The following is a 72089-nucleotide window of genomic DNA, read 5'->3' as shown; positions in this document are numbered from 1 at the left end:
AGGAAGAGGACAGAGATCTAGGGACTGGCACCTGCTCTTCACTAGGGAGGTGGTCAGAGCCTAGCAGGGGGACTGCTTCGAGAGACACAAAAGTAGAGAAGATCCTAGCTACTGAGGTTCCTGGATTCTCAACTTTGCTTAAGATTCCTGAGCCCAAATTATGGCACGGAATTGATGGAATTAGAACCCAAAGAAAACATTTGGCTTGAAAATGGTGGCATCCCTCAGTGGTCACCACCACACACTGATGCACAAAGAGGTGAGGACACACCGTTGTGTTTCTGGGTATGGATAAGCCTGGGACCTTGGCACAGCTCTGAAGGAAAGAGAGCACACAACATTTGTAAACGAGCTTGAATTTCCCACTGTACCACTGAGATCTGCATATTGGAATTCAGTTACCAACAAAATATGAAGAAATGCAGTATTTTCAGTACACTTAAGTGAATAGACTGTGATTCAGACCAGCTACCTGGTTTGATATTTTTCTAGGGGCCTGTCAAAATCAAATACTTGCCATGTGAAGACCCCTCACAGAAAGTTGAGGCATCATTTTGTGGGTCAACTAAAGGGGTGTGTGTGTGTGTGTGTGTGTGTGTGTGTGTGTATATATATATATATATTTTTTTTTTTTTTTTTTTGAGACGGAGTCTCACTGTCGCCCAGGCTGGAGTGCAGTGGCGCGATCTCGGCTCACTGAAAGCTCCGCCTTCCCCGGTTCACGCCATTCTGCTGCCTCAGCCTCCCGAGTAGCTGGGACTACGGGCGCCCGCCACCACGCCCGGTTAATTATTTTTTGTATTTTTAGTAGAGACGGGGTTTCACCGTGTTAGCCAGGATGGTCTGGATCTCCTGACCTTGTGATCCGCCTGCCTCGACCTCTCAAAATGCTGGGACTACAGGCGTGAGCCAGGGCGCCCAGCTGAAGGTACTTTTTATTTCACATTGTCATTCAAATGGAGTCACCACTCTAGGGCACTACTGTGTATATATGACACAACATGGCAAATGTCTCAACACTGAGAACTGAGAGACTTCTAAGAAAATGTTACCTTTGATTTGGTTATATGTGGAGATCACAGGTAAGCACTTTTGAAAGCCCTTGACTGAACCAAATTTGACAGTTACAACAACTAAAAAGAAACTGCTAGCCAAGGAAACAACACTACCACATGTATCAAAAAGTAAAGAAGCATCTTGTATAAATAATTAATATAGGTAAGCTTAAAAACTTTGCCAATAGACAATAGAACACAGGAAACGTTTCGTATGACTTGAATAATAAAAATTACCATTTGTACAGTCTGCCAAATGTTAAGAATATGGAATGTAGCCTGTATGGGAAAAAGAGCCACCTTTAGAGATTTTGTCATTCAATGTAAGTGGAATTCCTAAACTATCGTAGCAGATCACACTGTCAACCATCAGATATTCTTAATTATTCACATGAAAGAAAGTTCTGAAAGAAATGCTCAGAAACTGCGTCATGTTCCAGAGAAAAATGCCTCAGGGCCTGGAGTACTTAGCTGCAAAGGTTTTATAATCAGGCTGTCTGCATTTTAATCCCAGCTTTGCCACTTACCAGCTATGAAAGCTTTGCCAGAGGTAGGAACCTTTCTGAGCCTCACTTTCTGTATCTACAGAATGGGGATAATGAGAGCAGGTAGATTTTAAGATTATTTTGAAGTTCACCTGAGAAAATGTAGGTAAAGCACTACGCTGAGGTGTAGTGCTGGCACAGAACCCTCAAAATATTTTAGAATGTTGTTATTATTACTATTATTACTTATAAATAGCTATAAATGAAAACCTCGACTTGGCTGTTATCTGCATGCCAACAGATGTATTCAATACTTATTTTTTTAAGCACCTATGATCTACGTAGGGAACATAGCACCAAACAGAAAGGCAAGATCTCTCCTTCTCCATGCATCTTTCATTCTAGTGGCAAGATAGACAGACAACAGGTACACAAACAAATCAACAGAGTGACAGTGTTATCCAAAACAGCTGAGGTGACAGTGACAGGAGCGCTGCTTTATTTTGATATCAGAACAGGAGGAGCCTCTGAAAAAACAGACATTTTGGCAGGTCTCCAAATAATGGAAAGGCTCCTGTCTAGACAAGATCTGGGTCAAGAGCTTCTGGGGAAGAGAATATTCAATTCAGAGGCCTTAAGGTAGAAAGGAGCCTTGGGGGCCTCCAGAATAGTTTCTCTGTCAAAACTCTCATAACAGGAGAGCAGGCACCAATAGAAACTGCTTTGCTAATATGCAACATGGATCTTCAGGGAGGTTTCTGCTTCTTATAGCTATATGTAGAGCCCAAAGCCTTGATCAAGAACCTACATCAATTAGCATAATCATTCTCTATTATAGTGGAGTGTAGAAAATGGGTCGATGTGTTTATGCTGTCTCAAACCTCTATAGCAATCTCACCTCACCAACAGTCACAAACTGTTTTTTCTCATCATGGACATACACCTACCACATCTGAGTTTAGGAAACTGGTGCACTGGGACTTTATCCAAATAAACACATAATGGGGAACAGACTATTAGGGTTTTCCCAAAGTTCATTGTTAGAGATGGTTGTCAAGAAGCCTTCTGAGGTCAGCAGCAGAAGTCAACCTTGTTCAATAATTTGCGGGGTAATTCTCTATCCAGACATTTTTTAAAAAGCATGACTAATAAAAATGGATCCTGCTCTATCTACCCTTTGCTTGGTTTCAACCCTTAGATTAGTCTTTACTCAGGACTATGAACTTGAATGTCAGAGGGTCCACATGATTAAGGACCACAGTGAGCCGGTGATTGATTCTAAAAACATTCCTTCCAGAGTGACTGCCAAGGAGTAGAACTATTAGATGCATCACCTCAAGGCTCATCAAGCATTGTGTCTTTAAATCTGCATCTCACCACAGTCTCAAAAGAAAAACTCAATATTCTTTTTGGCCAACTACAAAGTGAAAGCAACTGGGATTCCTGACACATGAATTACATCAACATAGAGAGAGTCACAGAAGGGCGCCATATTGCTTCTGAGAGAAAGAAATTAGGCATTATATATTTGAGAGAGAATTTTTATTTAGTGTCAGTGTCTTTTTGTCGTTTTCTCTTCCTGTAATTACTTATGGAAACATTTAAGGACAGTTAGTCTGGTTCATTTGACATAAAATGGGAACTGAGAGAATTCCTGAATTACTGGCCTTTTGTTTTAATTTTGTAAGGTTTTTGTTCTTTTTTCTTCTTTCTCTTTATATTTTTTCTTTTTATTATTATTATTATACGTTAAGGTCTAGGGTACATGTGCACAATGTACAGGTTTGTTACATATGTATACATGTGCCATGTTGGTGTGTTGCACCCATTAACTCATCATTTACATTAGGTATATCTCCTAATACTATCCTTCCCCCTTCCCCCTACCCCATGACGGGCCACGGTGTGTGATGTTTCCCTTCCTGTGTCCAAGTGTTCTCACTGTTCAGTTCCCACCTATGAGTGAGAACATGCGGTGTTTGGTTTTCTGTCCTTGTGATAGTATGCTCAGAATGGTTTCAAGCCTCATCCATGTCCCTACAAAGGACATTAACTCATGCTTTTTTATGGCTGCATAGTATTCCATGGTGCATATGTGCCACATTTTCTTAATCCATTCTATCACTGATGGACTTTTGGGTTGGATCCAAGCCTTTGCTATTGTGAATAGTGCCATAATAAACATACGTGTGCATCTGTCTTTATACCAGTATGATTTATAATCCTTTGGATATATACCCAGTAATGGGATGGCTAGGTCAAATGGTATTTCTAGTTCTAGATCCTTGAAGAATTGCCACACTGTCTTCCACAATGGTTGAACTAGTTTACAGTCCCACCAACAGTGTAAAAGCATTCCTATTTCTCCACATCCTCTCCAGCACCTGTTGTTTCCTGACTTTTTAATGATCATCATTCTAACTGGTGTGAGATGGTATCTCACTGTGGTTTTGATTTGCATTTCTCTGATGACCAGTGATGATGAGCATTTTTTATGTCTGTTGGCTGCGTAAGTGTCTTATTTTAAGAAATGTCTGTTCATACCCTTCACCCAATTTTTGATGGGGTTGTTTGATTATTTCTTGTAAATTTATTTAAGTTCTTTGTAGATTCTGGATATTAGCCCTTTGTCAGATGAGTCAATTGTAAAAATTTTCTCTCATTCTGTAGGCTGCCTGTTCACTCTGATGGTAGTTTCTTTTGCTGTGCAGAAGCTCTTTAGTTTAATTAGATCCCATTTGTCAATTTTGGCTTTTGGTGTCATTGTTTTTGGTGTCTTAGTCATGAAGTCCTTGCCCATGCCTATGTCCTTAATGGTATTGCTTAGGTTTTCTTCTAGGGTTTTTATGGCTTTAGGTCTAACATTTAAGTCTTTAATCCATCTTGAATTAACTTTTGTATAAGGTATAAGGAAGGGATCCAGTTTCAGCTTTGTACATATGGCTACCCAGTTTACCCAGCACCATTTATTAAATAGGGAATCCTTTCCCCATTTCTTATTTTTGTCAGGTCAAAGATCAGAAGGTTATAGATGTGTGGTATTATTTCTGAGGGCTCTGTTCTCTTCCATTGGTCTATATCTGTTTTGGTACCAGTCCCATGCTGTTTTGGTCACTGTAGCCTTGTAGTATAGTTTGAAGTCAGATAGCGTGATGCCTCCAGCTTTGTTCTTTTTGCTTAGGATTGTCTTGGCTATGCGGGCTCTTTTTCAGTTCCATGTGAAATTTAAAGTAGTTTTTTCCAATTCTGTGAAGAAAGTCATTGGTAGCTTGATGGGGATGGCATTGAATCTTCAAATTACCCTGGGCAGTTTGGCCATTTTCACGACACTGATTCTTCCTGTCCATGAGCATGGAATGTTCTTCCATTTGTTTGTGTCCTCTTTTCTTTCATTGAGCAGTGGTTTGTGGTTCTCCTTGAAGAGTTCCTTCATATCCCTTGTAAGGTGGATTCCTAGGTATTGTATTCTCTTTGAAGCAATTGTGAATGGGAGTTCACTCATGATTTGGCTCTGTGCTTGTCTGTTACTGGTGTATAAGAATGCTTGTGATTTTTGCACATTGATTTTGTATTCTGAGACTTTGCTGAAGTTGCTTATCAGCTTAAAGAGATTTTGGGCTGAGACAATGGGGTTTTCTAAATATATAATCATGTAATCTGCAAACACGGACAATTTGACTTCCTCTTTTCCTAAATGAATATCCTTTATTTCTTTCTCCTGCCTGATTGCCCTGGCCAGAATTTCCAACACTATGTTGAATAGGAGTGGTGAGAGAGGGCATCCCTGTCTTGTGCCAGTTTTCAAAGGGAATGCTTCCAGTTTTTGCCTATTCAGTATAATATTGGCTGTGGGTTTGTCATAAATAGCTCTTATTATTTTGAGATACGCCCCATCAATGTCTAGTTTATTGAGAGTTTTTAGCATGAAGGGCTGTTGAATTTTGTCAAAGGCCTTTTCTGCATCTATTCAGATAATCATGTGGTTTTTGTCTTTGGTTCTGTTTATATGATGGATTGCATTTATTGATTTGTGTATGTTGAACCAGCCTTGCATCCCAGGAGTGAAGCCAACTTGATTGTGGTGGATAAGCTTTTTGATGTGCTGCTGGATTTGGTTTGCCAGTATTTTATTGAGGATTTTTGCATCGATGTTCATCAGAGATATTGATCTAAAATTCTCTTTTTTTGTTGTGTCTCTGCCAGCCTTTGGTATCAGAATGATGCTGGCCTCAAAAAATGAGTTAGGGAGGATTCTCTCTTTTTCTATTGACTGGAATAGTTTCAGAAGGAATGGTACCAGCTCCTCTTTATATGTCTGGTAGAATTTGGCTGTGAATCCCTCTGGTCCTGGACATTTTTTGGTTGGTAGGCTATTAATTATTGCCTCAATTTCAGAGCCTGTTATTGGTCTAGTCAGGGATTCAGCTTCTTCCTGGTTTAGTCTTGGGAAGGTGTATGTGTCCAGGAATTTATCCATTTCTTCTAGATTTTCTAATTTATTTGAATATTGGTGTTTATAGTATTCTCTGACGGTAGTTTGTATTTCTGTGGAATCAGTGGTGATAACCCCTTTATTATTTTTTATTATGTCTATTTGATTCTTCTCTCTTTTCTTCTTTATTAGCCTTGCTAGAGGTCTGTCAATTTTGTTGATCTTTTCAAAAAACCAGCTCCTGGATTCATTGATTTTTTTTGAAGGGTCTTTTGTGTCTCTATCTCCTGCAGTTCTGCTCTGATCTTAGTTATTTCTTGCCTTCTGCTAGCTTTTGAATATGTTTGCTCTTGCTTCTCTAGTTATTTTAATTGTGATGTTAGAGTGTCAATTTTAGATCTTTCCAGCTTTCTCTTGTGGGCATTTAGTGCTATAAATTTCCCTCTACACACTGCTTTAAATGTGTTCCAGGGATTCTGGTATGTTGTGTCTTTGTTCTCAGTGGTTTCAAAGAACATCTTTATTTCTGCCTTCATATCGTTATGTACCCAGTAGTCACTTAGGAGCAAGTTGTTCAGTTTCCATGTAGTTGAGTGGTTTTGAGTGAGTTTCTTAATCCTGAGTTCTAGTTTGATTGCACTGTGGTCTGAGAGACAGTTTGTTATAATTTCTGTTCTTTTACATTTGCTGAGGAGTGCTTTACTTCCAACTATGTGGTCAATTTTGGAATAAGTTTGATGTGGTGCTGAGAAAAATGTATACTCTGTTGAGTTGGGGTGAAGAGTTCTGTAAATGTCTATTAGGTCCTCTTGTTGCAGAGCTGAATTCAATTCCTGGATATCCTTGTTAACTTTCTGTCTTGTTGATCTGTCTGATGTTGACAGTGGGGTGTTAAAGTATCCCATTATTATTGTGTGGGAGTCTAAGTCTCTTTGTAGGCTCTAAGGACTTGCTTTATGAATCTGGGTGCTCCTGTATTGGGTGTATGTATATTTAAGACAGTTAGCTCTTCTTGCTGAATTGATCCCTTTACCATTATGTAATGGCCTTCTTTGTCTCTTTTGATCTTTGATGGTTTAAAGTCTGTTTTGTCAGAGGCTAGGATTGCAACCCCTGCTTTTTTCCATTTGCTTGGTAGATCTTCCTGCATCCCCTTATTTTGAGCCTATGTGTGTCTCTGCATGTGAGATGGGTCTCCTGAATACAGCACATTGATGGGTCTTGACTCTTTATCCAATTTGCCATTCTGTGTCTTTTAATTGGAGCATTTAGCCCATTTACATTTAAGGTTAATATTGTTATGTGTGAATTTGATCCTGTCATTATGATGTTAGCTGGTTATTTTCCCCGTTAATTGATGCAGTTTCTTCATACCATCGATGGTTTTTACAATTTGGCATGTTTTTGCAGTGGCTGGTACCAGTTGTTCCTTTCCATGTTTAGTGCTTCCTTCAGGAGCTCTTGTAAGGCAGTCCTGGTGGTGACAAAATCTCTCAGCATTTGCTTGTCTGTAAAGGATTTTATTTCTCCTTCAGTTATGAAGCTTAGTTTGGCTGGATATGAAATTCTGGATTGAAACTTCCTTTCTTTAAGAATGTTGAATATTGGCCCCCACTCTCTTCTGGCTTGTAGAGTTTCTGCCGAGAGATCTGCTGTAAGTCTGATGGGCTTCCCTTTGTGGGTAACCCGACCTTTCTCTCTGGCTGCCCTTAACTTACTTTCCTTCATTTCAACTTTGGTGAATCTGACAATTATGTGTCTTGGAATTGCTCTTCTCGAGGAGTATCTTTGTGGCTTTCTCTTTATTTCCTGAATTTGAATGTTGGCCTGCCTTGCTAGGTTGGGGAAGTTCTCCTGGATGATATCCTGAAGAGTGTTTTCCAACTTGGTTCCATTTTTCCCCTCACTTTCAGGGACACCAATCAGACATAGATTTGGTCTTTTCACATAGTCTTATATTTCTTGGAGGCTTTGTTTGTTTCTTTTTACTCTTTTTTCTCTAAATTTCTCTTCTTGCTTCATTTCATTCATTTGATCTTCAATCATAGATACCCTTTCTTCCACTTGATGAAATCAGCTACTGAAGCTTGTGCATGCATCACATAGTTCTCATGCCATGGTTTTCAGCTCCGTCAGGTCATGTAAGGTCTTCTCTACACTGTTTATTCTAGTTAGCCATTTTTCTAATCTTTTTTCAAGGTTTTTAGCTTCTTTGCCATGGGTTTGAACATCCTCCTTTAGCTCAGAGAAGTTTGTTATTACCGATCACCTGAAGCCTTCTTCTATCAACTCATCAAAGTCATTCTCTGTCCAGCTTTGTTCCATTGCTGGCAAGGAGCTGTGTTCCTTTGGAGGAGAAGAGGTGCTCTGATTTTTAGAATTTTCAGCTTTTCTGCTCGGTTTCTCCCTCTCTTTGTGGTTTTGTCTACCTTTGATCTTTGATGATGGTGATGTACAAATGGGGTTTTGATGTGGATGCCCTTCCTGTTTGTTAGTTTTCATTCTAACAGTCAAGACCCTTAGCTGCAGGTCTGTTAGAGTTTGCTGGAGGTCCACTCCAGACCCTGTTTGCCTGGGTATCACCAGCAGAGGCTGCAGAACAGCAAATATTGCAGAATGACAAATGTTGCTGACTGATCCTTCCACTGGAAACTTCATATCAGGGGGGCACCCAGCTGTATGAGGTGTTAGTCATCCCCTACTGGGAGGTGCCTCCCAGTTAGGCTCCTTGTGTGTCAGGGACCCACTTGAGGAGGCAATCTGTCTGTTTTCAGATTTCAAACTCCGTGCTGGGAGAACCTACTCTCTTCAAAGCTGTCAGACAGGAACGTTTAAGCCTGCAGAAGTTTCTGCTGCCTTTTGTTCAGCTATGCCCTGCCCACAGAGGTGGACTGTACCAAGGCAGGCAGGCCTCCTTGAGCTGCAGTGGGCTCCACCCAGTTCGAGCTTCCCGGGCACTTTGTTTACCTACTCAAGCCTCAGCAATGGTGGACGCCCCTCCCTGACACTCGCCGCCACCTTGAAGTTCGATCTCAGACTGCTATGCTAGCAGTGAGTGAGGCTCTATGGGAATGAACCCTCCAAGCCAGGGACAGGATATAATCTCCTGGTGTGCCATTTGCTAAGACCGTTGAAAAAGCTCAGTATTAGGGTGGCAGTGTCCCAATTTTCCTGGTATCGTCTGTCATGGCTTCCCTTGGCTAGGAAAGGGAATTTCCTGACCCCTGACCCCTTGCGCTTCCCTGATGAGGCGATACCCTGCCCTGCTTCAGCTCACACTCCGTGGGCTGCACCTACTGTCCAACAAACCCCAGTGAGATGAACCCAGTACCTCAGTTGGAAATGCAGAAATCACCGTTCTCCATCGCTCATGCTGGGAGCTATAGATTGGAGCTGTTCCTATTCAACCATCTTCTCTTTATATTTTTTCTATCCTGGCCACTGCAGTTTATGATAGTGACCTCCCCATTTTTTCACTCTACAGTGTATTGTTATTCTCAGTAAAGTGGGTCAATATGTTATAGGGAGTCAGATTTTCAATATTTTATTGTTCCTTCTGATTTTTCTGTTATTATCAACAATCTAATTATCATCATGGACCTGTGGGTCCACAAACAACTTGGGGAAAATAATTAATAATTATCACATAAGAGGTTAAGGTAAAGAGCAGCTTTAGCATTGAAAATGTGCAACTAAACAATGAACCAAACAAAGTTAAAAGGAATGTTTGGGTGCTTTAATTTTTGCAAACAAGTTGAGGCAGAAAATTCAGATATGGGAAATGATTATCAGATTTCTTTTGATTAAGTGGTGTTTTCTTTCTAAGTACTTCAACTGCATACGAAGATATCATATGATCTTAGAAAACCAGATAAAATATTGATTTCATTACAGTTGCTGAATGTTTGTACACAAAGCCAGTTAAATGACTGTTTCTCTGGTCCATTCCCAAAACGTGAAATAACTGGACAATATTATAATGACAAGGATATTGTAAAACATGAAGAGTTTTCCAAATAGCAAGTATTTTTCCTCTCCTTTTTTAAACAACTAAAATCGAAGAATTGAAGTACAGTAGATTATTAAACGCATGTGTTTCATCTTCCAAATATTAAATATACTTTGCACAAAAAGTGCTCTAATAGGTCTCAGTCTTAGAACAAACACTCATGCAATGGACATCCTCATCTGATGATTGTCATATCTAGAGCAAAACAGAATCACTGCTCAAAAACCCTCACAGATACCAAAATTCCCATGAATCTGGGAGTTAACAATGACTCTCCCCTCAAATAAGCAAAAAAAAAGTAATGTCCTTGTCCACATGGATGAAATGGATGGTTTTAGATTACAAACAAGATACAAAACATACATCCATACACATACTTTTATATTGTCTCAGGTGATACTAGAACACCCAAAATATCAATTCAAAATAAATCAGATGTGGTCACTTTTCCAAGAAGATTTAAAAGCTTTTATCATATATAAAAATTATATATGATATATATTTATACATACATATTTAGTGGGAAAATATATATTTACCATAATATTTACACCAGATACACTGTAACATTAATAGCTAATATTGAGTACATGTTTAATAAAATGCAGCATAGTTTTAAAATCTCATTTAATCCTTATCACATAGTTATTATTTACTTTAAGTTCTGGGAAGTGCAGAACGTGCAGGTTTATTACATAGGTATACATGTGCCATGGTGGTTTACTACATCTATCAACCTGTCGTCTAAGTTTTAAGTCCCACATGCATTAGGTATTTGTCCTCATGTTCTCCCTCCCCTTGCCCCCACCCCTCAAAAGACCCCGGTGTGTAATGTTCCCTTCCCTGTGTCCATGTGTTCCCATTGTTCAACTCCCACTTATGAGTGAGAACATGAGGTGTTTAGTTTTCTGTTCCTGTTATCACATTATTATTAAGTTAGTATTAGTACTGTTGTTATTATCACTTCCCAGTTAAAGAATCTGAGAATCAGAGTTTCAGTAATTTTTCTTGGTTTTATCACCTATAAAATGGAGATAGTAATAACAATAGCTGCGAGATAGGGTTAGGAGTAATAACTGAAAAAATTAATGTTTGTTAAAAGGTAGAACAGTATCTGACACATAGTAGTGTATGTGTTTGCTATTATAGTTAACAGTAGCAATAATTGTAGTAAGTTGACCAACATCCCACAACTGTTACCACATGATAGTTGAAACTGTACTTGGAACCCCAGTCTCACAACTCTGCACTGCCTCTCATTACAAACAAGTGGAGCATTGTTGTAGAAAGAGCTCATCGAATGAGGTACTGCAGAACATTCCCATATACTGCATGAGAATGATGGGCCATGATTAATTGTGGTGATGGTATAAAAAGAAAGAGCTAATTATTGGGGTGAACAAGGCCCAGATTATTTAGGGCTTGATAGACCATAACCAGCTTCCTGAATTGCACTTGTAAGCAAATTGGCAGCCAGAGCCCATGGAGTGAAGCGCCTCAGTATAATGTGCTCCCTGTGGTGCACTCCCTTAGCACTTTATCCCAGAGTTCGTTCTATTTGCTTAGTTTAGAAGTCAATAAAACTGCACACAGAGCTGCTAAGCACACATAAAACACAAAAATACAACATGTTGAGAAAAAGATAAATAAACAAAAAAAAAACCCACTGCCATTCTTTCTGAACCCTCGGGTTCTAGCCACAGTTCAGGAAGTTCCTATAGACAAAAATATGCCCATGACATCTTACTGGATGGTAAATTTCCTGCTGATAAATAACCTCCTCTAATATTATCTTATTTACGTGTTGTAACTCCTAGATGTAGTCACTAAATACAGTTAAATAGATACTTGGCAACCGTGAGTAGAAAACTTAGAAAACTTGAACTTCTACTTCAGCCCCTTTTCAGGAATTCTTGCTCTTATATATTACACAAAAATCAAGCCAAAATGGATACAAGACCTAACTTTAAGACCTGAAACCATGATCCTTGAAGAAAAACAGGAGAGAAGCCTCTTGACATCGGTGTAGGCAATGATATTTTGAAGAGCACACCAAAAGCTCAGGCTACGAAAGCAAAAATCAATAAATGGGACTCCATCAAACTAAAAAGCTTCTGTGCAGCAAAGGAAACACTTAACAAAATGAAAAGACAGCCTACTGATTGGGAGAAAATATTTGCAAATCATATATCTGATAAAGTGTTAATATCCAAAATACATAATGAGTTCATATTGCTCAAGAGCAAAAAACCAAATAACCCTAAGGATCTGAATAGACATCTCTCTAAAGAAGATATAAACATAGCCAACAGTTATATGCAAAGATACTCAACATCACTAAACATCAGGGAAATGCAAGTCAAAACTGCAGTGAAACTGGTGTGGTGGCTATCTCACACCAGTAAGGATAGCCATTATCAAAAAGACAAGAGGTAAAAAGTATTGGCACAAATGTGGAGAAAAGGAGGACCTTGTACATTATGGGGGAGAATGTAGATTGGTAAAGTCATTATGGAAAGCAGTATGGAAGCTCCTAAAGAAATTAAAGCTACAACTACCGTAAGACTCAGTAATTCCTCTTCCGGATATATACTCAAAGGAAGTGAAAATTATCATGTGAAGATATCTGTACTCCCATGTTCATTGAAACACTGTTCTCAATAACCAAGATATGGAAACAACCAAAGTATCCATCAACAGCTGAATGAATAAGGAAATTTTGAGATATAGTCACACAAACATGCACACACTAAAATATTATTCAGCCTTAAAAAAGGAAATTCTGCATTTGCCAGAACATGGATGAACCTATAGGATATTATATTAAGTGAAATACGCCAGATATAGAAAGCAAAATGCTGCATTAACACACAGTAGTTACCAAGGGCATGGGGTAGATGTAAGTCAAAGAAAGAGAGTTCTTGGGACAAATAATAAGAATATGGCTTAGAGAGAAATATATACAATAATGTGAGTCTTTAATCCTAATTTCACAAACCTTAACACAAGAACACCCACCAGGCATATTGCAATTTTATCATATAAATTTTGAGCTCACCAAAATCAAGGAGATTAAAATTTAAGGCTTACACCAAACTCCTGTGCCACTTGATCCCAGAGCAGAAGTTCCTCAACCAGGAGTTAGTATTAACAAATATGTATGCCCCTAAGAGAGGAATATATTAACATAACCTTATAAATCAGATCTAATTCTCCCACATATAACTCTAACTATCCATGCATCACATATACTTAAAAAAATTGTGAGTACATGTAGGTATATATATTTATGGAGTATATAAGATATTTGATATATATATATATGTACACAATGAATAATAATCACATCTTGTGAAATAAGATATTCATCAACTAGACCTTTTATCCTTTATGTTACAATCCAATAATACACTTTCAGTTATTTTAAAATGTATAATTAAATTATTATTGACCAAAATCTCTCTATTGTCCTATCAAATACTGGATCTTATTCATTCTATATTTTTCTATCCATAAACCAGGGGTTCCCAACCCCTAGAGGCCAGGAACCGGTACTGGTCTGTGGCCTGTTAGAAACTGGGCTACAAAGCAGAAACTGAGCGGCGGGTCAATGAGCGTTACAGGCTGAGCACCGCCTCCTGGCAGATCAGCAGCGGCATTAGATTCTCATAGGATGGCAAACCCTATTGTGAACTGCACATGTGAGGGATCTAGGTTGTGCATTCCTTATGAGAATCTAATACCTGATGATATGAGGTATCTGAAGTGGAACAGTTTCATCCCCAAACCATCCGCTCTCATCCCCCTTCCCCCATCAGTAGAAAATTTGCCTTCCATAAAACTGGTCCCTGGTGCCAAAAAGGTTGGGGGCCATTGCCATTAACCATCCTCCCATCCCCCACCTTTTCATTACCCTTCCCAGCCTCTGTTAACCATCACTGTACTCTCTATCTCCATGAGCTCAACTGTCTTCATTTTTAGCCCCTACAAATAAGTGACAGCATGCAGAATTTCTCTATGTCTGGCTTATTTCACATAACATAATTGAACTCCAGTCCTATCCATGTTGTTGCAAATGACAAGGTCTTATTCCTTTTTGTGGATGCATAGTACTCTATTGTGTATAAGTAGCACATTCTCTTTATCCATTTGTCTGCTGATGGACACTTAGGTTTCTTCCATATCTTGGCTATTATGAATAGCTGCAATAAACACAGTAGTGTCCGGTATCTCTTGGATACACTCATTTCCTTTCTTTTGGGTATATACCTAGCAGTGGGACTGCTGGATCATATGGTACCTCTATTTTTAGATTTTTTGAGGAACCTCCAAACTGTTCTTCATAGTGGTTGTACTAATTTACATTCCCACCAACAGTGTACAAGGGTTCCCTTATCTCTACATCCTTTCTAGCATTTGTTTTATTGCCTGTCTTTTGGATAAAAGCCATTTTAACTTAGATGAGATAGGATCTAATTGTAGTTTTTACTTGCATTTCTCTGATTTAGCACACCTTTTCATATGCCTGTTTGCCATTTGTATGTCTTCTTTTGAGAAATGTCTGTTCAGATCTTTTGCTCATTATTTGATCATATTATTAGACTTTTTCATAGAGAGTTGTTTAAGCTCCTTGTATGTTCTGATTATTAGACCCTTCTCAGATGGATAGTTTGCAAATATTTTCTCCTATTCTGTGGGTTGTCTCTTTACTGTGTTGATTGTTTCCTTTGCTGTGCAGAAACTTTTTAACTTGATCTGATGCCACTTGTCCATTTTTGCTTTGGTTGCCTGTGCTTAAGAAGTATGACTCAAGAAATCTTTACCAAGTTCAATGTCCTGGAGAGTTTCTACAATGTTTTCTTTTAACAGTTTCTTAGTTTGAGGTTTTAGATTCAAGTCTTTAATCCATTTTCATTTGATTCTTGTATGTGGCAGAAGAGAGCAATCTAGTTTCATTCTCCTGCATATGGATATCCAGTTCTCCCCATACCATTAATTGAAGAGACTGTCTTTTCTCCATTGTATGTTCTTTAGTACCTTTGTTGAAAACGAGCTCACTGTAGATGTATGGATTTGTTTCTGGGTTCTCTATTTTGTTCCATTGGTCTATGTGTGTGCTTTTATGCCACATGTGCTCTCTTTTGTTCCACTGGTCTATGTGTATGCTTTTATGTTTTGTTTACTGTGCATCTATAGTATAATTTGAAGTCAGATAATGTGATTCCTCCAGTTTTGTTCATTTTTCTCAGGACAGTTTTGGATATTCTGGGTCTTTTCTGGTTCCATATACATTTTAAAATTGTTTTTCTATTTCTGTGAAGAATGTAATTGGTATTTTGATGGAGATTGCATTGAATCTGTAGATTGCTTTGGTTAATATGGCCATTTTAACAATATTGATTCTTCCAATTCATGAACATGGAATATTTTTGCTTTTTTGTGTGTGTCTTCTTGAACTTCTTTCAATGTTTTATTGTTTTTATTGTAGAGATATTTCATTTATTTGGTTAATTACTATATATTTAATTTTATGTAGCTATTGTAGATGGGATTACTTTCTTGATTTCTAAGATTGTTCACTGATGGGATATAATAATTTTATTGATCTCTGTATGCTGATTTTATATTCTGCAACTATACTAAATTTGTTTATCAGTTCTAATAGTTTTTTTCTAGAGTCTTTAGGTTTTTACAAATATAAGATCATATTATCTGCAAACAAAGATAATTTGACTTCTTTCATTCAAATTTGGATGCCCTGTATTTCTTCCTCTTGTCTGACTGATCTACCTAGAACTTCCAGTACTATGTTGAATAAAAGTGTTGAAAGTGGACTTCCTTGTCATGGTGCAGATCTTAAAGGAAAGGCTTGGAGGTCCCCATTCAGTTTGATACTAGCTGTGGGTCTGTTATACATGGCTTTTATTGTGTTACGTTCCTTCTATCCTGTTTTTGAGGAGTTTTATCATGAATTGATGTTGAATTTTATCAAATGCTTTTTCAGCACAATTGAAATAATTGTATATGGTTATTGCCTCTCATTCTCTTCATATGATATATCACATCAATTGATTTTCATATTGATTTTGCATCTCTGGAATAAATCCCACTTGGTCATGGTGAATGATCTTCATAATGTGTAGCTGAATTTGGTTTGCTAGTATTTTGTTGAGGATTTTTACATCAGTGTTCATCAGGAATATTGGCCTGTAGTTGTTTTGGGGTGTGTGTGTGTGTGTTTGTTTGGATGTGTCTTTGACTGGTTTTGGTATCAGGGTAATATTGGCTTCAAAGAATGTGCTCGAATGTATTCCCTCTTCCCCTGTGTTTCAGAATAGTGTGAATAGTGTGAACAGGATTTGGTATTAGTTCTTTAAAGTTTGGTAAAATTCAGCAGCAAAATCTTTGGGTCCTGGGATTTTCTTTGCTGGGAGACTTTTTCTTATGGCTTCACTCTCGTTAATTATTGGTTTGTCCAAGTTGTGGATTTCTTCATGGTTCATCTTTGGTAGGTTGTATGTGTCTAGGAATTAATTAATCCATTTATTCTAGGTTTTCCAATTTATTGGCATATAGCTGCTCATAGTAGCCTCTTTTAATTTCAGTTGTAACATCTCCTTTTTCATCTCTTGATTTATTTGGGATTTCTCTTTTAACTTAGTCTGGTAAAGGTTTTTTGGTTTTATCTTTTCAAAAAACCAACTTTTTATATTGTTGATCTTTTGTATTGTTTTCTTGTTTCAATTTTACTTTTTTCTGCTCTGATCTTTAGTATTTTTTTTTTCTTCTACTAATTTTACATTTGGTGTGCTCTTGCTTTTCCAGTTCTTTAAGATGCATCACTAGGTTGTTTATTTGAAGTTTTTCTGCTTTTTTGATGTAGGAACTTATAGCAATAAACTTTCCTCTTAGTACTGCTTTTGCTGTATCCCATAGGGTTTAGTATATTTTGTTTCCATTGTCATTTCTTTCAAGAAATTTTTAAATTTCCTTCTTAATTCTCCATGGACTCACTGGTCATTCAAGAGCATATTGTTTAATTTCCATGTGTTTAAATAGTTTCCAAAATTCCTCTTACTATTGATGTCTAGTTTTATTCCATTGTGGTCAGAGAAGATACTTGATATTATTCCATTTTGTAACTTTTATTTTAAGCACTATTCACAATAGCAGAGACGTGGAATCAATTCAGGCTTTTTTTTTTTAAGATATGTTTTGTGCCCTAACATATGGTCTATCCTTGAGAATGATGCATGTGCTGAAGAGAAGGTGTATTCTGCAGCTGTTGGGTAACATGTTCTATAAATATCTATTAGGACCACTTGGTCTATAGTGCAAATTAAGTCCAATGTTTCTTATTGATTTTCTGTCTATATGATCTGTCCAGTGCTGAAGGTGGGGTGTTGAAGTCTCCAGCTATTATTGTACTGGGGTGTCTCTCTTTAGATCCAGTAATATTTGCTTTATATATCTAGGTGCTCCAGTGTTGGGTACATATATATTTAAAATCATTACATCCTCTTGCTGACTTGACCCCTTTACCATTCTATAAAGACCTTCTTTGTCTCATTTTATAGTTTTTGTCTTGAAATTTATTTTATGTGACATAAGTAGAGCTATTCCTGCTTTTCTTACTTTCCATTTGCATGAAATATCTCTTTCCATCCCTTTATTTTCAGTCTGTATGTGTCTTTATAGGTAAAGTGTGATTCCTGGGAGCAACAGATTGTTGGGTCTTGTGTTTTGAATCCATTTATCCACTCTCTGTCCTTTGATTGGAGAGTCTGGTACATTTACATTCAATGTTATTATTGATAAGTGAGAACTTAACAAGTCCTTATCAATAATAAGAACTTAATAATAATAAATCCTTGCCATTTTGTTGTTTTCTGTTCCTCTTCTTTCTTGTCTTTTGTTTAGTAAAGGTGATTTTGTGGTTTTCTTCTTCTTCTTCCCTCTCTTCTTGTCTTCCTTTTAAGAAAGGTGATTTTCTCTGATAGTATGCTTTAATTTCTTTCTTGTGTGTCTATGGTACATTTTTTAAAATTTGAGGTTACCGTAAGGCTTGCAAGTAGTATCTTATAATCCATTATTTTAAACTGATGACACCTTAACACTGATTGTATAAACAAAAAAGCAAAGAGAAAACTAATAAAAACTCTGCACTTTAATATCATCCCCCCCTCACTTTTTAATTTTTTATTGTTTCTATTTATATCATATAGTACTGGCTATGTCCTGAAAAGTTATTATTTTTGTTCAGTTCATTGGTTCATCTTTCTACTCAAGATATGAGTAGTTTACAAACCACAATTATGGTGTTATAATATTGTGTGCTTTTCTGTATATTTACATTACCAGTGAGTTTTGTGCCTCCAGATGATTTATTGCTTACTAACATTCTTTACTTTCGGATTGAAGGACTCCCTTTAGCATTTCTTGTGGGACAGGTCTGGTGTTGAAATCCCTCAGCTTTTGTTTGTCTGCAAAAGTCTTTATTTCTTCTTTGTTTTTGAAGGATATTTTCATGGAATATACCATTCTGGGAGAAAAGTGTTTTGCCTTCAGCAATTTAAATATATCGTGCCACCCTTTCCTGGCCTGTAAAGTTTCCACTGAGAAGTCTGCTGCTAGACATAATGGAACTCCAATTTATATTATTTCTTTTCTCTTGTCGCTTTTAGAACGTTTTCGTAATCAAACTCCAAAAGATCAAGGATAATTAAATGTCTTGAGGTAGTTTTATTTGGGTTAAATCTGCTTGGTGTTCTATGACCTCCTTATACTTGAATACTGATATCTTGTTCTAGGTTTGAGAGATTCTCTGTTGCTATCACTTTAAATAAACTTTCTACCCCTGCTCTCTCACTACCTCCCCTTTAAGGCCAATGATTCTTATATTCGCCTTTTTGAGGTGTTTTCTAGATCTTTCAAGCATGCTTCATTCTTTTTCATTTTTTTTATTTTGTTACCTCTGACTGTCTTTTCAAAAAACCTGTTTTTAAGCTTACTAATTCTTTCTTCTGCTGGGTCAACTCTCCTATTATGAGATTCTGGTGCATTCTTCAGCATGTCAATTGCATTTTTCAACTCCAGAATGTATACCTGATTCTTTTTTAGTCATTTCAATCTCTTTGTTAAATTTACCTGATAGGATTCTGAATTTCTTCTCTGTATTACCTTGAATTTTATTGGTTTCCTTCCTCAAAACAGATATTTTGAATTCTCTATCTGAAAGATCACATATCTCTAGGACTGGTCGCTGGTGCCTCAACTGGTGAGGTCATGTTTTCCTGGATGGCTTTCATACTTGAGGATATTTGTTAGTGTCTAGACACTGAAGAGTTAGGTATTTATTATAGTCTTTGCAGTTTGGACTTATTTGCACCTGTCCTTCTTAGGAAGGCTTTCTGGGTATTCAAAGGGACTTGGGTATTTGATGTAAGTTTTTGATCACTGCTGCCACATTTGCATGAGCTGTCACCCCAAGCCCAGTAACACTGTGGTTCTTGCAGACTCACAGAAGTACTGCCTTGGTGGGCTTGGATAAAATCTGGAAAAATTATCTGAATTACCAAACTCTTACTCTATTCCCTTACTTTCTCCCAAACAAATAGAGTTTCACCCTCTGTGCTGAGCTGCCTGGAGCTGGGGGGGAGGGGGTGACACAGCACCCCTGTGGTCACCACCGCTGGAACTGTACTGGGTCATACCTGAAGTCAGCACAGCACTGGGTCTTATTCAGGCCCATGGTAACCACTGTCTAGATACCACCTTTGTTCACTCAGCACCCTTGGGCTCTACAGGTGGTGAAGCCAGTCTGACTTGCCTTCTTCCCTTCAGGGCAACAATTTCACCTGTGAGCCCAGGCCTAGAGTCGGAAACTTTAGGAATCTACCTAGTGCTGTATTCTACTGCAGCTGAGCTCACACCCAAGCCACAAGACAAAGTACTTCCCACTCTTCTCTCTCTTTTTCACAAGCAGAGAAGTGTCTTCCCATGGCCACCACCACCCCAGGCCCGCAGTGAGCACTTCTTGGCTATCACTGATGTTCATTCAATGCCCAAGAGCTCCTCAGTCAGCTTGTGATGAATGTTGTCAGGCCTGGAATACTCCCTTCAGGGCAGTGGGTTCCCCTCTGGCCCAGGGCAGGTCCAGAAATGCCATCCAAGAGCCCATTTAATGGTCTACCCCACTGTGGCCAAGCTGGTACTTAAGCTGCAAGACAAAGTTCCCTTTACTCTTCCCTCTCCTTTTTTTCAAGCGGAAGGATTCCCTCCCCATAGCCACCACAGCTAGAAATATGCTTAGTCACACTTGAAGCTAACACATCTCAGAGTCTCATTCAAGGCTCATAATGAACGCAGCCTGGATACCACTGCTGATTATTCAGGGCCCAAGGGCTCTTTAGTCAGCAGGTGATGAATCCTGCTAGGACTGGGTTCTTTTCTTCCAGGCAGCAGCTTCCCTTCTAGCCCAGGGTATGTCTAGAGATGTTTAGGAGCTAGGGCTTGGAATAGGGGCCCAACGACTCTGCCTGATACCCTATATACTGTGGCTAAGCAGGTATACAAGTTGCAAGTCAAAGTTCTCTTTACTTCTCCCTCTCTTCTCTTCAAACAGAAGGAAGGATTCTCTCCTGGAGCTGTGAGTTGTGCTGCCTGAGGTTGGGGAACAGGTGATGCAAGCCACCCTGGCTGGTGCCTCATTAGGTCACATGGCCCCCAAATCCACAGGTTCCAACCCCAGCACAGCTAGAGGACTTGCTCAGGAATTGCAGTCTTTGTGGCCTAGACTGCTTTTCAAGTTTGTTTTGGACCCCAGAGCCCTTTAGCCCACAGTGGTAGGGCTTGTTGGAACTCAGGTTCTAATCGCTGAGAGAAATGTTGCCCCACTAGCTAGGGCTAGTATAAAATGCTCATCCATGGGCTCTGGCTGAGCTCTGCTCAGTGCTGCTTTTCATTGTGACAGCACTAAGTTCCAACGCAAAGTCCTGCAATTGCTTTGTTCTCCCTCCCTCAAGTGCAGTTTCTCCGTGCCATGCAGCCACTGCTGGGGGATGAGGAGGGGGTGGTGTCAACAATTCAATACTGTCTTTTCTACCCTCTTCAGTGTCTCTTTCAGTAATATGAAGTTAAAACCAGGTACTCTGATCCCTCACCTGATTCTTGGTTCTCATGCTTTTTTGTGTAGACAGTTGTTAAGTCTGGTGTTCCTGCAGGGAAGATGATCAGTGGTGGCTTCTATCTGGTCATCTTGTTCTGCCTCCCCTCCTCCAATACACACATATCATATATACTTTTGATGATATGCCAGAAAACACTTGATAAGACTCAAAGGTAAATGAGCCAAACACTACAAATAGTTTCACGGAGTCTTAAGCAATTACAAGGGTAAGACATAGAGTAGAGTCTTAGTTCTATTTTACCTCAATCTAATGTGGCTACTTTTGAGTATTTAGAAAGGAAATGTCCTACTTAAGCTGTCACTGTCCTAGTTGTTTTATATGTTCTTATAATTTGGAGTGTGCAAGTTATTAAATTGCCTTGAGCTTAACAGAGTTGCAAAGCATCTGATAATCCCAGAGGTTTAAAAGCAATAAGGAGGACACTTGGGCACTTTTTTCCCCTTAGCTGAGGGCATCCAGAACCCTGTTCATCAAATGAATTAAGAATATAAAGAATAAAGAATGACTAAAAATAATGTCAAAGAAGTAGCGGATGTCAAACCAACACAGTCAACTGCCTTACTGTAAGAATTAAGTACCTCTACTTGGTGGAAAATAGATAAATTCTGACCTGTGGAGCAGGAGTCTCTTGAGAAATAACTGCTAAAAGCTTATCATTTAGCTAACAAATAAGATGTGTTATATATGTTCTTACTAGAAAAAGCTTTAGGTTAACTGGAATCTCAAAGCCAAATATGAAGCTTCTGAAACTTATTAATGCCTAAAATGGGATCTATTTAACCCTACAACTAAATCAAAGGAGAGTTTAAAGAAAATCAATAGAGTTCATAATGAAATATATCCGCAGTTCTTATGGTTTCCAAGACAAAAACAGCTTCAACAATCTCACGGTGTGTGTTTGGAAGCAGGTCTTTAGTTTTTGTCATCTTTCCCACTGTTCTTCAACTGTCAGATTGAATCTACACATAGGCAGGATATATCCATACCAGTCAATTTGTGAAACAAAGGTAACAAAAATAACATTATTAATAAAACTGTATTAAGTGCAGTGAACATGTTATTATTATAAGTGAATCTTAGATGATATTTAGTAATTATTGATGAAATCTATTATAATAGAAATAATTCCTCATACTATATTCTGTGCACATAAGAAAACTAGTTTTTTAGTATTCTTGTACCTGTTTCTATATGGGGTCATGTGACTGAATGTTGTCTAATAGAACATGGGGAGCTGGGAATTATACAGGAATTATATTACTCCTATACTTGACCCCTAGGATACAATTAAGAATTCCAAGGAGGCTCTGGGACATGGAACCACAAGATAGGATTCTGGATTCCTGAGTCACCACTAGAAGGGAAAACATCCAGGTGAGTCTTCTGACTTTCTATTACGTGTAGCTATTAATGTTACAACAGTTTTTTACAATTCTCAGTCTCTAACCAAAATGAGGATAGAATGTGCTATTACGCCCCTAAGGGTAAAATTTAACATTCATTGAGCACTAAATATATGCCAGGCACTTCCTAAGTGCTCCTAAACATTATCTCATACGTTTCTCATAAGACCTTGAGCTTTATAATCTCTATGAGGAAGCTGAAGCTAGGAGAAATCCAATAAAGTTCCAAGGTTATACAGCAAGAAGAGGCAGAGGTTGACTGAAACTTAGCAGTTTCTCTACAGAGCTCACATGACAACAGTGCATGGGATTCCTGTTTGGTACATCCCAGGAACTATGCTAGCCAATTTGGATCCAGAGAATAAACAGAGTGTCTGACTTTGAGTAACCTACAGCCAAGTGGGGAAATGATTGATATTTCAAGGACTCAATGAACTACCCTAATGAAAAACTAAAATATAATACAAGTGGAATAAAAAGAACTTCTAGGCAAATCTGGTACTTCATGGGGACACTGTCACTATTCTTCAATTGACTGAATGGAACCAACTCACAGGCATCATCCTGAGACCTTCTCCAACCTGAAACCCTTGAGGAACTGAAAAATTGAATCCTCCAGCACCATTTCCCATACTGTGGCTGCATGAAGGACTATTAAACCTTCTAAGCAGCCTGGAGTTTAGTTATACGTTAAATCACTATTTTTTTTTAAGAAAAACGTAGGATTCTGTAATTTATTTGTCTACTTTACAACATATAATAAAAATGACAATAGTAATTTTTTTTTTTTTTTTTTTTTGAGACGGAGTCTTGCTCTGTCGCCCAGGCTGGAGTGCAGTGGCGCAATCTCAGCTCACTGCAAGCTCCGCCTCCCGGGTTCGACAATAGTAATTAACATTTCTTAAGCACTTATGTTCCAAAGTTCCAATCTTTTTATAGATATTCTTTCATTTAATCCTTATAATAATCCCATAAGACAGGTATTATTATTATCTGGCTTTCCAGATGAGGAGACAAAACATTGAGAGACAAGGAGGTTAAATGACTTCCGAAGGTCATATAGCTTAGGAAGCAGTACATACAAACTTAGCTTTATCTTAAAATAGTTGCTTAGTCTGAAAATATTTTCTAAAATTTTTGTTGAAGCAAAACATACATAATATAAAATTTACCATCCTAACCATTTTTAAGTGTACATTTCAGTGGCCTTAAATATTAATACATTCACATTATTAGGCAAGCATCACCACCATCCAGCTCCAGAACTTTTTCATCTTCCCAAATTGAAACTCAGAATTCATTAAACAATAATTCCCTATTTTCCCTTTTCCATAGACCACCACCATTACACCTTGTCCTTATAACTTTGACTATTTTAGGTAAGTCACTTCGTGACTGATTGATGCCTGCTCCTTGAGTAGACTGCTGCTGATTTCAGATAAGTAAATGCTATCCTTGTTAGCCTCAAGCTGTGTTTTTCCTAGTGCCTCTGGGTTTTTCTCTCCTACCTCATTTACTGCTTCTTTTGCTAAGCACACCATCCTGTATTTTTACTTAGTGCCTTACTACTGAATCTTCTTTCCTAGTCAATCAAGCCACAGCCAATTTTGGTGAGCCACCTTTGATGCATGAAGGATAACTGCCCAAGGGCTTGACACTAATATCCTGTTCAAACAGTATTAAATAAACCAAAAAATTAATTTCTTTAATAAATATTTACTGAACGCTGACTACTTCCCAGGCATTGTGCTAGACAGCCGCAGGAATATAATGGGGAGCAAAAACAAATGCACTCCCAGCCACCATAAAGCATACAGTTTAGCACTAGACAGGCACTAATCAATTAACTCTAATAGATGTAAACCAAAATTGTGGAAAGTGCTATGAAGCAGTACAAGACACCTGAAAAGCACAAGATATATGGTATAATAGGATAGTAAGGATAGGACAGAAATGAAAAAGGGTGAGTGGATGTTACTTAGGCAGAGATTGGTAGGGAAAGGAAAAGCATTGGTAGGGAAAAGCATTTGGCCCCTCAGGGGCCCAGCTTGTGCAAGGGCTATGTGGCTAGATGGAGCATTGTAAACATAAGGGATTTAAAGAACATAAATAGTAAGGGAACGCCTGGGTCAATATAAAGCCGGAAAGACGAGCAAAGGACAGATCATCTATTTTCATAGTTCTGTTGAAGTCACAGGGAGTTTTGAGACCAGTAATTACAGAAACAACCCAAATGTCCATCAGTGACAGACTGGATTAAGAAAATGAGGCACATATACACCATGGAATACTATGCAGCCATAAAAAAGGATGAGTTTGTGTCCTTTGTAGGGACACGGATGCAGCTGGAAACCATTATTCTCAGCAAACTATCGCAAGAACAGAAAACCAAACACCGCATGTTCTCACTCATAGATGGGAACTGAACAATGAGATCACTTGGACTCAGGAAGGGGAACATCACACACCAGGGCCTATTATGGGGAGGGGGGATGGGGGAGGGATTGCATTGGGAGTTATACCTGATGTAAATGACGAGTTGATGGATGCTGATGAGTTGATGGGTGCAGCACACCAACATGGCACAAGTATACATATGTAACAAACCTGCATGTTATGCACATGTACCCTAGAACTTAAAGTATAATTAAAAAAAAAAAAAAAGAAAGAAAGAAACACCACCAATAAGATCCTGTGACCCTCAAATAACTACAGAAATCTACCTGAAATGAGGTTACCATTATTACTTGGGGGATCTTCCCAGAAGCATAACTGACTTGTTATTTATGCACAATCTGTGGGCAGTTTTCTCTACAAGAGCCATCGAATGAGGAAGGTGGTATGAAATTTGTTCCTAACTGGAGTTGAAGCCATCAATGACACAACCTAGATATGTCCTGGAAAGTATTCAGGTCTGCCTCAGCTCACTGTCCAAGGCTGCTATGGATGATAGCAGTGTCCCAGATTTACTCATTTCAGTATTAATGCATTCTGATGTGGCTGAATTAATGCCTTAAATCAAATGGAAAGGTTAATGCAGAAACTCAAGAAGAAAGCCATTAGGTTTTCTAAGATAGACCCTGATGTTTTGTGGAATTTGTTTGGTTAGGTAGGCCTGGGGTCCTGGAGGACGTGGTGGGAACCCTGGGGTATGAGGTTGGCCTCATCATACCACTTGAAATCCTATTGATATTCACCTTAAATACTGTATGAGACAAATTACACAGATTTGGGCCAGCTTCTGCCAGCCAGATTAAATAGAATGGCCAAGGGAATGGCATATTCATGTGAAAATTCAAAAAACTAGTGTAGAAACAAGGGGTGGATATCATTGGGAGGCAATTTTCCACTGGTCCTTCACATGTATGCCTGTCTTACAAGGAGAGGCACTAACAGCCTTTGTTCTGGATCATCTTTTCAAGAATGTTTGATAGAAAATAGCCTTGGAAGATAGAAAGAGTACTCCCTCTCCCTGAAGCAAAGGGCAGATTTGTTTACTGTCCAGTATAATAAAGATAATGTTTCTGTCCAAGGCAAAGGTCAGGCAGGTTTGCTTAGAGTACATCATAAAAGATTCCCTTTCCTTAATTTGGCCAAGGCTCGTTTTCTATAATGCAAGTCACTGTATGCACAGGTATCATTTGGCCTGCTTTGCATTATGTGTGGGAATAGGGGTTCAGAAAACTAGTGAGGATGGTAAACTGCTACTGCTATTGTTTTGAGTGAAAAAAAATCATTTGCATCTGAATCAGAAGTCTGTCTTTTGCCAAATACGTGATAGGCTAACTGGCTAGCTTGCAAGTAGGGTAAATTATCAGACTTGTCGCATCTCTTGGCATTCATAACTCTCTAGGGTAGATATTACAATGTCTACTTTTCAGATGAAGAAACTGAGCCTTTGTCACATAAAGTATGGTATCAAATTATTCATTTACTTTTTTGGTCAATCAAACTATGTCTAAATGTTAGGAGTCCAGGTATGAATGATGTATGGAGAATCTACGCCCCTGGCTTGATCTTAAATACTCTTGTCCAGAAAGTGATCTTTAAATGTGCTATACTTATTGTTCCTTAAAGATAATTGAGCCAGGCGTGGTGGCTCATTCCTGTAATCCCAGCATTTTGGGAGGCTGAGGCGGGTAGATCTCCTCAGGTCAGGAGTTTGAGACCAGCCTGGCCAACATGATAAAACCTCATCTCTACTAAAAATACTAAAATTAGCCAGCTGTGGTGGCACACACCTGTAATCCCAGCTACTTGGGAGGCTGAGGCAGGAGAATCACTTGAACCCAGGAGGCAGAGGTTGCAGTGAGCCAAGATCATGCCATTGCACTCCAGCCTGGGCAGCAAGAGTGAAACTCAGTCTCAAAAAAAAAAAAAAAAAAAAGTGCTGGAACCCAGATGAAACCACACCTAAAGGGAACATACAGCTGGACTTTTGGTCACATAATTTAAAAAATATCCTTAAGTAAGCCAACTAGTAGTGTATCTTCTGAACCTTGCAACTGTCAGGTTGCTGATTAATATAGTCCATCTAACTTTAGAACCCATCATCATAACCCTTTATACTATATTATACTATACTAGACTATACTGTACTGTACTTCATAACCCCTAACACTTTTAGATGTTTAAAAAGCTAAAAAGCTATAATTTGTGAAACACTTAATCAAGAAATAGGATTTCTAAATACTGGCAAATAACTGTCCAAAAGTTTTTACATGTTACAGAAGAAATAGTCTTCCCTTATCCAGAGTTGTTGGCATGAAAGTGCTTCAAAGCTCATACTCGTAAATAACTACTAAGAGCAAAGAGAAAGAAACTAAAATCACCGAAAGCTAACTAAAGCATTTGCAAAGACATAAACAATATTCTACCTACTAATATGCTTATCAGACATCAAGAAATAGATGACAGAATCCTGTCGTCAGAATCTCAGAGTTAACTTCAACTTAGAAGAGCATAGTATGTTCGAAGAATTTCAAGTAGTGGAATGTTTATGCAGAATATAGTAGTGGGAAATTAATCTGGAGAGGCAGGTACATAGGAGTCAGAGCATAAAGGGCACGGTGATTTGATGTGTAGGCTAATCTGTTTCATTATTATCCAGCAAGTCAGATGTTTAAATTTGGAAAACATAGACCACATATGTGGAATACGAACATTCTGAGACTATGATTACATTGCATGTGTGTGCAGGGTAATACATACGGGGAAAGGATTTTTATAAACATCTGTAAATTCTTAAAAAGGTTCATGAATGAAGAAAGGTTATGAAATTTGTTGGGAGCACGTATAGAGGAATTTCCCTCAAGGGATGCTTGGAAGAGATGAGTCTGTCTCCTGGACTGTATATGGATTAGGCAGACAGTACATGACACTGAAGAAAAGAAAATCAGGTAAGAGACTATGAGAAGTGCCATAAAAATGATGCAAACAGCACTTCCATCAAATTGAGAAGCTCAACAAAAGAGTCCCTACTGGGTAAATCCAATGGGCAACAATATCCTTGCTATAATTATGGATAACCATAATGGACCTAAGAATATGTATGCATTTTAATAACCAATCAAGGATACACTTAAGAATAGCATTACATACATAGGTAGTTTGCTGATAAATCTCTGAATTAACTTCAATTAGTATTAAGTCTAAGATTGGTTTTATTTTACTTTTTAATAAATGTCTTTCAGTTTGCAGATGATACCAGGTATTTCTGGCTAGTATAATATCAATCTCAGAAAGAAACTGTACAAAGATCACACAAAGCTATGTGAATGGGCACAAATATGAGCAAATATTCTTAGCTGAAATAATCCAAACTATATTTGTATGATAGTAACTTAGAATGTAAGAAGAAAAATACTATGCAAAAGAGCAAGATACCAATGAAAAGATGCTCAACATTACTAACAATAAGAAAAACAGAAAACCTTTCACATCTAAAAAGAGTAGAAAGATTAAAGTCTTCAAATACCAAATGTTGACAAGGAAGTTGACCAATTCTTGCACTGCAAGTGGAGGAAAATCTGGGTAAACAACTCTGGAGAACAACATGTTAACATCCAGTGAAGCTAAAGTTATTTAGACCCATAGTAGGCAGAATAATTGCCTCTCAAAGCTGTCCATGTCCTGGTTCCTAAAACTGATGTGTAAATTGCATTAACTGGCAAAAGGGATTTTGCAGATTTGCTTAACAATCTGAGATGAAAAGAATATCTAGGTGGGCCCACCATAATCACAAGGGTCCTCATTAGAGTAAGGAGGTAGGAAGGCCACAGTCAAAGAGAAATTCAAGACATGATGCAGTTGGCTTTGAAAATGGAGGAGGGACTGCAAGCCAAGGAATGCCCTAGAAGCTGAAAGCGGCAAAGGAACAATTCTTTACAGACTCAAAAGGAACACAGCCCTTCCCATACCTTGATTTTAGCCCAGTGACACCAATTTTAGACTTCTGACCTCCAAAACTGTAAGACAGCAAATCTGTGTTCTTTTAAGCCACTGAGTTTGTGGTCATTTATTATAGCAGCAATAGAAAACTAATACACTACCCTTTACCTAGAAATTTCATTCTTAGATATATGGGTCTAGAGAAAAATCTTGCACATATACACAAGAAAACTTATTCAGAAATGCTTCGTGCAGCATTTTTATAAAGGCATAAAACTAGGAACTGCCTAAATGTCCATCGTCAGGAAAAAGCACACGGAGATATGATCATGTAAGAGAGAGCAGTCTGCAACAGGAAAAGTGGGTAGAGCTACATGTAATAAATGGATATAGCTCTAAAACATAACATTTAGCAAAAACATTTAGTTTACCTTTTAAATTAGAATTAAAAATACTAATTATTTATGTTGCATGTCTGTATAATATATTTATATACAGAAAGAAAATAATACATGCATAAGAATGAAAAAACCAAATTCAGCATATGATCACTTCTGAGAACAAAAGGGCATCCTGGTTTGAAGAAAATTTGCAGCAAATATCACAAAATAATGAGATTTGATAAAGTTAGGTGATAAGTATGTAGTTGTTTACCATTGATGATTCCAGTACTTTCAGATCCATCAATCTCTCCATCGGAACTGCCACCCCTTAAGCCAGTTAAATATTGCTGGAAATAAATCAGACACAATGCTCTGTTTTCTCATATAAGTATCGGAATCTACATACAAAACCCTTATAAAACCCCCAATACCCAGGTGCTATAGCTCAAAGAAAATAGTTGACATGAAAGTTAAAGAGATCTTATAAAAAGGATATAACGCAGGTCTTCTCAAATTTTTGGTCTTAGAATTCCTGTGAACCCTCAAAAGCTGAGGACCACAGTGATCTATATGGGTCATATCTATTAACACTTATTAAGACTTAAGACAGACACATTTTTAAATATTTGTTAGTTCATTTAAAATAACATTACTATAGCTATTACATCTTAGAACATAAGTACATATGTTCTAACATGTAACATTTAAACATTTTTAAAACCATAAATAATTAGTGAGAAGAGTGGCATTGTTCTGCATCTTTGTAAATTTCTTTAGTGTCTGGCTTCATAAAAGCCAGCTGGATTCGGCTGAAATGTATTGTTTTCGTTGAAGAATAATAAAGATAATCTGGCCTCACATAGATTCATAGACTTTACAGACCTGAGAAAGATTGTGGAGATCTCCAAGGATCCTTAGACCAAATGGTGAGAACTGCTGATATAGGGAATATTCTTTGTTCTCAAAACCTGAGAAAGAATCTGATCAAAGGTAAAAAACTATTACATGAAAACAGGCTAAAATTATTTGGTAAATTCAAGATTAATGAAATTATAGAATGCCAGAATCATAATTTTCACCCGCCCCAAACACAATCATCTTGGAGCTTAAAAGATAAGCTTTTTTGGACAACAACATGTGATAAACATAAAAAAACAAGGTAAATAAATAAACATTTTAAAGCAGATATTTTGATTCCAATAACTTTTAAATATTAGTAGGTAATAAAATCATGATGGCTAAAGAATATAATGAAATTTCCATTCCCATAAGTTTTCCCCTCCCAAAGAAGTGAAGATGTACTGCACAAGTAGAAAGAAATTTTTATCTCCTTTTACTATTTACTGCCTCTGAAAGAGAAAAATTGAGAAAAGGAAAATCATGAAGTTCTACAACTGAATTGCAAATGATTTGGTATTCTGGTCTCATTGAATTGGACATATTTTAGGCAAGAAGCATTTAACACAGTATGAGTATCTTAATTCATATGTGTGCTTGGTGTCTAAATAAAAGTATTTCAGACCAGAAATCAATCAATGAGAATATATAAAAAACATAACACCACCATGGCACCACCACTACCAACACCCCTTTACTCCTAAGGGAGTAAAGGAAGAATCCTAATAATAATCATGGTGAACCACAAATAAGGAACAGCTGCAGGTTCACAGCTCATCTTCATCCCCTGAGCATACACCTCTGGGTGGGAAAGCAACATTCTCTGGGCCCAGATCTGAATAACTTCTTATAGAAATTTAAGTATCTGAATTATGTTATGCTAACATAACTAACCTGGAATTTATCTGACAAAGCTCCAGAAGGGATAAGAGAGGGAGCAGGGAATTTTCTCAACAGCCCCTTATTCTGGGAGATAGTTAACTCAATGTCAATACACTCATAGTTCCTCCAATGTATGAGATTTTTGATTTAAATATTAATTGCATAATATTGCCAGAAAATAAATGCTGTTACTTCTGTTCAAATTAACCACTTTTAAGTCAACTATAAGTATATTTTTTAAGTATTTTCGTTATCCTTCTAAAAGACAAATGAAGAAATTAACCAAATGAAGGGTTAACAGCAGCTAAACTCAAGATAAAACAATAAGTTAAAGAAAAGCATTATTTTTACTCTTACCAAATTAAACAAATTAGTAAATTAGCAAGGCTGCTAGACATACACAATAAATTTTCCCATTACAATTGTGTCCTACATGGGAGAAGTCCAGTGTATCTTATGGAAATCCACCACAATTAGCATAATCTTCCAACTTTCAGATTTGTGTGTTGCTAATGCCCATGTAAATTTAAATTTAAACTCTGGAACAATGCCCAGAATTTTTTGTTAACTAAAAACCAGGCACATCCCTGAAAGATATCTCCCCCTTGCATAGTTAACGCACGTTTTGCTTCTCAATAGTTTTGGCAACAAATTTTAGAGTTTGCAGTTCTATGGTTGGGCTCTGTGACTTCGGTTCTCGAAGTGCTATGTGTTATTAGCATAACGGGTGGGCAATTTTCACAAGTACTTTGAACAAAATACAGTCAAATGTGATTCATTTAAATTTCAAATAATTATTTGACACCTAGCACCTTAAAGAGGGAAAGAAGATTATAAAACCATACATGACATCTTGGAATATAGGACGCTAGCACTTGGGAAGCTATCATTATCCAAGACAACTGAAATCAGATCATTTCAGAATTAAAACTTTTTTAGGCTGGGTTTGATGGCTCATGCCTGTAATCCCAACACTTTGGCTGGCCAAGGCAGGCGGATCCCTTAAGGTCAGGAGTTCGAAACCAGCCTGGCCAACATGGCAAAACCTCATCTCTACTAAAAATACAACAAAATTAGCTGGGCATGGTGGTGGGTACCTGTAATTCCAGCTACTCAGGAGGGTGAAGCAGGAGAATCACTTGAACCTGGGGGACAGAGGTTGCAGTGAGCTGAGATCATGCCACTACACTCCAGTCTGGGTGACAGAGTGAGACTCTGTCTAAAAACAACAACAACAACAAAACCCTAAAAATTTTCAATCTTAAAAAGGCAGTAGAGTACAAATACCGCATATTACACAACTCTATCTGAGGAGTTAGCACATCATGCTATAATTAGATACTTCATACTCCTCAAGTGAAACACACAACACTCATTAACTGAAATAAGGACTATAAATGACCTCATGTCAGTTTGGGTTTAGTATTATAACTAAATGAGATATAAAAACATTTCTGTTACCAGTCAACAATCACTTGAGCTGCAATGTGAGCACTGCAGAAAACAAAAGCAAAGAAAAGTGAGTAGATATAGAAAATGAAAAGGTTTGAGAAAAAATAAAATTATATAAGGAAGGGAAGATGAAAGGATAGAGACAGAGAAGGAAAGAAAGTAGAGATAGGTTCAAGCTTTCATAGTGTAAACATCCAGAAGACTTGTAGGTTTTCATGGTCCAACATATCCGATGAGCAAATAAAGATCAGTGACAAATAAATGGCTATTGCAGGAGACTAAAGAGAATTTATGCTAGTATTTTAGTTTGTTTTTATTGCCATTCTAAGAGATGGAATGACAATTGAGAGATGCATATGCCAAAATCCTTGGAAACTATGAATATGTTACATGGCCAAGGGAACTTTCAAGTTAAAACCCTTAAAGTAGGGACATAATTCCAGATTACCTAAATGGACCAAATCTACTCACAGAAGCCCTTGAAAGCAGAGAACTTTCTCAGGCTGGAATCAGAGAGTTGTGGCAAAAAACAAACAAACAAACACACCACCACCACCACCACCACCACCACCACCACCACCACCACCACCACACGCACACACAGGTGGAGAGATTTGGCATGTGAGAGGGACCTACCCCAGTGTTGCTGAGGGTAGAGGGTGAAGACACACAGAAAGCCTGTGAAAGAAGGTGGACGGGCGCCAGCAGAATGACTGGCCTAAACTGACAGCCAGCAAAGAAAGAGCAACCTCAGACAGCAAGGAACTGAATTCAGCTAACAGCCAAGAATGAGCTTGGAAACGACTCATCCCCAGAGTCTCTAGAAAAGAACATAGCCCACCTGACATCCTGATTTCAGCCTTTTGAGATTCTAAGCAAATAACCCAGCTGAGCCGCTCTAGATCTCTACCTGCAGAACTTTGAGGTAATTAAAGCGTGCTGTTTTAAGTCACCAAATTTGTCATAATTTGTTATGTCATCAATAGAAAACAAATATAGCCATCCCTGTGAAAAGTGATGTTGGCCAACTCCAGTTGTTGACTGGCCATAGAGAAAGACATTACAGGTATGAGCTCAGACTGTTGTTACCATCAATAGGAATTAAACCTATAACTATTTTACACAAACTGGTTTATAAAACCAAATACACGGGAAGAAAATAGTATCTTCTCCCAGTGGAAAACACTGAGTGCATGTCAAAGATAAATCAAGCTAGTCTAAGGGCAAAGCATTTCATTCAAACTGACTTATACCTTGGCAAACATTCAAATGTGATTTAGCAAGTGATTAGATAGGAAAGTCTATTATTTATGAAAGATAGGATGTTAAATATGAGATACTGACAATTTGGACTTTATTGTATAACTAAGTTATCATGTTTCTACTGGCACAAATTGCCTAAAATTTTGTTTTCATTTAATGACTCTTACAAGACACATAAAGGTCTATGTAGACAGGAGTGTTACCTAATAGCTTTAGATCATCTTATCATAGTTTAAACCAAACAGACCAACATAGTTTAAGTATATTGATCTCTCACAAGATTCCAGATTTTAGAACCCAAAACCAAAGTCAATAAAAAAATACATAGTATACACTCTTTTGACGAGTTGCTTTTCTAAAGAAGGGCCTATATCATAAATTAGGCAAGATGAAGATTATTGGATAATTGGAAACTGCATTCAAGTTCAAGTTTCATATATCTCACTTTTCATAGAAATTACCATAAATACTATATTTAACCATTTTCAGTGCTATGTAGCACCAGTTTCCAAAGCTTATAGAAGCCAAGGACTTCAGTAACCAAACACATTAAATATGATGTAATACGACCTGAGTGCTATATAAAGTTCTTCTGTTATTTTTCTCTTCAGAAAGAACTCTTCAGCAATATTTTGAAACATACCAAAATTACTCCAGGTCTCTTAATAGTTTTTAAGAATTCTCCTAGGCAAGTATTACTTTTGTTTTGTGACAAATTTCCTTGTAGCAAACCTATATTTTCCAGATCAAGGTGTAGCCTTTTTCAATCCTATTCAGGGTAGAAATAGTCTTCTCAAAATTGGCTATGCAATGTATATAACTTCCATCTTAAGTTTTCCAAGTAATTATGGGCCTATAAGTTTCTAACTGGTTACATTTGGATTTTATCTAAACCATTAACTTAAATTTATTGAACTAGAAAATTAGAAAGTAAAAATAGCAAACAAAATAAAATGTAAACCTAACCATAAAATTCCAGGTATGTGTATTGATATGTATATGTTCAGAATATGAGGGATATGTCATGGCCATACTATTAAGAAAAACATCCAACCAATCGTGTACATTTACATTTAAATGATGTTTTGTAACCACAGATATGTGTTCAATAAGAAAGGAAAGTAACTGAAATTCAGAAGCATTCTCATTCTAATAGCTACGTTTAGGTTTAACTCTGCATTATCTCATATTTAATGTTTGGTATTTACAACATATTTCTTCTGAGTTGATGCAGCAAGTCAATAAAATGAGGTCACCCACCATACTCCATGCTTTTCTAAGTCATCTTCCAACTGCATTTGTGGTTTTCTTGAGTAATGCTTCAACTAAAAAAGTTTAAAATAGCTTCCTGAATAATAGTCACATTCTTTTCCCTTAAAGACTTTGAGTCCATGCAACAAACTAAAAATAAGTTTATACTCCCTGCCCCCCTCCCCGTTGCAAATGGGCATTGATCCACAAAATGAATCTGGCCAGGCTTGAAAGAAAACCATAGAAAACCAAGAATATTAATAAAAGATGATGATCCCCTGGCCCTGGAGCTAATATGAATATGCCTCAGGTCATAGATAGTCTCTGCCATATGATTTTGAAAAATAAATTTTTTTTTGCAGACTGACCTTTTTCCAGGATTGAGTTAGTTTGAAACAATCTATCAGGTTTGATATTTCCTGGCCCTCAAGACAGTTTACAGTTACAGCAAATGTGTGTCTTTGCTTAGACCAAATGGTAGCCTGTCCCAGATAACTTAAAACCTACAGGTTTTAGACAGGGGGAAGTTTGCATCATGTTAGTCATATTCTTCTCAGACAGCACACCCAAATAGGTATTGCATAAGCACAGTAATGCATTAATCAATCCTGGTATAGAGTATACCATCAAATGACACTCTGACATTTATCTTTCATTTCTCAATACTCTATTAAAGCAACAAACACCTTACATTGTTAATGTGTAATCTTTCTCACGATAGTGTCTTACAGAGAAATACGCAAAACAGCAAAGAAGAGAGACCAGCTTTTTATTACATGAAACTCAATGAGAGAATGAAACAAGCATTACATAAGTGAAAGTAAAAGGCTGGCAAAGCAATTAGAAGGAGATCATTACAAAAGTAGCAGATGTTCCCCTCTAAATTTCATCATGTGTAGCCCATAGACTTGAAATCTCATGCATCTGAAGGTTAAAAATGGGGCTGGGGGTGTGAAAACTCACTTGTTGAAGCTATTCAGAATTGAAAATAGTCTGATAAGTCCAGGATTCTCATGACCTCTGGCAGCATTCACATCTCATCACGGTGATAAATGTCCCATTGATGCTTTGGAGAGCATCGATCACATCAGCACAGACTGCCCTTGCTGTAAACCATCTTGGTGATTTATAGGCTTAGGCGGCCTGACTGTGCCCTTTCAGCTCTGCTGCACATAACAGGAGGCCTCCCAAGTCATCTAGGTGAAAGAAACTTTCATTTGCTGTTCAATTCCATCTTCCTGGCAGCTGAATTCTCATTATCTCACATACCTAGCAAGGATTTGCCTATAAGATTTGCGTGTGTGTGTGTGTGTGTGTGTGTGTGTGTGTGTGAGAGAGAGAGAGACAGAATCTCGCTCTGTTGCCTAGGCTGGAGTGCAGTGGCATGTTCTCAGCTCACTGCAACCTCTGCCTCTTGGGTTCAAGCGATTCTCCTGCCTCAGGCTTCTGAGTAGCTGGGACTACAGGCTTGTGCCACTGTGCTCAGCTACTTTTCATATTTTTAGTAGAGACGGGGTTTCACCATGCTGGCCAGGCTGGTCTCAAACTCCTGACCTCAAGTGATCCACCCACCTTGGCCTTCCAAAGTGCTGTAATTACAGGCGTGAGACACAGTGCCCGGCCAGATTTGCCTACAAGGTTTCATTCAGTATCTTCCAAGTGCCTCACCTCTTCTCTTTGAGATGTTCCTGAAAAATTGAAACTGATTTTGTAGTTTCCTACATGTACAAGGTAACATTTTTGAGTTTTATGTTTGTGAAGGAATTTATAAAATCTATTTTATAGATAGACATCTCTGGCCTCCTTCTACTGTGCACAGCCACTCCCTCCTCAACAAAACAAAAAACCTCAATGGCTTCCTTAATGCATATAGAATTAAAGTTCTAATTCCTTGGATCTACATTTTTGGCCCTCCTTAACCTAGACCAGGGTTTCTCAACCTCAGCACTATTGACACTTTGGGCCAGATAATCCTTTGCTGTGCAGGACTGACCTTGTATCATACAATGTTTGTGAACGTTGTGGCTTCTACAAATCAGACGCCAGCAGCAGCACCTCACACCTTCCAGTTGTGACAACCAAAAACGTCTTCCAGATATTGCCAAATGTCGCCTGAAGGGCAAAACCACCCCCAGGTGAAAAATCACTGATTTACTGCCAAACAACTTTCCAGGAATCTTCTATCAACACACCCCCCCCCCCCATAAAGCTTCTGACCCAGGGAAAATCAATTGCTCGGTTATAGTCTAGACTATTGCCTGATGGTTCTCATGTTCATATTTTTCCAGAATATCCTACCTGTATCTATCTTCTTCAGGATCCACCTTCTATTTCAAAACCTAAAATTTTCTTCTGGACAATGTCAGTTTTAATCCTAGGGTTTTTTTTTTTTTTTTTTAAGAAAGATCTTGATTTTGCCCCTGGTACTACATTTAGTAATTACTACTTCCAATGAGTCTCCTAATCTGTAGCCTGTTTCTCATTGTTTAATTAGAATAATATCTAGTCCATGTACCTGGTTTTTGTGAAAGGCAAATAAGATGATGCACATGGACACGCTTTAACAGTCGTAGAATACAAAACAAATGTAGAAATTATCAATAAATCATGAAATGTCTTCTGATATTTCTGTGATAGTTATTGCTATTTAGCTCTTGTACTGTGATTTATATGTTTGCATCTCCATCAAATCTTCAGGTTTATCATATGAAGACAGATTCCCAGATTTATGAGAGTTTTCAACAAGAACCAGAACAATTTGGCATTAATATTTGTTAGTTATTTCATTTAACTGTTTAATCACACAGTCATCGCAAGAAAAAATGACCTTATACTCCATCTCTTCCTACAGTCATCAATTCCTCACACCTAAGAGTTCCACATGATACAAAGGCTTACTTTGACTACCTCATTGCCACCCCAAAGCTGGTATTTCATTAGGAAACCTGAAACCAATTCCAAGAATTTAGGAAATAGCATTAATACATATTTGAAAGAAGGAAAGTGAAAACAATCAGGACTGGAGTAAGAGAATAAGTACCAATGCAATCTCTCCTTCTCCCACCCCATCCAGCAAACAGCAAACTTCTGCCTTTCTTTTTGATGTCTGCTTATCTGACAGTGGCAAAGCTGTTTATATTTACAAAAGCCTCCAAAGTCAGCAATAAATATGGCTCCAAAGCAGAACTACCTGTAGGCTCTGCCTCACTGTTTCATGAATTAATTTCATTATTTAGAGATGGATTTAATTTGGGGATATAAACAAATCATTCAGGTAGTTGGTGAATGTGATTGGCAATGAATTTGGGGAATACTGCACTTAATAAAAACTTAATTCTACCAAGCTAACTTGTATGACTCAAAATCTGTATACAGTTGAAAAACAGGACAATGTCTGGAATAGTAGCCACATTCATTGAATAAGTATGTAACCTCTAATGTAGTGATTATCTTAAAGCAATATTAACTTGTATATTTTAGTTTTGACGGTTCATTATAAAAATTGTCATTACATAAAACCAGAGCTCACCTGGGAAAAAGCACCACTTTTGAAGTGGAAATAGAACATACGGAATTAAGCCAATGGTGTTCTGCATTTTATGTAATAAGTTTGTTCCTGGATAAATTCTATTTTAAATGCTTACAAATCTGATTAGATTGTTAATGCTTTTGAAGGAGTTTTTAAGCAAATACTATCACAGAGCATAGGAGTTTTTCTCTAATTTGGATTATGTGTAAACTAAAATTCTCATTGAGGTTATTTATTCACGATACAGTATAACCAAGTTAGCAAAGTGTGGTGTCACATGCCTGTGTTTCTAGCTACTCAGGAGACTGAGATGGAAGGATGACTTTGAACCCAGGAGTTCAAAGCTACAATGAGCTGCGATAGAGCCACTACACTCCTCTGGCCTACGTGAGTGAGATCCTATCTCAAAAATCAAAAACAAAAAAACTGACAATAATTAACAACAGATTATTGTAAGTAAGCAAAGCAAATTTATTTAAAACACTTTGCAGTCTCCAACGTTGAAATGCATATTTTAAAAACAAAATGCACACTCTAAATACGGTGTTTGTATTTTCTGCTTGCATTAAGCAATACTCATGGAAGCCCATTTTTTAAAATAGACTACAGTTCACTGCAAATTGTATTCCAACATCACACTGGCAAAAGTTGGGAGGGGGACCATCTGAGTTACAGATCAAGTCTGTATATAAATGTACAGAGATACTCTTGCGGTTTAATAAGTTCTATCTAGAATAAAAGGCTTTTAAAAAAAATCGATGTTCCCTAATTGATCCACTAGAAGTTTCATTTTGACAGTGAGGAGTAGAGTCAGAAATAGTATCTGGTTGATTTAATTCAGCACTTTACAACAGTGGACCATGATTCAGATGTGGTTAGAAGGAAATCTACTGAGATTTAGAGTTGGATTTTAGAGGCTATTTGATGTCTAAAGCACCAAACTTGGCAGCTAATTGATAACTTGGAATTGTTGATGAGTTGTAAAGTTAGGCCAGTCTCCCTGGAATTAAAGAGAAAGGCCTTACAAACCCTCATCCTCATAATGGATTTGAATAAATACACGTCAAAAAACATCAGGGTATGAGAACCAAGTTATTTAAATCTGTGTAGACCCAATGGGGAAAAAAGTTACCTTTTTAACTCATGAGATCAAATTTTTAATATTTAGCTAATGGTTTATAGACTCTTAAAATGTAATGCTTAATATCTTTCCATAGTGCTTGCTTGAATGTTATATTTGCTAAAGTCTGAAAAATTCTTTTATAATACCTTAGTATCAAAAATTAAGATATGTAAGAGTCTAAAAGTACTTAACAAAGTCAAATACTACACATTCTTACTTGTCATTGGGAACTAAATAATGTGTATACACATGTGAATCGAGAGTGAAATAACAGACACTGGAGACTTGGAAAGATGGGAGGGGGTGAGTGATGAGAAATTACCTACTGGGTACGATGTTCCTTATTCAGGTGATAGCTACACTAAAAGTCGAGACTTTACCATTACACAATATATCCACATAACAAGACGGCTTTTCCCCCTAAATCTATAAAAACAAGACATAGGGAAATAAAAAAGGACTTAAAGAGCAAGTTACTGTTCTTCATATATGAAATAGTTTTAGCTAAAAAGAAATACCTGAAACTCCCTTGGCATTAAAAAACACAACCTTAAAGTCTTATTGGTTACCTATTAGTATTATCAAGGGCCATATCAACCCATTAGACACTGATTAGGCCCATTAATACACCCATTACGTATATTCAATATAGTGCTGACAAAACCTGATTAAAATAAGCAATATTTTGTCTGTAATTTTGCCTGTCTCCTCTAGACATAAAGATTGTCTTTTTTGAGTAAAATCTCTAAGGAAAAAGGCTTATGATGAAGAAAGAAGTCCAAGGTCAAAGAAAATAAATCCAGTGCAAACAGCTACAAAATTCTCCAAATAAAATAAGCAGTTGTATCCCCAGATAGCTTGTCAAATTCCATATATTTTGATAGTTCTGAAAGTACTGTCACAAACTCACATTTTTAAACCTATTAATAAAAGCTATCTCTAACAGGGCCCTTATAAAGTGTTAGGCTCTTTTCTAAGTTATTTACATCTTTTTAACTCTCCCAGTAACAGGTAGGTAATATTACAACCTCCAAGGTTACATAGTTAGTAAGTGGCAGAAACAGAATTAGCCCATGCTCTTAGCCACTACTGAATACGGCCTCTGCTGAGACTACCAACCACATAATTGTAATGAAAGAACATGGTCCAAGGTCTTTGTAATTTACTAATAGAAAAGACTGCAATCACAAGCAAAGGTTTATACCCAACAACAGGTGCAGAAGTGAAATCCATTTGCCATGAAAACCTTAGGAAACAATCAGTTCAAAAGCAGGGGTTGCAATCCTAGTTTCTGATAAAACAGACTTTAAACCAACAAAGATCGGAAAAGATAAAGAAGGGCATTACATAATGGTAAAAGGATCAATGCAACAAGAAGAGCTAACTATACGAAATATATATGCACCCAATACAGGAATACCCAGATTCATAAAGCAAATTCTTAGAGACCTACAAAGAGACTTAGACTCCCACACAATAATAGTGGGAGACTTTAATACCTCACTGTCAATATTAGATCAACAAGACAGAAAATTAACAAAGATATTCAGGACTTGAACTCAGCTCTGGACCAAGCGGACCTAATAGACATCTACAGAACTCTCTATGCCAAATCAACAGAGTATATATTCTTCTGAGTACCACATAGCACTTCTTCTAAAATCGACCACATAATTGGAAGTAAAACACTCCTCAGCAACTGCAAAAGAACATAAATCATAACAAATATTCTGTCAGACCATGGTGCAATCAAATTAGAACTCAGGATTAAGAAACTCACTCAAAACAGTACAACTACATGGAAACTGAACAAGCTGCTTCTGAATGGCTACTGGGTAAATAACAAAATTAAGGCAGAAATAACAAAGTTCTTTGAAACCAATGAGACCAAAGACACAATGTACCAGAATATCTGGGACACAGCTAAAGCAGTGTTTAAAGGGAAATTTATAACACTAATTGCCCACAGGAGAAAGTGAGAAAGATCTAAAACTGACACCTAACTCACAATTAAAAGAACTAAAGAAGCAAGAGCAAGCAAATTCACAAACTAGCAGAAGACAAGAAATAACCAAGATCAGAGCAGAACTGAAGGAGACAGAGACCCAAAAAACCCTACAAAAAAATCAATGAATCCAGGAGCTGTTTTTTTTTTTTTTTTAAAGATTAACAAAATTTATAGACCGCTTGCCAGACTAATAAAGAAAAGAGAGAAGAATCAAATAGATACAATAAAAAATGATAAAGGGAATATCACCACTGATCCCACAGAAATACAAACTACCATCAGAGAATACTATAAACACCTCTATGCAAATAAACTAGAAAATCTAGAAGAAATGGATAAATTCCTGGACACATACACCCTCGCAAGACTAAACGAGAAAGAAGTCAAATCCCTGAAGAGACCAGTAACAAGTTCTGAAATTGCAACAATAATTAACAGCCTACTAACCAAAAAAGCCCAGGGCCAGATGGATTCACAGCCAAATTCAACCAGAGGTACAAAGAGGAACTGGTACCATTCCTTCTGGAACTGTTCCAAACAATAGAAAAAGAAGGGCTCCTCCCTAACTCATTTTATGAGGCCAGCCTTATCCTGGTTCCAAAACCTGGCAGAGACACAAAACAAACACACACAAAAAAAATTCAGGCAAATACCCTGATGAACATCAGTGCAAAAATCCTCAAAAAATAGTGGCAAACCGAATCCAGCAGCACATCAAAAAGCTTATCCACCATGATCAAGTCAGCTTCATCCCTGGGATGCAAGGCTGGTTCAACATATGCAAATCAATAAATGTAATCCATCATATAAACAGAACCAAGGACAAAAATCACATGATTATCTCAATAGATGCAGAAAAGGCCTTTGATAAAATTTAACACCCCTTCATGCTAAAAACACTCAATAAACTAGGTACTGATGGAACATATCTCAAAATAATAAGAGCTATCTATGACAAACCCATAGCCAGTATCATACTGAATGGGCGAAAGCTGGAAGCATTCCCTTTGAAAACCGGCACAAGACAAGGATGCCCTCTCTCACCACTCCAATTCAATATAGTATTAGAAGTTCTTCCTAGGGCAATCAGGGAAGAGAAAGAATTAAAGGGTATTCAGATCGGAATGGGCAAAAGCTGGAAGCATTCCCTTTGAAAACCGGCACAAGACAAGGATGCCCTCTCTCACCACTCCTATTCAATATAGTATTAGAAGTTCTTCCTAGGGCAATCAGGGAAGAGAAAGAATTAAAGGGTATTCAAATAGGAAGACAGGAAGTCAAAATGTCTCTGTTTGCACAGGACATTATTGTACATTTAGAAAACCCCATCGTCTCAGTGCAAAATCTCCTTAAGCTGATAAGCAATTTCAGTGAAGTCTCAGGATACAAAATTAATGTGAAAAAATCACAAGCATTCCTATACACCAATAATAGACAGAGAGCCAAATCATGAGTGAACTCCCATTCACAATTGCTAACAAGAGAATAAAATACCTAGGAATACAACTTACAAGAAATGTGAAGGAACTCTTCAAGGAGATCTACAAATCACTGCTCAAGGAAATAAGAGAGGACACAAATGGAAAATCATTCCTTGCTCATGGATAGGAAGACTCAATATCATGAAAGTGGTCATACTGCCCAAAGTAATTTACAGATTCAATGCTATTCCTATCAAGCTACTATTGAGTTTCTTCACAGAACTAGAAAAAACTACTTTAAATTTCACATGGAACTGAAAAAGAGCCCGTATAGCCAAGACAATCCTAAGCAAAAAGAACAAAGCTGGAGGCATCATGCTACCTGACTTCAAACTATACTACAAGGCTACAGTAACCAAAACAGCATGGGACTGGTACCAAAACAGACATATAGACCAATGGAACAAAACAGAGGCCTCAGAAATAGTGCCACATATCTACAATCATCTGATCTTCGACAAACTTGACAAAAAATAAAAAAGCAATGGGATAGGATTCCCTACTTGATAAATGGTGCTGGGAAAACTGGCTAGCCATAAGCAGAAAAGAGAAACTGGACCCCCTTCCTTACACCTCAAACAAAAATTAACTCAAGATGGAACAAAGACTTAAACATGAAGCCTAAAACCATAAAAACCCTAGAAGAAAACCTAGGCAATACCATTCAGGACACAGGATAGACAAAGACTTCATGACTAAAACATGAAATGCAATGGCAACAAAAGCCAAACTTGACAAATGGGACCTAATTAAACTAAAGAACTTCTGCACAGCAAAAGAAACTATCATTAGAGTGAACAGGCAACCTACAGAATGGGAGAACATTTTTGCAATCCTTTCATCTGACAAAGGTCTAATATCCAGAATTGACAAGAACTTAAACAAATTTACAAGAAAAAAACAACACCATCAAAAAGTAGGTGAAGGATATGAACAGACACTTCTCAAAAGAAGACATTTATGTAGCCAACAGACATACTGAAAAAAGCTCATCATCACTGGTCATTAGAGAAATGCAAATCAAAACCACAATGAGATACCATCTCATGCCAGTTAGGATGACGATCATGAAAAAGTCAAGAAGGATTGCTGGCAAGATGGCCAAATAGGAACAGCTCCCATCTGTAGCTCCCAGCAAAATCGAAGCAGCAGGAGAGTGATTTATGCATTTCCAACTGAGGTACCTGGTTCATCTCAATGGGACTGGTTGGACAGTGGGTGCAGCCCACAGACGGCGAGCCGAACCAGGGTGGGGCATCGCCTCACCTGGGAAGCACAAGGGGTAAGAGAATTATCTCCCCAACCCAAGAGAAGGCGTGAGGGACTGACTCTGAGGAACCATGCACTCTGGCCCAGATACTTCACTTTTCCCACTGTTTCTGCAACCCGCAGATGAGGAGATTCCCTCCTGTGCATACGCCACCAGGGCCCTGGGTTTCAAGCACAAAACTAGGTGGCCATTCGGGAAGACACCAAACTAGCTGCAGGAGTTTGCTTTTTTTGTTGTTGTTTTGTTTTGTTTTGTTTTTCCATACCCCAGTGGCACCTGGAATACCAGCGAGACAGAGTGGTACACTCCCCTGGAAATGGGCTGAAGCCAGGGAGCCAAAATTGACAAATGGAATCCAATTAAACTAAAGAACTTCTGCATAGCCAAAAATATCATCAGAGTGAACAGGCAACCTACAGAATGGGAGAAAATTTTTGCAATCTATCCATCTGACAAAGGGCTAATATCCAGAATCTACAAAGAACTTAAGCAAATTTACAAGAAAAAAACAAAAAGCCCCATCAAAACGTGGGTAAAGGATATGAACAGAAACTGCTCAAAAGAAGACATGTATGCAGCCAGCAAACGTGAATAAAAGCTCATCATCCCTGGTCATAAGAGAAATGCAAATCAAAACCACAATGAGATACCATCTCACACCAGCTAGAATGGTGGTCATTAAAAAGTCAGGAAACAACAGATGCTGGAGAGGATGTGGAAAAATAGGAACACTTTTACACTGTTGGTGGGACTGTAAACTAGTTCAACCATTGTGGAAGACAGTGTGGCGATTCTTCAAGGATCTAGAACTAGAAATACCATTTGACCCAGCCATCCCATTACTGGGTATATACCAAAAGGATTATAAATCATTCTACTCTAAAGACATGTGCACACATATGTTGATTGCAGCACTACTCACAATAGCAAAGACTTGGAACCAACCCAAATGTCCATCAGTGATAGACTGGATAAAGAAAATGTGGCACATATACACCATGGAATACTATGCAGCCATAAAAATGAATGAGTTCATGTCCTTTGTAGGGACATGGATGGAGCTGGAAACCATCATTCTCAGCAAACTAACACAAGAACAGAAAACCAAACACCACACGTTCTCACTTTTAAGTGGGAGTTGAACAATGAGTACACATGGACACAGGGAGAGGAACATCACACATCAGGGCCTGTCGGGAGATGGGGAGCTAGGGAAGGGATAGCGTTAGGAGAAATACCTAATGTAGGTGACGGGTTGATGGGTGCAGCAAGCCACCATAGCACATGTATACCTATGTAACAAACCTGCCTGTTCTGTACATGTATCCCAGAACTTAAATTATAATAATTTAAAAAAAAAAGTCAGGAATCAACAGATGCTGGAGAAGATGTGAAGAAATAGGATCACTTTTACACTGTTGATGGGAATGCAAATTAGTTCAAGCATTGTGCAAGACAGTGTGGCAATTCCTCAAGAATCTAGAACCAGAAATACCATTTGACCCAGCCATCCCATTACTGGGTATATACCCAAAGGATTATAAATCATTCTACTATAAAGACACATGCACATGTATGTTTATTGCAGCACTGTTCACAATAGCAAAGACTTGGAACCAACCCAAATGCTTATCAATGATAGACTGGTTAAAGAAAATGTGGCATATATACACCATGGAATACTATGCAGCCATAAAAAAGAATGAGTTCATGTCCTTTGCAGGGACATGGATGAAGCTGGAAACCATCATCCTCAGTAAGCTAACACAGGAACAGAAAACCAAACACCGCATGTTCTCACTCACAAGTGGGAGTTGACAATAAGAACATGTGGACACAAGGACAGGAACATCACACACCAGGGCCTGTCAGGGGGGTGGGGAAAAAGGGTAGGGAGAGCATTAGGACAAATACCTAATGCATGCAGGGCTTAAAACCTAGATGACAGGTCGACTGGTACAGCAAACTTCCATGGCACTTGTATACTTATGTAACAAACCTGCACTTTCAGCATATGTATCCCAGAACTTGAAGTAAATTTTTTTTTAAAAAAGGAAACAATCAGTTCTTTGGGATATGATTTTAGGCAACACTTATCCCTATTCCCTTATTTTTAAAAAGTAGGAAAGTATAATTGATTAATCAGCAAGTATTTACTGAATGCCTTTTAAATTCCCAGTACTGCTATATGTTTTAAGGAATGAAATAGTAGTCAAAGGTTATTTGTTATTTGTCCTACAGGACACTAACAAGTTTCTTCCAAATATCTTGCTGGATGCAAGAAAAAACAAGACCAGAAACAAGTCACTAAGGAATAACTTTATAAGTAATGATGTGCAAAAAAATGCAGCACAAACAGTAACTATTCTAAAAATTCTAACTTCCATTTTGGGCAGGCATTGCAAAGTTGTCATAGTTTACACTGACCTACCCACAATTTACAAGGTGTCACACAAACTCAATTAAGATATCAAAAAATTTTCTTGAAAAGAATATCCATAGCCTATCATCAATCCAACTGTAGGAATGAATAGGTGAACATTCTATGTTTATTATAAATATATATTAATGCAAGATTTGAACTAATAGTGCTTATTTTCATGGCATTGCTGGCTTTCCTCAACTCCTCTACCTAACGGTGCAGATGGAGAGTGAAAAGCATAATACATATAATTTTAATGAGCTCCTTTTCCATGTATCCTTGTTTCTATAAGGAGCCTACAAGGAGCTGGAGATAAAAATAGAGCTCCTATTTTTTTCTACCATGCAGGCCTCTTAGATTTTTGCTACAAAGAGAGAGAGCAAGAGAGAAAGAAATTGACTTTGGCCTGAAATGTTTTACTTCTCCCATTTAATACACAAGCCAAGGCCCAAAGAAAAACAGACTTAGAGATCCCTCTCATAGTGAGCTTCAATGCATTCCTGTGGCCAAGGTCAATTACAGTGACACAGGAAGCTGGGGAGTTTGCAGAAATGTGTAATGACAATTGTCAGTCTTCAGGAGGTAGAGTGTTCTTGTCTAAAATCTCAAGTTTAGTAATAAAATGCAATCACCAACTCCAGCTGTATTGATTCATCACAGGCCTGTTATAAACTTGAAGTAATGCTTACCAATTACAAAGGGACCACTTGCAAAATTTTATAATGGTTAACTCTTTTGAGACCTACCCTCAGCTCTTAGTAATGACACCAACTCTGCGTCAGTGTCGAACAATTATTGTACCATCGTCCAGGATATGCCTGCAGTGAAAGTCTTTGCCTTCATACTTCATTCATTTAACAAACAGAGAGTATTTTGCCATCAAATGTTGCTTCTGAAGAAGCTAATTATGATAGAAAAAAGTAAAAAGACTCAATTCATTTCCACAGCATACAGAGTACTTCAACAGTTGAACGCTGTGTGAATGTGATGAATGGGAACACTCCCTCAGTCAAAAACCTTGACCTCAATGTGGAGAGGCTCAAACTTCATCAATAACTGGGGCTGGCTAAATGCAAGCTCCTTCTCAACCACTGTACAGAGGTTGTTTCCCTAAAGACTCTTTAATATGAAAAGTTTGAAAAGAAAGTATTGGCCGGTGTGGTAGCTCAAGCCTGTAGCCATACTTTCTTTGTATTTTGGGAGTCTGAGGCAGGCTGATTGCCTGGGCTCAGGAGTTTGAGACCATCCTGGGTAACCTGGCAAAACCCCATCTCTACTAAAAATACAAAAACTTAGCCGGGTCTAGTGGTATGCGCCTGTAGTCTCAGCTACTTGGGAGGCTGAAGCACGAGAATTGCTTGAACCCAGGAGGCAGAGGTTGCAGCGAAACGAGATCGCACCACTTTACTCCTACCTGGGCGACAGAGCAAGACGGTCTCCAAGAAAACCATAAATAAAGTTATGTTCAGTTGCATGGCTACTTGCTTTGTTGAAATTTTTTTCTTCTGGTATTGAAGAATCAAGGATGTTGTCAATGAGAATCATGTTAGTGATAAAGACCCACACTTAGACCTGCTTAATATGTTAGAGCCTGGCATTGTTCTAAGCATGTTCCATAGATTAAGTCATTTTAATTCGCCACAACTACATGTGGAGAGATGCTGTTATCCCCATTTTGCAGTTGAAGAAACTGAGGTACTGAGATTAACATCAAGGTAGTGGCCAAGCCAGGAGTCAATCTCAGACAACACGACTCCAGAGTCTGTGCCCTTAATTCCACACCTACGCCTCTCAACAGCACCCTAAATGCCATCCATATGCCACTAAATGTACTAAATTGAAGAATCACATGAGAACATGCTCTAGGTCAAAGTTTCTTTATAACTACAATCATTAAGTATTTACACCAACACCTTTCCTGAAAACACATCTTCTATAAAACTGTTTAGTAACATTTCTATAATAAAGTCAAAGCTTAAACATGGTACCACAAGAAACTATCATCTTATGGCATGATCAATAATTTTTCAACAATTACTTTATATATCAGACTAATGGCAGTGAAACATACGTTTCATATTAACATCTATAGTTTTACCTACTCATTGTATTAATACATTTAATGGGCACTGATATTCAAAATGTTTGGTGATGAAAAAATTTTTCCTGATATTTACATAAAAATCTTATTTGTTTTAGTGAATTTTAAGACTGTATTTACATTCTACTAAACCACTTTGGTGATGAACAAGGCCCAGCAGGAGCATTTCCTTGAAAGAATGTAAGAATTCATTATCCAGCTTCAACTGTTAGAATTTTTTTTTTATACTTTAAGTTCTAGGGTACACATGCACAACGTGCAGGTTTGTTACATATGTATATTTGTGCCATGTTGGTGTGCTGCACCCATTAACTCGTCGTTTACATTAGATATATCTCCTAATGCTATCCCTCTCCCCTCCCCTCTCCCCACAATAGGCCCCAGTGTGTGATGTTCCCCTTCCTTCCAAGTGATCTCATTGTTCAATTCCCACCTATAAGTGAGAACATGCGGTGTTTGGTTTTCTGTTCTTGCAATAGTTTGCTGAGAATGATGGTTTCCAGCTGCATCCATGTCCCTACCAAGGATACGAAGTCATCCTTTTTATGGCTGCATAGTATTCCACGGTGTATATGTGCCACATTTTCTTAATCCAGTCTGTCATTGATGGACATTTGGGTTGATTCCAAGTCTTTGCTATTGTGAATAGTGCTGCAATAAACATACGTGTGCATGTGTCTTTATAGCAGCATGATTTATAATCCTTTATATACCCAGTAATGGGATAGCTGGGTCAATTTCTAGTTCTAGATCCTTGAGGAATCGCCACACTGTTTTCCACAATGGTTGAACTTGTTTACAGTCCCACCAACAGTGTAAAAGTGTTCCTATTTCTCCACAGCCTCTCCAGCACCTGTTGTTTCCTGATTTTTTAATGATTGCCATTCTAACTGGTGTGAGATGGTATCTCATTGTGGTTTTGATTTGCATTTCTCTGATGGCAAGTGATGATGAGCATTTTCTCATGTGTCTGTTGGCTGTATGAATGTCTTCTTTTGAGAAGTGTCTGTTCATATCCTTTGCCCACTTTTTGATGGGGTTGTTTGTTTTTTTCTTGTAAATTTGTTTGAGTTCTTTGTAGGTTTTGGATATTAGCCCTTTGTCAGATGAGTAGATTGCAAAAATTTTCTCCCATTCTGTAGGTTGCCTGTTCACTCTGATGGTAGTTTCTTTTGCTTTGCAGACGCTCTTTAGCTTAATTAGATCCCATTTGTCAATTTTGGCTTTTGTTGCCATTGCTTTTGGTGTTTTAGACATGAAGTCCTTGCCCACGCCTATGTCCTGAATGGTATTACCTAGGTTTTCTTCTAGGGTTTTTATGGTTTTAGGTCTAACATTTAAGTCTCTAATCCATCTTGAATTAATTTTCATATAAGGAATAAGGAAAGGATCCAGTTTCAGCTTTCTACTTATGGCTAGCCAATTTTCCCAGCACCATTTATTAAATAGGGAATCCTTTCCCCATTTCTTGTTTTTCTAAGGTTTGTCAAAAATCAGATGGCTGTAGATGTGTGGTATTATTTCTGAGGGCTCTGTTCTGTTCCATTGGTCTATACTGTTTTGGTACCAGTCCCATGCTGTTTTGGTCACTGTAGCCTTGTAGTATAGTTTGAAGTCAGGTAGCGTGATGCCTCCAGCTTTGTTCTTTTGGCTTAGAATTGTCTTGACAATGCGGGGTCTTTTTTGGTTCCATATGAACTTTAAAGCAGTTTTTTCCAATTCTGTGAAGAAAGTCACTGGTAGCTTAATGGGGATGGCATTGAATTTATAAACCTTGGGCAGTATGGCCATTTTCACAGTATTGATTCTTCCTATCCATGAGCATGGTATGTTCTTCCATTTGTTTGTGTCCTCTTTTCTTTCACTGAGCAGTGGTTTGTAATTCTCCTTGAAGAGGTCCTTTACATCCCTTGTAAGTGGGATTCCTGGGTATTTTATTCTCTTTGAAGCTATTGTGAATGGGAGTTCATTGATGATTTGGCTCTCTGTCTGTTACTGGTGTATAATAATGCTTGTGATTTTTGCATACTGATTTTGTATCCTGAGCCTTTGCTGAAGTTGCTTATCAGCTTAAGGAGAGTTTGGGCTGAGATGATGGGGTTTTCTAAATATACAATCATGTCATCTGCAAACAGGGACAATTTGAGTTCTTCTTTTCCTAACTGAATACCCTTTATTTCTTTCTCTTGCCTGATTGCCCTAGCCAGAACTTCCTTACACCCTTTTATAGGCTAACTATTTACAGAACCCAAGATCAACTACTATTGAATGGATTAGTTGGTCATGATAATAATTGGTTCATCACACTGAATGCAGAAGAGATAGTGAATATAACTTCCTAACCTCAAGAACCATATAGCATACAGAGTATTTAAAGCTATATTGTTGGAAGAAAATGCAGTAAACAGAAAATAGGACAAAAGAAACCCTAGATTTTGAATGAAATACTAACAGTGACAAAGACTTCAGGAAACTAATTTGGAGCTTCTCTTTAAGCCAGGTGCCACACACTCAATGAGGAGGAAGTAAGGTAGACAGAAACTGAAATGGGCTAGCAACTGCACAACTTGACCAAAGATATCCAAACTTCAAGGCTTTTTTGTTTGTTTGTTTTTATTTTGTTTAACCATGTTAGGTGTAAACTAACACATCAATAAACTGGATTAAGCCTATATGGGTTTCAATTCCTAGGTTCTGCTTTAAATATTAGTTTTATCTCAGTTCCCCACCAAAGATCTCAAGTTTGTTATTTCCCTCTCAGACCTTTATTTTTTAAAAAATTGGTTGTCATTTCAGTCCAAAGAAAAGGACATTTTAAATAGTTTATGCAGTGATGATAATGGTGAATCTCACTTCCATAAGGGTTTTTGAAAGATTAAAAATAATTTATGTACTCAAAGAATGGTTAAACATGGACTCTGGAGCCTGAACAATCTTGGTATGAATCTATTTCAGCTACAGTCACATATCAGACATATGATCGTGGACAATATGATCATGTATCTCGGTATCTCTATATGTGAAATGACAGTATTAGTAGCATCTACCTTGTAAGACTGGTGGGAAGATGAAATGAGTCAACAAACACTTCATCAACCCCGCACCTATGAAGTCCTCCACAAAGGTGAGCTACTACAACTACTATTTTGAACAGACACTCCTCAAGGTTCTCTAGGCTGACCACTGGTAAAACCACTATGTTTATGTCTTATTTCAAAAAGAGTTCCCAAACAAAAGATTAGATTAAGATACCCTTTGTCAGCCAGGCGCGGTGGCTCAAGCCTGTAATCCCAGCACTTTGGAAGGCCGAGACGGGCGGATCACGAGGTCAGGAGATCGAGACCATCCTGGCTGGCACGGTGAAACCCCGTCTCTACTAAAAAATACAAAAAGTTAGCCAGGCGAGGTGGCAAACGCCTGTAGTCCCAGCTACTCGGGAGGCTGAGGCAGGAGAATGGCGGGAACCCGGGAGGCGGAGCTTGCAGTGAGCCGAGATCCGGCCACTGCACTCCAGCCTGGGCGACAGAGCGAGACTCCGTCTCAAAAAAAAAAAAAAAAAAAAGATACCCTTTGTCAGTTTATTACGAAACAAAGTGCTTTGGTGGAATAGCATACTAAGAATCAGTAATTGCTTGCAGATGAGGGTTCCCTTATGATAAATGGGCTAATCAGAGTTATACCACAATCTGGACAGATGTGTCTTATGTTGACATGAGTTTTAATCCTCCATTTGCAGTTTTCACTGTTCCCTCTTCATTATTTCACTGTGGCAACATATGTTTTCAAAGTGTTATACTATATCATATACCACTTTTATTACTTTACACTTCCATTTGGAGGAAAGTGAGTATCATCTCCTGTGATGTGACATGGGCAGATTTTCCTCTCAACTCTCACAGCTCCATGTGTACAACTAAGGCCTAAGTCACTGCTATTTCACTTCTCAAGACCAGTATGATCTACCAGATGGAAAGAATTGACATGTTTGGGTTTGACTGATATCTAACATCTTGTATATTCAGCGATTAATATGCACCAGGCCCAGTGATTAAACACTTCATATGCATTAACTCTTACAAAAACCCTATAAGATAGGTATGATTATTACCTACATTATACTGAGAGGAAAAGTGAAAGAAAGTTACATCACCAAGACCACATAGCTAGAAAGTGGCAAGGCTTGGATTCAAACACAGACCGCTGGTTCTAGAGCCTGCGTTCTTCCCTAGTAGATATAGTACCTCCTGCTGGTACCATGTAACTTTGGTTGGAAGTCATGCTTAAGCTCTAGATCTTAAATTTCTCATCTTGTACGAGTTTACTAATACCTAACTCAGTCTGTTACAAGGCCTAATATATATGAACTATCTAGCATAATGACTAATATAGAGTTGCCATTCAATTAAAGACAGTTGTGAAATGTGTGTGTATATATATGTACATATGATATATGTATATACATACACACAGCTGTCCCTTGGTGTCCATGGGGGATTTGTTCCAGGGCTCTTCACAGGTACCAAAGTCTAAGGATGCTCAAATCCTTTATAATGGCATGGTATTTGAATACAACCTATGTACATCCTCCTCTCTTACACTTTAAGTCATCTCTAGGTCGCTTGTAATACTTAAGACAATGTAAATGCTATATAAATAGTTGTTACACATTGTTTAGGGAATAATGACAAGAACAAGTTTGTACATGTTCAATATAGATTTTTCTTAAAATCTTGATCCTTTATTAGTTCAATCCATGGATGCAAAACCCACAGTTACAGAGGGTTGATTCTGTGTGTGTGTCTGTGACAGATACATTTTGACTAATTAATGTGAGAGAAAAATACAGGTCACCTTCCCTCTGGTGATTCTGGGAAACAAGTGAAGAGGTTAGAAGGAGGTTGTGAGGGGTTAGATTTCTGTTCACCCATATTCTACGGCACCGTCTATGGTGCCCCTTTCCTGCAGGAATATTTTACATCTCACCTAGTTTAACTGAGCTATAGCTATGTGATTTTATTTGGCCAATGAAATGTGGTCAGAAGTGATGTAGGCTATTTCTGGTCTTAAGAACCAATGCATTGCACATCGTCTCTTTTCTTTCTGCCACAAAAGCAACAATATTCTACTACCTATCAGCCTGAGAATCAATTGAAGAAAATGTGGAATATAGTTGCAGCTGAATCACAATAGTAATGTTCTGGTAAAGAGAAATTAACTTTTATTTTTGCAAGTTGCTAAGACTTTGGGGTGGCTCTTGCAGCATACTCTAGCCCATGCAAACTGATATAGGAGTACTACCATCAAAGGAGGTTAATAAGTATATATTCATTGCATAGCCCTGCCATTGTCTCTAACTTATACACATGCTCTGCAACCACAGTCACTATCACTGTGACAAAGAAGTATGACTCCTTGACTCTTTTCTCTGCCCTTTTAATTTCACTTTCTTAAGTTTTATTTATGTTATTTATGGGAAAAAAGTCAAAGAAGAAATAAACCACTTTCAAACTTTTACACTTAAAATCTTGAAAGTCTTCAAATGTTGAGGTCCTATATTTGCTTTAAAAGGATAATCAAAACTTAAAATTCTAAGATGAACTCATTCCAGCTATCTAAAATTATTAAGTAATCGCTTAAATTTTACCATACATATAGTGGAAAGAGGCCTTGGTTTGGAATCAAAAGACCTGCATGTGCATTTTAGTCCTGCTCTATAGTAGCTACATTTTGAGATGCCAGTACCATCCACAGTTATTTATTTTCTTACCTTCCCTGCTCAAGTGCTGCCATGTTTGTACAAGTGAATGGTTAATCTTTATACCAAATATTGTCAGACAACCAGCTCCCAGTCCACAAGGCCAGGCACCACACAGCACAAACAGACTCCATTTTCGAGCCTTCAATGTCTATGAGGTTGCATTATAACGAATATCTCTTTACTTATGCTAGATTGAGAGGACTTTTTAAAAATAAATCGCAATAAAAAATATGTTGACTAAAACATCTTAAATCTTAAATCATCTTTACTTCATTGTTCTGAGATTCCAATAGTGTGAATATGTACAAGTACATGAGAATAATCGATTTTGAAAGAAATTTCAGAGGAGCAATTCAAATCATTCCTAAAGAAAACATTATTCTAAATCATCTGGCAAGGAAAATATTAATAATCAAATGTTTATCATAACATACCTACCATATTTATTTTAAGAATGTCAAATTTTAGAATGGAATATTTAAGTTGTAATGTATTAAAACTCTCTATATAACTAAGAGATACAATATTTTTATTCAGTATACAGGCTTAGAAGAATATTCTTTTAGAGGATGATAGTGACTTTTAGCTGAACCTCATTGTTATTTATACCTTTCTGCTTGTTACAATTATCTGCTCTTGTTTAGAAATGCAATGCATTTCAACAGCATTTTTTTTTTTTTTGGAAAAGTATAATGGGTTTTAAGACATGGTTTCTTGAAAGTGCTTATAGCAAAAATCTAGAACTATTAGGAGACCCACATCTGGGGAAAGAAAAAGCTGATAAATTGGGTTTAAGCACACCTTTTAGGTGCTTAAGGGACTTTCGTTTACATTCTTTCTGTTCATAGCCCAGAGAACAAAGTTTGCTGGAGGAATCTTCTCTTCTTTCTGGTTATCTACTTAATCTTGTGAACATGATTTTAATAAGCACCATCCCTATGCAAGTCGTGTTTTCTTTCCAGGAAAACACTGACATTTTCCTCCAAAATGACAAAGAAATTTAGGGAATATTGCTGAAGAATATATTTCAATACACTGGACACATTCTAAGCAATTTACGGCTCTGCTTCCAAAGCAAGACAGGAGTATTAACTGCTCAATAAACCGCAAACCTCATTTTTATGCAATTCTGTTAATTCTTTAATACTCCTCATTTTCAGGACAAAGGTTGTACTCATCTGTCTAAAATGTTGACTCACTTTGCCAGAAATAATTTAACATAGGAAATTATTTTAACTCTTCCATATCATCTTTTTTAGATCCAAATTTATAGAATTATGGTATGCTCCATAACGGCCTTTTTAATAAAATACCTTACTCTTACAAATATTATCAAGTTATCTCTTTCTTCCATGTGCCTGTAAATTGCTTGATAGTGTAAAACTTGCTACAACGTCTCCTCCTGAAAGGACACTTCATATAGCAGCATCACATATTAAAGCTTAATGGTTAAAGTAACAGTGATTCTAGACTGAGATTGATCTAGTTCAATCTCAACTACCCAGCAACAAATAGAAAACACAGCTATTTCTGGTGCCATTTTATGTCTTCCATGTTATTTATTGTATGATGTCCTCAGTTTCATTTTCATGTTATATTTAGCTCATTGGTGTTTTCTTAGGAGTCAAGAAAGCTTACCAACACAGTACTGACCAAATGGAGTAAATTAAATATATAGGATTGTTGAGAAGAAACTAGAAAGTTTTTTTAGCTCAGATCAAAAAAATAAATAGAAAGGCAAAAGTTAACATTAAACATGCAATATGAATGGCTTCATAAATCCTATGAGCAGCCCAGAAATTAATTCTACTTGCAAATATGGCAGGAAGTTATATAACCCATTAGAATATGAATATATATCTTTATCTACAGAGAGAGATTTTTTTTTTTTTTTTTTTTTTTTGAGACAAGGTCTGGCTCTACCACCCAGGCTGGAGTGCAGTGGTGCAATCTCAGCTGACTGCAACTTCTGCCTCCTGGGTTACAGCCATCCTCCTGCCTAGCCTTCTGAGTAGCTGAGGCCACAGTGCATACCACCATATCTGGCTAACTTTTCAATTTTTTGTAGAGACAGTGTCTCACTATGTTTCCCAGGCTGGTCTTGAACTCCTGAGCTCAAGCGATCCACTCACCTCAGCCTCCCAAAGTGCTAGGATTACAGGCATGAGCCACTGCGCCTGGCCTTGTTAAAATATTTTTAATCTAAATAAAATCGGGCTATTTCTGAGGTATTTGATGTTCTGAAGTAGTGATTATTAAAATATGTTTAATGGATCATTGGTGATCTGTTGACATCCACCAGGTGGTGTTGAAACAGACATGTTATACAATTCATGTTTTGTGTATATTAAATAATTTATTATAATTGTTTCTGAGAAGGCTTTTAAAATTGTCCATCATCCACTTACAATAGCAAATTTCATTCCTCTCCTTCTTTGTCTCATTTACGAGCAAAAACATACAATATGACACCTAGGTCTTTTATCTGAAGTGTTGCACATTAAGAATATTAATTTTAAAAATCAAAGATCAGAAATGTTCTTCAATAGAAAGATAATCTTTTTGTGGATACAGGGAATAAACAAAGATTAGATTCTTCCGGCCAGTCGGGGAGACGTGGCCAGGCTATATGGCACATCGGGCATAGAGAAGAATGAAGAACCTTAATTTCCACCATTCCACAGAGCAGTGAGGTAAATACACAGAGCAGCAAGTAAGACAATAAAACAGCAGTTAATGAAGACCAGTGTCTAAAATTTGATCAATTTCAGGAAGTAAAAATCTAAAAATATTTTGCAGTTAGTGTCTTAGCTCTAACATAAAGACACAATTGGCCTACAGAGGCATTGCCCAGTAGAAATTCTTATGATGATGAAAAGGCTCTATTTTACCCTGTCTGATATGGTAGACACTAGCTCCACATGGCAGTTGAGAAATTTAAATGTGGCTAGTGCAACTGAGGATTTAAATTTTTTATTTTATTTAATTTTAACCTAATTCAAGTAGCCACATAGGGCCAGTGGCTACCATATCAGAGAGTGAAAATCTAGGAAACCTCACCCTGGAACGAAACATCATATGGTACAGGGAAGAGAGCCAGGGAGAAACACAAGGCAGGTGAATAAGGAAAGAAAAGCATCAAGACTAGATGAACCCAAGTGAGGCTGAGGATCACCTGTTTCTTAGACAAAGGATCTGAATATAAATCAAAATCCCATTATATTTTCATTTTAATGTTCTAAGCATGTTTTTACATTTAAGCAATCTAGCATACCTCTTTACCATTCCATACCAAATGTAGGCTTAATAATTTTAGTCATTTTTATCAATAAGAGAAAATATCACAATTCTCCCATCCATTGTGTATTGTGGCTAGTCAATATATATTGGCCCCATTCTTTTCAATATTAAGGTAACTTTTTTAGGTATCCTTAAGGAAAGCCACCTGAGCCAAGTGGAGACGGAGCCGAGTAGAAATCACTATTCAGATTCTGTGCCTCGAGTGTGCAGACCAGGTAAGCAATGCCTGCAACCCTTCTGTAGAGTGGCACCTGTACAAGGCCTGCTCCTGCTTGGGAGGAACACGTGTTGCATTAACTAATTTTAAGACTGCCTATGCATTAAATTCATACAAATTGGGAATTTTTAACCACATAAAGTGGCTTAGTTGTCAAGACATCTTTGCAGCATTTTTAATGGCAGACATAAGAACTAATTAAATGCCTTATAATATTTAATATGAGGCAGCAGTTCAACTAGAGGGGAGATTCCTATTTCTATTAGCGTGGATGAATCTGTACTTGAGCTCAGAAATTTAGATGTGTAATTATAAGGGGAAAATAGATGTTGGAGAGAAATTAAGAATTTTAAGCATGAGAACACACAGTCATTTTATCTTACAGTTTTCTATACTTACAGTAAAATTAATCTGAAAGACACAGAAAAACTAATCCTTTAAGCAGCTGTTATTAAATTACTGGCTTTAATAATGAATGATACATAGATATCAAGAGAAAGTTTTCACTTCATGTCTAGGATACCTAATGATGTTTGAACTTTGACTTTACAATATGATTTTTAACTAGATTTTATGTTAAAGCTACAAGATCTTAGTGCCTTTTGATAATAAATAGAGATAAAATTTCATGTTTAGGCTTTAAAATGTGACATGTTCAATGTCAGAAATGAAGTGATATTTCCAAAAAAGCAAACATCTGAGTCTTGCTTCTTCTGACTGTGGAAGTTTTGAGAGTCCTTCAGTAGAAAAAAAAAAATGACACAAATATGGGAATTCTGTAGACCTCAGAATACCTTACAGCTTTTACAGAAGATTCAAATTGCTCAATTTATAGGCCACATTCATACTAGGGTCTTTTTGTCTCCAACTAAACTTTTCAGTTTCTATTCTGATAAGAAAAATATATATTACAAGAAAAGGCATGAATTATCTTGTCATTAGGAAAAAATAAACCTTTTTGCAAATTAAAGTTTCATTGTCATGCTTAACCTGTTTGTTCCAGCTACAATGTGATTATTCTTCCTTTTCATATTTCTATATGTAAGAGTTCTACGGATCATAAAGAATCTAGAAAATAACATTAACAATAATAGTAACAGCAGAAATCCCCTATAAAACACCTACCATATGCTAAGCACGATGTTAGGCAATTTATATATATTTTCTCTCCTTCCTGAAACAACCCAGTGCTGATAGGTATCACTATCACATTTTGTCGACAATAAAATGACAGGCTTAAGAAGACTGAATAGCCTGTCCAAAGTCATTCAGCTAGTAACTAGAAGAGCTAGAAATCAAATCAAAGTTAGCTAAAAGCTCTCACCCAAAGACCAAGGAGTCAGACTAGTTGTGACATGGGCATAGAAAGGATAAGGGAGAAGATGCAATGAGAGGATATATTTTCTCTTCTCTGTAGTGCCCTCCTTCCTGACCTCTCTAGCATGACATGTCAATGCTGAGATTAATACCAGGGTACTTGTTAACAGGAAAAAAAGAAATCTACAGTCTTGTGTAAGACACGCAGGAGGTGAAGTTAAATCAAATCACAGAATACCTTACTTTCGAAAAGAAAAGCTTCAAATATCTTTAATGTTTCTTCTTTAATATCTATGCAAACAATACAAAGCTTGATGATTTTTAAAACACAGACTTCTTGCCAATATATTCTAACTAAATGACCTATGCAAGGTGGTAAGCTCAGTATTTTGCTTTGTATAAAAGTAACCTCATATGTATTAGATAGAACATAAGAGTGTTAATGAGTTAACTCGAGTGACTTCAGGTGGTGGACTTTCTTTCCCCCACAAAACTTTTATCATTTTTCTCAGGTAAGTCAATGTAAATACAAAGACTTAGTCATTATAAGAAATCAGCATGGTGCTAAGGCACCACCATGTTCCCAGGTGCCCACTGATCCCAGGCAATAGCAGAGTTCACAGTCACTCACTTGAACTCTCAGTTTGGGCTTCTTTCTCTTAATATTTTCTAGAAAGAAAGTTTCTCCCAGAACATCTTTCATATCTCACTTTACTAAGTTTCATTTTTCAGTTGTCACAACAGAAGTTAGTAGGAATGAACTAAACAAATATAGTAATAAAAACACTTAATAATGCTTTGACACCAAAATTCACAAATTATGAAATTTAAAAATTGATAAATTGGACTTGAAGCTAAAAAACTTTTCAATTCAAAACATTCCAATTAGAAAATAAAAAGACAAACCACAGACAGCAAGAAAATACTTTGTAAATCATATCTGATGAAGGACTTATATCTGGACTACACAAAACTCTTACAACTAAATAATAAGTAGAAAAATAAATTTAAAAAATGGAAAATAATTTAATAGATATTTTACCAAAGAAGCAGTAAGAATACCAATAAGCCCTTGAAATCATGTTGCATTAGGGAATGTGAAGTAGAACCACAAGGAGACACCATTACACATTCACTAAAATGATTAAAATAAAAAGATAATATCAAATGCTGGTGAGGATGTGGAGAAACCAGATCACATACATTTCTGGTGAAAATTGGCATAGCTACCTTGGGTAACAAATTGGCAGTGTATTAAAAATTATACATAAACATGATGTAAGACCCAGCAATTCCACTTCTAGAAATCTAAGAGAAATTATAACAAGTGTTCACAAAAGACTTGTATACTAATAGTCGTAGCAGTATTATTCATAATAGCCAAACAATGGAAAGAATCCAAATGTCCATAAACAGTTCAATGTGGCTTGTCCACACAATGGAATATACAGCAATAAAATGGAATGGACTATTGACAGGTGCCGCAGTGTGGACGAACTTCAAAAACATTACGTTAAGTAAAAGAATCTAGAAACAAAAGACAACACGTTATGTGATTACATTCATATGAAGTATGCAGAATATGCAAGACCGCCTAGCAGTGATTGCTCAGACTGAGGCTTACTACCAAAATGCCTGGAGAAATTCAGGGGTTGGTAGAAATTTTCCAAAACTGAATTGTAGTGTTTGTGGCACAACTCTACACATTTTTTCAAAATCATTCCATTATATACACATAGTGAGTGAGTTTTAATGCATGTACAATATACCCAAGTAAAATTAACATCATAATGCTTTATATTACTATACATTTTGTTTTTCAGCTGTAAAAGAAAATGTTTAAATCCAAACAACATACGGAGGCTAATACATGTGACATCACTGTGTCCACTACTCAGAAATAAGAAATGTTGACATGTTTTATATTTCTCCAGCTGTTTCCACATGCATTATACCTAATCTACTCCAATTCTGCAAGGCAAGTAGAATTGTTATCCAAATATTTCATAAGTAGAAGCAGTCAGAAATAGCAAAATAATGAACTTCAAATATAATTAAAAGTCAATATATTAAAATTAGAACATTATTTATAAAATTCTAATTTGGCATCATTCCACTCATCTAAATTTTAGCAAGTTTAAAATTGACAAGCCTATCAGAATTCATTTCTTCCCATAATTCACAGGTAATTCCAAAGACTTAAAGGCAATTTCAGTTTATTCTTTTTGACAAAGTGTCTGATGGCAGTCAGAATCTTAGATTCCTCCTTTTATAAGTAATCTTAGTGGCAGCTTTGATAATATCATATACTCTTTCTGTTCCTGCTTCTTTCCTCTTATAAAAAGAAAAAAAAATCAGGAAAACATGTCTTTCCTTCTTCACAAGATTGTGACAGGCATACAGCCAAATTATACTCATATCCCATAAATCTGTAACTAAAGTTTTAAAGTTGTAATAAATCATATGTAAAACTTCACTTCATGGTTATTGAAAAAGCCACTCAAAATTGCTGAGAATGCTATTCAAGCTGAACTACATGAGTCATTACCGGCTGATAACAGGCATCCCTGTCCTCAAAGAACTCATGACCCAGAGGTGAAAACAAATCATTTAAATGTAATATGATCAGCTCCCCCTTTTTTCTTTGCTGAATACATTTAAAGGTTACATTAGGACACATTCTTTCTGGTAAAAGTTTCTACACATATAAATGATTTTAGCTCAACCAAACAAAAGTGCTACATCCCAATTTGGTATGACTTAGAATATCTCTCTCCCCCCAGGAAAGTGATCTTGGAATGCTTTAAGACATTCTGAAATGGGCCGAAGACACACCAAGTTGTTTGCAATAAGCACCTTAATTAGTCGCCCAAAGAAACATTCAGCTGTCTGATGACAACTGCCTTGGGTGACAAGTTACATCTATAAAACAAAATCTGCAGCTTTGAAAGTCACCATTTAATTATTTATATTTCAAATCGGAAGCCTTGATTCAAGAGAAAAGCAGCAATTCTAGTCCTCAATGAAATTTTCTAATGAAAAGTTTGCTCCCAGCTTGGATGAGTGAACCAAATACGTTTCACAGCTGCTCCAATTAAACAAGGATAACTTAAGTAAACAAAAGCTTTTGCATGTGATCTCAATAAAAACAACAGTGTCTTGTGGATTCATGCTTGGGACTGACTTAACTACAAGGTTGTTCCTCCGAGAAACTGAGCATATACCATGATAATATTCCTTAAAATACTCTCAAATCTGCCTTCTTTCTCACTTTCAAAATATCAGGAAATGCCTGCAATCTGTAAAAAAAAAAAAAAAAAAAGGTTCCGCCCAGACACTATTGCTTGAACACTGGTCAACGATGTGCAGTTTTTAAATGATAAACTGCATTTCCTTTTACCAGCCAAATATTAAGAACATCTGTTGGCTGAGCTTACTGGATTGGAAGAGAACATGGGCTCACCACTGCAGAGGCAAGTTTGCATCCATCCCTGAAATCCACCCACTGCCCAACACTGCTTGTTCCTAATAGGCTTTTGAATAGAAAGTGCTGGGCTTTCTCTCTTAACAGAGAGTAACCCCAAGTAAGGTTATAATCAATGACAATAATGGAATAACAGCTATTCTGTATGGCTGTTAATCTGAAAAGAATGTAAAACCTTTAAGAAATACAGGAGTCTCTATGTTCATTTTTGAAACTGAGCCATTACTGAGGCAGAACAGAGGAGCTCATCAAACCCTACAGATGTACTCTGCAAACAAATCATACCACAGCCTGGATGACTCAATGGAGGCCCCCAAAAGGCAACTGAGAACCACTGTCTAGAGCTGTGGCTTTCAATTTCTGAAAAACTTAGTAACTTTTCAAACTGTCTTCTGGCTCCACAGAGTCCCATTAGCTTTTCCTATGAGCCTATACATTAGGAACATTTTCATTCAGCAAGCACTGTGGCAGACACACAGAATGTATTGGGTATTAATGGTGTCAACTGCAAAGCAAATATCAATGACAGTGGATCCCCTTCCTTGTTTTATAGCAATAATATTCCCCAAACTCAAAACAGACATTTAATGAGATATTTGAGTCTGGAAGCTTAGAAAAAACATTATTCTGAGACTTAGAAGTGAAAAGAACTAATGTTTAGTCTTGCACGGTGATTTGACCCATGGTTAGAGAGAACATGTGCCATCTCCTCTTTCATGGAACCATTGAGGTGGAGGGGCATCACTGAGCTCTAGTTGTTGAGTATGGAACACGACAGGTAAAGGAATTAGGAGAGGGGCCCAATAATTAAAAACATATATGCAAGGAAATATAGTGATTCTCAGGACAGTCTGTCACTGGAACGCTGCAGAAAAATTTGACTTTCATTCCCCTATTTTGAGACAGTAAACAGATTTGAGAGTGTCTACAAGGCCTCAGATTAGCTATAACTTCATTACTCTAAATGGGTTTCCAAAAGGTAGAACGAATAACCATAATAAAACTACTCCTAGGCTGGGCATGCAGTAGGTTAGGCCCATGCCCATAATTCCAATACTTTGGTAGGTCGAAGCAGGAGGGTTGCTTGAGACCAGGAATTTGAGACCAGTCTGTGCAACACAGCAAGATCTGACATTTACAAAAAATAAAAAATTAGCCAGGTGCAGCGGCACATGCCTATAGTCCTAGCTACTCAGAAGGCTGAAGTGGGATGACTGCTTGAGCCCGGGAACTCAAGGTTAGAGTGAGTCATGATGGTGCTACTGCACTCTAGCGTGGACACCACAGTGAGACTGTCTCAAAAATCAAGAAATAAACTACTCTTCTTTGTAGGATCTGGAACTTCCCCAGTCCAGTCAATCCATCAGAGTCAGGTGGGGCCGGGCTATTCACATGGGTATCTCTTGGCTTATCTGTGGCTCCTAATGCTATTAGGACCACCACTCCACCACCGCATTTTCCAGTATTCTCATAGTGAAGAGGCTTTCAGATATCATTCAAACTGTAAATCACTAACAAGTGATTTATTCACTGTAAGATTTTCCTAGGAGAATTTGATGCACAGCTTCAAGTTTCCTCAAGTTGATACATAATCACTAATGTGGTAGCGTCTCAAAAGTGTGCAGGATGTACATGCTTTCAAGGCGCAGAATAAATTCTGTGTATCACACTTTCTAACCACAGCAGGATGGGGTATAAAACTTCCCAAGGGCATTTCAGGCAGAGTTTGACATTGGCTATTCGATGCTTATTGTCTCAAACATGGCAATGAATATTGCATTCATAGAAGCGAAGCAAACATGCTACTTTGCTTTAAGAACAGGTCACTTGCTTTTAACCAGATTCCAAAGTAAGTCACTAAATTTGCTGGATGAAACACAGAATTCAATCCACTGATCAGTATTTTCTTGCAACCATTATGAAAGAAACACACTGTCTTGAGAAGGATTGGCTATATCTACATAAGAGGTCTATAAATTTCTGAAAACCTTTGGTCCCATCCTCAGTGTGATGAATTATCTTAGCAACCATTACATTACGCTAGCTCTGTGGTGGTTTTTGAAATAAGATCACATGGTTCAACACTAGTTTCCAGTGTTTTCCTAGGAACATAATTACTTGAAATGATCCATTAAGAAGAATCATGTGGTCAAGTATGTGTGGGAAACACTGTAGTCACCAGCTCTATATTCACAAAGCACAATAGCATATTCAAGGCTCTGAGAAGACTTTCAGTAAAGAACCCCGTTTATCCATCTAACCTACCATTTTGCATATTTAGTAGCCACAGAAGCCTTTTCTCATATGTCTCTCATAAGATTATAGCCTATAGCCTAGGTGTCCCTAAAACACACACTTCCCCAACTGCTGCTGCTTTAATCCGTGAGATCTCTCTATTATTTAAATAACTGAATAGATTATGAATAATAATAGAGATTATTCAGAGGTTTGTTTGTAACTAGCTGGCTTATTTGTCTCCCACAGCTTGAATTCCAGCTCCTTGCGGGGGAGGATTACAACTTCCTCACTTTTTTTTTTTTTTTTTTTTTTGAGATGGAGTCTCACTCTGTCACCAGGCTAGAGTGCAGTGGCGTGATCTCAGCTCACTGCAACTCTGCATCCCAGGTTCAAGTGATTCTCCCACATCAGCCTTCTGAGTAGCTGGGACTATAGGCGCCCGCCACCATGCCTAGCTAATTTTTGTATTTTTAGTACACAGGAGGTTTCACCATATTGGCCAGGCTGGTCTTGAACTCCTGACCTCAGGTGATCCACCCCCCTTGGCCTCCCAAAGTGCTGGGATTACAGGCATGAGCCACCACACCCCGCCTATGTCTTCCTCAATTGTGCATTCTGTAGACCTAGGAGATGTTCAGTAAATGTGTACTAACTGAGTAAGTATCTTCTATATTCCCAACATCAGAAGTATTGTGTGCTGAATGGTATCCTCCCAAAATTATATGTTGAATCCTAAGTGCCAGAAAAGGTGACTTTTTATTTGTAAATAACGTTAAAATGAGGTCACTAGGGTGTACTCTAATTTGCTTATAAATAGGAAATCTGGACACAGATAGACACAGAGGGACAGTGATGCAAAGACACAGTGAGAGAAGATGGTCATGTGATTGACACTAAAGAACCAAGAATTGCAGCAAACACCAGCAGCTAAACAAGGCAAGGAAGGATTCTCACCTGCCAGAGAGAACATGACTCTGCCAATACCCAGATTTCAGACTTCCAGCCTCCAGGACTGTGATACAATAGGTTTCTGTTGTCTTAAGCTGCCTAGTTGTACGTGCTTTGTTATGGCAGGTCTAGGAAACATTTACAAATAGTACATCTGCACATGCTTTATATCTATTTTTATATGCTGGCTTAATACAATGAAATGGGCTAGCAGTAAGTTATTTTTTTTCTGAAACAAGGTCTTGCTCTGTCTCCCAGGCTGTAGTACAGTGGCACAATTAAAGCTCACTGCAGCCTCAAACTCCTGGACTTAAGCAATCCTCCTGCCTCAGCCACCCAAGTAGCTGGGACTACAAGTGCAGGCCACCACATCTGACTAACTTTTTAAAATGTTTTATAGAGAAGGGATCTCACTATGCTGCCCAGGCTGATCTCCAACTCCTGACCTGAAGTGATCCTCCTACCTAAACCTCCCAAAGTGTTGGGATTATAGGTGTGAGCCACTGCACCCAGCCAATAAGTTATTTTCTTTAATGGCTCTTTCATAATGGAATCATCTATGTATTGTTTTAAAAGTTAAATTTTGAGTTTCATTCAGCAAATCCATATCCTTTAGATAAAATCTAGACTCAAAATAATAATCAAAGGAAAAATAGATCCACGTCTAATGAGCATTACTCTGAAATGAAAAATCTCTACAGAGATGATCTCATGACACTTCAATTGAATATACTATACCGATACTCTCATTGGGAAAATTTATGTACAATAATTATTTTTCTTTTTACATATTGCAATGGACATTTCAGAAAATATAGGCATGTAGAAGGCTGGTAGAATTGTCTCTTTCTGAAGTTCTAGGACAAGATTAGCTTGTGTTAAGCCAACCTGAACATGGACATGAAAGTAATACAATTACATATTTGCAACTAAAACTGTTCATACGTGTTTTACAGAGATACGACTTCATATCAATTGTGTTCCTTTCACTTTAATGCACACAGTGAAATTCCTCACAGGAGGAACTAAGGGCTAAAGCCATTCAGGAGCCAGCAATATGTACTACAGATGATGAGTCCATGCATCCAGGCAAAAAAGGTGAGTCTAAAATTCAGAAATAAAAAAGCTTATAAAGAAAAATACTTCCTGAATTTGTTACCTTTCCATGTATTTGTGTATGGCCAACACGGGCATCACTCGTCATACCTCAGAAATGGTGATCTCCAATCTTAGGGAAGACACCAGTAACTAAGGGCTCTGCTAGTTATGGCTTAGAACCCAGAATCCAGGACTGTGATACAATAGGTTTCTGTTGTCTTAAGTCACCTAGTTGTACGCGCTTTGTTATGGCAGGCCTAGGAAACATTTACAAACAGTACATCTGCACATGCTTTATATCTATTTATATAAACAGAGCTCAAACCATGGTGGCCAGGAAAGGGTCAGAAGCCATGGAGAAAGCACACATCTGGGTGAAAAATGTAGAGGGCGGTTTTCTTCTTTTCTCAAAGATACATTGTACAAATATCTAAGTTCACTATTCACTGTCCAAAGAGATTTTTTTTTCTTCCAGTAATTCAATAAAACAAATTTTCAACTAATATTCACGCCCTAGCATCTTTAAATTATAATTTCTAATACACTAATTTAATAATACTTAATAGAAAATTATATTGGTATATTTCTAACATAGCAATTTAATATTAATACCATACCAACATATTAACAAAATAAATTTTAATAATATTGTGTGAAGGTACTATGTATGTACACATCATGATACATCATTTTATTTTATTAAAATCTATTATCAAACCATGCAATCCTTGTTGATTGCCCAAAATTCCTCATGTGATAGGAAAAAATTTTTTTAACATAAACCATTTTTAACATAAACTAGTTATTAAACATTTATCCATAAGAAATAACGGTGAAGAATTATTTATTACATGGCAAACTGGTTAAGACTGTTTTAGTATTTACTCCATATCTTCACATTGAATGACTAGGAGATGAGTGGATTTGTTCTACAGTGTCTGTTCCAAGAAGAATATGTATTTTAGGTTCCACATTGTATTCATGTTTATATATCAAAACAGTTCCTTTGATCAAGGGGTCTGATCAGTGTAAACCCATAGGTTCTATCAATAGTTTAACCATATTAAGATAGGAACTACTTGGCTGGGCGTGGTGGCTCACGCCTGTGATCCCAGCACTTTGGGAGGCTGAGGCGGGCGGACCACGAGGTCAGGAGATTGGGTCCATCCTGGCTAACACGGTGAAACCCCGTCTCTACTAAAAATATGAAAAATTAGCTGCGTATGGTGGCGGGCGCCTGTAGTCCCAGCTCCTCGGGAGGCTGAGGCAGGAGAATGGCGTGAACCCGGGAGGCGGAGCTTGCAGTGAGCCGAGATCCTGCGACGTCCAACCTCGCTGACAGAGCGAGACTCTGTCTCAAAAAAAAAAAAAGATAGGAACTGCTTACTTTGTATTTGGAAGTCATCAACTGTGTATATATACAGCTATTTCTGATGCGCTATGGCTAAGCACAACCTGTTTTGGAAAATATTACAATGAAGAATAAAATTCCAGTACTCTAGATTCAACATCTCATTATTCATTAATTAGGGATTCATATCTAATGTCTAGGCACCACACTAAAAATGCACTAGTGATAATCAAACACTATGGCTTATAAGTGGTAGGTATTTAAAACCTAGTTCTAAAAAAGCAATCCAGTTTAGTCACCAGCATTGCAATTATCTTATAACCTTGGGCTCAAAAACTAGATTTTGTAATAACTCATTTTGCTTAAAAGCCAAGAAATCTCAATCTACTTCTCTAATATAAACTACAGTTGAAAATAATAAGAAGTGCCAAAATACTTTAAATTCCGTGCAACTATTGGCTCTTCAGGATATTACCACTTCAGACAAAATGAGGAATGTCTGAATACAGACAAATCCAAGCAATCTTTGATGTTCCATATCAGACTGGGAAATGCTAGACTGTCTGCTCTGCAAACATCAAGCTGCATGCCCTGGAACCATGCCAAAGAGAAACAGGCATTAATGAGTTATTTTCTATTGTTACTCATTCTATAGCAGTGCCTTATAATTATGCAAACTACTGAAGGGACAATTTAAAATCTAATCAGGATTAGAAAAAAATCCTTACATTATCACATTTTTTATAAGCTACTTTTGTTTTAGTATGTACTTAGCTAAGCTCATTCGGAATATGCCCCTCCTATAATAAATCAATTTGAATTTATTTTATCTTTCGTGTTCTTTTATGCAGTGCAAAAAAATGAATAACAGACTGACCTCCCTCAAGAAGATTAAGTCAGACTTAATCTACAATATAACAATTTATATTATATTGGGGGATGGGGAGAAACTGAATCAATATGACTTTTTTAAGGCTGCATTTTTCATATATACTATAACCATTTGAATCCTTGCAAAATAGTAAACTAACTTGTTATGAATCCTAACATAGAACACTAGATTGTGCAATATGAAAGTGCCAGAACAATCAATTCTAAACCAAAGTGACACACTGAATCAAATTCAGAATACACAGGCTTTTAAATTGACTTTATACTATGTGCCTGGCAAAACTCCAAAACTACCACACTATAAGATATTGAGCCCTTTCCACCAAATTGGTTTTTGTATCCCAGAATTAGAGAACTGAGCCACAAGGCAATATATTCCCTATCATAAATATTGACATAAATGCTTTGGAAAAGCAATATCTGCTCATAATAAAAATTTGAGACTACAGAGAAGGAGAAAAAAATGAAAGTTCTCTCAGATCTCATTTCTACTTCTCAGGTTGATCCATTTAATAATTTATTGCATATTCTTTTATACATTGTACAAAGAAGAGCATCCTGCATTTTTTCCCCACTTAATGGGTCTTGGACATCTTCCCAAGAATATCTATGTCATCCTTTGTAATGTCTACACATTTCATTATATGGATTTACTATAATTCAATCAGCTCCTAATTTATGAGCATATAGGTTGTCTGCAGTTTTGGATTTTATGAAATAATTTTCTCTGAGCACCCTTGTTCCTATTTCTTAGGAATTTATCCTTTGGCTGCACAAGTATACAAATGGTAGTACTGCTGTGCCAAATTGTCCTCCATAAAGCTTGTTCTGATTAATGCTTCTACCAAGCACTGGCATGTGAGATTCCTATTTCTCCACACCCTTATCACTCAGGGAAAAGGGTGGATAACGAATATCTGTGGTCCCAAACTCCATGTAAACATCTTAAAACATATTGTTTTCTTTACTCCTCTCAATATAATCCTAGGACTTTCCTGTTATCCTCATTTTAACAGATGAGAAACTGAGGTTTGGAAAAGTTGAGTTGAGGGAAAAACAAGATTAAGAGCTGGGGTGTCCACTTCCTACATTCATGTTCTTCTCAGTTAACTAGTTCCCATGCGAGTTAACATAATTAAATGAGTTTTAATTAAAATTCTGGAACTTGCCCCACCAGCTATGTTGGGAGGTTTCACTGAACGAGTCAAGCAGTAGATGACTAAGAAACAATAGTAGTTTCAGAATTTCTATTTAGGTTCAGGAAGGGGTGGTTCATGCTTGTAATACCAGCACTTTGGGAGGCTGAGGCAGGTGAATTACTTGAGGCCAGGAGTTCGAGACCAGCCTGGCCAACATGGTAAAACCCCTTTTCTACTAAAAATATGAAAATTAGCCAGGCAGCACCTATAATCCCTGCTACTCAGGAGACTGAGGCACGAGAATCACTTGAACCTGGGAGGTGGAGGTTGCAGTGAGCCAAGATCACACCACTACACTCCAGCCTGGGGGACTGAGCAAGACTCCAACTCAAAAAAAAAAAAAAAAAAAAAAAGTATTTCTATGTATAAGGTACCTAGAACCAATATTCTGATTTCGTTAGCCTTAAAAATGGGAGTAGAAACAGTGGAGACAAAGTTAGGAGAACAGTACGAGAAAAAATTTTATGTTTTCTTCTTTCAAAAAATCTAGTCACCATACTTAGGGGCAAATGACTCCTCAGCACCTGCCCTTTGCACTCCTGTGCCAAGAGACCTCAACCCCTACCCTCCCCAACCTATGATAATGAAACTGGTAGGTCAGAGTTACCTCAGCATCTTGTGATTGTTCTGTTGTCCAAGGACTGCAAGGTTCTAGATCTCCTGGACACCAGGAATCAATAGTTATTTTAAGGTCCCATATTACATAGATAAATGCTATAATTTGAAATTTGTTTTTGACCAATTGCTCTCAATCTTCTAGTCCTTCTCTCATCAAATTTCAATCAAATTTCAATGTTCTAATCCTTCTCTCATTAAAAAAGAATTTTTAGGATGTCTTAATACATATCTAAGCAATTTTCTAGAAGTAGATTTAAATAATGAAATGAATAAAAGGGAAAAATGGTCAGGAAATTAGTAGAGGAGAAGATGAGAAAAAAAAAAAACAAACCAGAATCTCAGTCTTGATTATTTATCTACTTACAGTTGAACTTTTTCCTGAAAGGATTTGAGGCAGATATATGAGTATTTAGGAAACTGGATTTTAAAGAGAATGCACTTAAAGAGATTCACAAAATAAATAAAAAAATAAATAGCAGTAAAGAAGTAAAAAGAAAATGGACCAAGGAGTCAGAGACCTAGTTTTAAATGTTTTTCCACCCAAACACCTTCAAGTTTTAAACAGGCAATGTAGCTTATACATAGCTTGCCTTCAGTAAATGCTCTTCCTCAACTACTTTAATTCTATAAATATTTGCTAAGCAC

The sequence above is a fragment of the Macaca mulatta genome, chromosome 11, assembly GCF_049350105.2.
Source record: "Macaca mulatta isolate MMU2019108-1 chromosome 11, T2T-MMU8v2.0, whole genome shotgun sequence".
Classification (NCBI taxonomy): Eukaryota; Metazoa; Chordata; class Mammalia; order Primates; family Cercopithecidae; genus Macaca; species Macaca mulatta.
The sequence above is the reverse complement of the archived record's forward strand: the minus strand, read 5'-3'. Positions refer to the sequence as shown.